Genomic DNA, 70,535 nt, shown 5'->3' with positions numbered 1-70,535 from the left:
CTTTAAGTCCCAGCACAACCCAACACTCCAAATGTGTGGCTGGGACCCTGATCCCACTCTTGGTCACACTGAGGGCTGACCCACTCTTGGCTCAACCCTCTTTGTACAAATGGTCAACGAGGACCACACATTCCTCCGAACATCGCCAGTCTGAGGTTGGGCACTGCTTCCACCACCTTGTGTCTTTTACAAAAATGACTGTGCTGTCATTCCCTCACCGTGCTGGGCACCTTCCAGTGCTCACTCTGCCCTCAGTGGTCCAGACACCCATCCGTGCCCTCACTAAACAGCAGCACCCATGGGTCAGCCACGTCTTGGCAGGGCTGGGCCATGGGTAGAAAGCGGAGAGGACTTGGCGGCTGAAATCTGTCTCCCTGCTGCCGTCTGCACCTTGTACAATATTCTCTGTTTTTGACCTTGGCTTGATGGGTGCTGTATGAAAAACACTGAAATGCTGCTCATTCCGTAAGTGTCCGTATTTCAGTATGAAACCAAACAGAGCTGGTGGCTTGCAGGGCAGAGATGGTCAGCAGGTGGATGTTAAACCCCCCGAACATGGCCATGGCCCCCAGAAGTGCCATCAGACTCCCTGCTGCCAGAGTCCCCACAGAACCATCATGGGGTTTGGTCAGTGATTATCAGCAGGCCCAGCTGTGGAGCCCATCATGCTTCGTGTAAAACACTGTGGTAGAGGAACATGTTTTTGAACAAACAGTCACCAAAACCCATCAGAGAGAAACTCCCATCCTCCCCGCAGCTGCTAAAACCTGCAGATGGATCCATCCCAGGGGCGCCAGTGCAGCCCAGACCAACTGCCAGTACCGTGGGCTGCTGCTGGCATCCCAGGGGACAATTTGACATCAACAGGGGCAGGATTTCCAGTATGGAAATATCCTCGTGGAGGTTGAGAACCATTAATGCTTTGGTACACTGGATGAGGCTAAGGCTCCCAAAACACCTGCCTGGCACTCTCTGTGGGCAAGCAGGTGCGAAGGGTGCCTGGACTGTGCCCAGCCCCATCAGTCCTGGGATACGAGATCTTGATGGAGACGCTCTGCCTGGCGCTGCTAAAGTTTCCCTCCAGCTCCTGTCCCAAACAGTGACAAACTACAGTCCTTTTCCCAGTGGAGAAGAGCATCCAATTCTGCAGATCTTTAACCTGGAGTGCTCCAGGCAAGCCAGAGGAAGTTTGGCCTCTGCAGCAGCTTCAGGGTGGGAGTGAGGATTTGGCTGAAGGACCTGTAAGCTTTGTTTTGGCATCGACCCCTGCTGTCCACCCCTACCAGGCTTCTACAAGCAGAAATCCTGAGTGTGTCCCACTGAAAAACTGTTGCAACGTGCACGGGGGCCAGCTCGGGAAACCTCTGCGGCGGTGCTGAGCTCCTCTTGCGATGGTCACCGCTCACCCATGCTTGGCTGCTCTCCTCCTCGATGCCTTAGAAGCACCCCAAGAGAGATGGCTCCTCGCAGGTCTGGCTTTATGTCTTCAGGGAGAAAGATTGATGCTATTTTCCTACCAGCTCTTGTACTATACCATATCCAAGGCAGTCGTTTTCGTCCTGCTTCCACACGGTGTTTGGGCATCTGCCGAACCACAAACTCATGCCCAAGCACCCTGTTGAGTCGAAGCCTGTTCTTCTTGCAGCCTTAATCTCTTGCTACGGAGCAGTTACCAGTACCAGTGTCTGTCGTCACGTCCGCTCTAGTCACGCCGTATTATTTGACAAGGGCTTTTGACCCCTTGCTCTTTGGTGTCTGTAGGAACTTCTCCGTTGGATCTGAGCAGCCTTTTGGCTGCCCCCATTCCCATTCTCCCATCCTCCTTCCCCTTCCTGGGGAAGAGTTGGGGCAGGATTGGCTGTGCCCCATCCTGGGACCACCAGGGAACAGCATTTGATGCCCCAGCACTGTCACATGTGGATGGGCTGCTGTCAGCCCTTGCTGTGCTGGGGGTGGGAGCTGTACCCTCCTCCTGAGCCGACCACATCCCACCCAACAGAGGTATTTAAGGAGAAAGTGACCGAGCCACATGTCTTGGGGGTTTGCCAGCACCCAAGGGCTGGTTTGCAGGATCCCTGCTCCCTATTCCAGGTGGTGGTTCCTGGAAGATGTGCGGGTTCAGCCTCTGGGAACCCACATGCTGTCTCTTGTAGCAGCATTGGGCTCTTCAGTGGGCATGAGCAAAGGCTGAGAAGGCAAAATGTCCAGGTGTGACCATCACCTCTGGGCACTGCTGGCCAGGGGGCTGGAAAGAGGTGCAAGTGCTTGTTTTGCTGTAACCCCAACTGCAGCCTTTCCTCTGGGTGCCCTGAGGGAGGTTCTCACATCCCTGAGCCGTCAGGAGGATGTGGCAGAGCGGGACCATCCTGCCCCCACCTCTGGTGAGAGGCACAAAGCCCCTCCGTGCCTGCCTGCCCTCCACGGGGCACACCCCCTGAGGGGCCAAATGCATGGTACAGATGGAGCATAAATACCTCAAACCTTCCAGGCTGACCCTGCAGGATCTCAGCCCCTCCACAAATTCACTCCACACGGTCATGACCCCTCGGTCCGAGGCCCAGCACTCCGGCATCCTCCACGTGGCAGCAAAATCACACCCCAGCAACATGGGATGTTGTAAATCCAGCTTGTAAATGACCTTCACTTCGTTTTGTTCGGTCTTTCTGATGTGTATCTTGCTTTTTTCTTTTTCTTTTTTTTTTTTTTTTTTTTTTTTTTTTTTTTTTTTTTTTTTGCAGGTGGTACTTTCTGGTGTAACAATTCTCTGCAGTTCTGGTATGAAGTTGGTGTATTTGTTAAAAGCAGTTTGTTCTATCCTATTTTTTTTTTTTTTTGTGGTTTCCAGAGGCCCATTGGTGCATTGTACAATGGGGTCTTGTAGTGTGTCATGAGAAAGAAAAAAATATGCAGATATGTTATGGAGTGATTTTTATTTTCAAATGACTGTGTTGTTGACAACTATACATCTAATACATATATATAATCAAGATACTAAGAAAAAAAATCTAAATTTACCAAAATCTGTATATTTTAATAAATGCATAAAGCTTTATTGTGTGCCTTTACATTTGAAAATCAAAGAGGAACTAAGGGAGTTGTAAAGAAAGCCAGAGACAAATGTGTCTTAGAATTAGTTTCCATAGTAATGTAAATCTTTTAAATGAAAGACTAAACCAAAAAGTAATAATAAAAAAAATTCCCATGTAAATTTTGTTAAGCCAATCAGTACTTGAAGTTCTGATATTTTTCCAGTGCTAAATTGAGGCTAGACATTAACAAAATCTTGCTTTAAGTGATTCAAAAATTCCATTTTAGAAGATCCATTTCAGCGGGTTGACTTTTTTATTTACTTGCAGTGTTGTGAGAGAAAATGGTTATCTGTTTAAGCAAAAAAAAAAAAAAAAAGAAGAAGAAGGAAAAACCCTAAAGCCAATGACCACAGGTTGACTATGGCAGTGCCAAGGCCTGGGGTGCACAATTGTCTTCCTATTTGCTGGCACTCACCTTTCCTTGGGGGAACTGGGCTGTCACAGCACTGTCCCGTCCCTGCATGGGCAGTGGGGCTGTGGAGGGGCAGACGGTGCTGTGGCCAATGCAGACCAAGACAGTCCCACAGGGGAGCAGGGTGTTTAGGAGGGGCACAAAGCAGGTGTTTCAGCTTTGATCCTTTAAAAACTAGAACAGTTTTGTGCTCTTGGTGCTTCCTCAGAACACTTCTCCTCTGTGGTGCCAGCACTAATACCCTGTCGCATTCTTGGCCCCATGTCCTCGCACCCCGTGGTTGCACATGTACATGTTCCCTGCAGCTGCTGCGGGGTTGTTTTGCTTTGTTTGGTTTTTAATTGTCTTCCCTGAAATAAAACTTCTTCCTTCCCCTGAGCGGCACTCCCAGGGCCTTTAAAGAGTTGGATTTGAGGTCGGATGTTGGTAACCTGCGGCTGTGGGCAGAGCACACAGAGCTCCGGCATCATCCCCTGCCAAGACTCCCCCCAGCACCACGTGCATGAGGATCACGGAATGGCTGAGATTGGAAGGGACAAGGTGCATCCTAAGGGTGTGGACAGAAAAAAAAAAAATCCCCTAAGCGCTGCCTGGCAGAGCTCGTTCCCTACAGGTCACGCACCTCCCGCATCACTAAAACCCTTCCCCCGGCATCCGACGCCGGTGCTCCTGTGCTTTTCCCTCCCAGTTTGCTCCAGGGCTGTTTGCAGGAGGCATTCCATTGGATTTCTCCTTCGAGGCGTCCCACGCCGCAGTGGGTGCCGGGGTTAAGAGGGTAAATCGGCGGCCACAATCCACAATCCCCGGGCAGCCTGCACAAGCTGGCACGTCTGTGCCCCCCTCCGCTCGGGGCAGCCGCCCATCAATGGCAGCACTGACAGCGTCCTCCGGCTGTACAAGAACCGCCTGTGCCCTGCCCGTGATGTCATGGGCACAAGTGTCCTGCCACCGCCCGCCGCCCGCCCTGGGGACACTGCACAGCGATGCCCAGCTCTCACAACAGAGCCGCGTTCAAGGCTGCTCGGTGTGAAAGGCAGATGCTCGGGCTGCTGCCCGCCCCTGGGCCAGGCAGGCGAAGGGTCCTTGTGGAGCACAGCCAGCTTCCCTCCGGCTCCCTTTAAGTGCTCCAGCTTCCCGCGTGGAGGAGCGGAGAGGTGGGAGCTGCAGCATCCTTGCCCGTGGCTGCGTCACTCAGTTTGGTTTCTCCAGCTGAAGCAGACCAAGGACAGTCCAGAATGCGCGAGGCTTGACTGGCAGCCTTGTTTTCCCATTATTCATCATCCCAAAATCTTGGTTGCTCAGACCCTTCTCCTCCTCCTCTCACCTCTCCACTGGGGCTCTCCTCTTCCCGATGTCTCAACAGCAGCTATTCCTCTTTTCCTTCTCTCGGCTTACACAAATTGTTTGAACTGAGTTAACATCTCCAGGAACAGATGGGATTTTGTACCAGTGTAATTAAATTGCTGCAGCCTCTGCTGTGGACAGAGTTAGATCCTGACCTCACACAGTTTTAATCAGAGCAACGACCCCAGATCAGATCCCTACTTCAGTTGAGAGCACTTTCAGCAACACAAGGTCTCAGCTTCACAGTGCTCCGGGTCATCTCCACCCCTTCAGGGGCTTTCTAATTCTTCCCAATATAAAGAAACACACAAGTGGGTACCAGTGGTACAAGCTGCTACTGAGGGCATTGAAAGAACCAAAGGATAAAGATAATGGGCACTCCCATGCAGGAAGATTACTCGTATTTTAAATATCTTTCATTTAATGCCACAGCAGAGCAGAATTTTTCATCCTGAACTGCTATTAAAAAAAAAAAAAAAAAAGTCTTCAAAATCATTGGCAAAACTCAGTCATGGAAAAACTGGCTATGGAAACACACAGGAAGGAAGGAAAAAAAGGAAGCCAGGGGTTGCAGGTACTCTGTTATTTATTGTACAGTATTTCACTGAAAGTACAAAGGCATCATCAGTACTCACCAGAATTGTATTGTAACAGGTACATTATACTGCATGTTAAAATATGCTGCTTTAACGAGGCAAGACAGAACACAAACTTAGAGGAAGAAAGAAGGAGTTTAAAAAAATGTAAAAATACATTTTTTAGTAACTGATCTGTACAAAAGAAAATTAAAAAAAGAAAGAAACTAAACCAGAGGGCAGGGATTAGAGCCCCCAAAGTCATTTATAACTATTTAAAAAGGCACTGTTATCTACCATGTCATTAGGACCTTTGGGTTCGGTTTCCTTCATACTGATGACTGTGGGGGTGGGGGAAACACTGTTACTAAAATGGTCAGACTCATACAAAAGTATTTACAGAGAAAGGCAGAAAAATCCCCTCCTCTTGTTCCAAAAGAGAAACATTTGCCGGGTAGGAGAGGACAGCCTTTCTCCCTATCCTCTCTCCCCTGCCGTGCCAGAGCCGTGACCTTGGGTGGGGGAAATCAAACAGTGAGGATGGGGGAGAAGCTGTCAGAGTCCTCCTAACAGTGGGAAAGCGTCTCTCTCATTTCTCTTTTATTGCTTTAAACTCTCCTTTAATCAGGGGAGCTAGAAGATAAACTAAAATCCCTAAAATCCCACAACACAACCCCAAAGAAGATGGGGCAGGCGGCAGGGACAAACTGGTGAGGACCAAGAGGTAGGGCTGGCCGGAGCTGTCTTTCTAGAGAAAGAGGGGAGGGGAGGGAAGAGACGGGGAGAACGACGCTTCAAACTACCAGACATTTGTGCTGCTTTTCTAAACCTCCCCCCGGGAGCCCGACAGCCGCAGCAAACCCAGGGCCACGTGAACCCACCAGCCAAAGCATCCGGCGGCGGCCGCGGGGCGTCTACACGTGGGCGCTCTTGGCGTGGGTGGGCGAGCTGGAACCCGAGCCGTAGTAGAAGCGGTTCTCCCCGAAGGTCTGCGCGTCCCCCGAGCAGCAGACGATGACACAGCCACCAAAGAGGCAGAGGGCAGAGCCGATCCAGCCCGTGTACAGCGAGTAGCCGAAGCTCATGATGGTGGTCTCGCGGTGGGCGCACACCGGGAACCAGATGGTGGCCACCACGCCGCACATGGCTGGGGACAGAGGGGACAAAGGGCGTTAGGGACCCTGGGCACTGAGAATTTCAGACTTTCTGTGCTGATCCCCAAGAGAACACTGCGTTTGACCCGAGGCCTTGGAGAAGGCTTCCAAAATTGAGTGAGAACACTGGGATTTTGGGTGTGCAGTTTGAATAGAAGCATTTGATATCACATGCTTAGAGTTTAAGGTTTTAGAATATAGTAATAAATACATAGAGCAAGATGGAGGTTATAGGGCTTAGGCTAGTGTTGCTAGACGACACGAAAAGAAGGACACTCACCCATCAGGTTGAGAGTGAGAAAACGAAAGAAGGTTTATTTTGGGTTCAGGGTTTGAATGCTGTTTGGGCTTTGACCAGCAATTGGGGGGGTGAGGTTGACACCTCTTCAACCCCACTGGTCAAACCAGAAGTCCATTAATTTGTTCTTCCCTCTGGAAAGGAATGTATTTACAAAACCGTATTTTTTGTTTATATTACAATTTGTGAGAAACTTCAGTAGAAGTGTGAAAACATCAGAAGGTTAAAAAATCAAGACAACAGGCTAGTCCTTGTTTTTTACCTTCTTCTTCATGGTTCTGGGTGGTATCTTGTAATTGGATAGAAAAATCTGCATTGCGGGCCCCAAGTGGTTGGTTATTGGGTTAAAAGTAAAAGTAATTCAGGTGCAATTTCAAAATTGGACAATTCATCCTTAAAAGACCTTGTAGAGAGATAGAGACAGAACCATTTTCTACTTTGTTAGGTAGAACTCACGGCTTGTGAGACTGCACTATAGATAAGAATTAATAAACATCTGAGTCTGAACACAAAACACGGTCTCTTGAGCATTGAATCCTGACTCTGACGGGACAAGAAGATAAAAGAGAAACTCAGTCTGGAGGGAGTCACACCAGAGTGTCCCCCTGCCACAGGACACACCCACCTGGGGCCAGGGAGGAAACCCATCCCTCCTCCCTTCCAGTCCCGTGGCGGGACCCAGAAGCAGCGGCATCAGGGCTGGGTGTGAGATCTCCAAGCGGGAGGCAACGTGGGAGCCCCAGGAGTGAGAGATGGAGAGAGAACAGCCATCCCCCTCAGGTACCAACAAGAGGGAAAAACAACTGCTACCTGACACAGCATAACATATTTATTAGAAGGGAAACAGATTTGTTCCCTAGAAAGATCTTTAAGAAGGAAAAATGAGAGTTATCCCTGATAACTGTTGAGAAACTGATGTTCTGGAGAGCTGCAGAATTAGGAATAGATTAGATACGAAGCAAGGCCATGAAAACCGTATGGATCGGTGAGGGAATAAAATCCATGGACCAGTGTGAAGTGGTTGAAATCCCTATTTCCACATGGACTCACGTGCTGTGTCCTCAGCCCATGTCACTCCTCATCATTGCAGTGGCCCTATTGAGTGGTCACATAAACGTCACCAAAATATCCCAGCACTCTAACACAGAGTAGGGTTTATGAAACATGAGCAGAAAATGAGCAGGGTCAAAATAAGGAGCAGTTAGGTATGGTTGGGTTTTTTCATGGAAAAGGAAATGTCTTGGAGCTCCGGAAGACAGATTGTGCTTCCCCATGGAAAATTTCTATCAAACCACGGGGACAAACCCAGCGAGGCTCTCCAGACATTTACTGAAGTGAATAAAAGTGGGACCTGAAGAGTCTGCAGGAGGGAAAACAGGATCCTATCTAAGGACGACAGCAGGTCAAAAAATGACTCCAGGCTTCACATCTTACTTGATACTCTGTAGGGTTTTTTTCCACAAAAAGCCAGGAGGCAGCTGCAGTGGTGCTGTGAGGTGACATGCGAGGGAGACAGTCCCCACAGAGTCCCCACAACCACCGAGGGCAACGGGAGTTGATGGTGTTAATCACCTCCCAGGAGCAGGTCCTAAAACAATACTCCTTGATGGCCTGTACATCTGAGAAGAATTAATCTGTCAATATTTACTTGCCTCTGGGACAAGCTGTGCAGGACTCCATCCTTGTGGCTATCAGAGAATCAGAGCAAAACAATAACAGGACCGTGGCAGCGTTACAGATTTCCACCGACCGTGTTAAAAGGTATCTGGAGGCAGTGTCAGAAAGTTAAGGTTGCAAGAGGGAAAAAGAAAGGGGTGAGATTAAAAATAAAATTGTTTAGTTAAAGCAGAGAACAAACCGTAGCTCCTGGCCGGTACAGCAAAAAACCCATCCCCAAAGCTGCAGTTATTGTGAGAGAAAATATTTTCTTATGGAAAAGAGAAGAACACTTGAAGGATGCTTATAAAGCCAGAAATAATTTTGGGCCTCCTCAAAGGAAGGGCCCCGCAGCTTTGGAAGGAATTCTGGAGAAGGCAGGGAGGGGAGAAGAGCATTTCTCCTGCGTGTGGAGTGGTCCTGCAAACAGCTCGTGAACCTCCAACCCTTTCAAACGAAAATGGATCAGTTGGGAATCCACAAAGCATTCTAATGGGCCCCGGAACAAAGCCGCTTTGTTGTCCGAAAAAACACAATCATCTTTTCTTTCTCTGTCAGCAGTAAATATATATATATATATTTGTCTATAGACTATAAGAGCCTTATCTCTCCAGACCCTCCCCCTCCACAAGACAGGACCGAAGAAAACACTTGCAGTGGGGTGAGAAGAGCTCTCAGGGATGCCCACACAATGGCATCTCTTGTGCATGTGGCTCCACGACATGTAAAACCACCTTATTTTAATGCTGACAATAGCAGAAAGCCGTGAAACACAAGCCAAGCACTTTGCATGGGTTCACTTGACCTCTCTGTCCTCGGAGGCCACCAGCTGCCGTCAGTCACCAGTGACCCTGTTGCTGAGCAAGAGGAATGCCCTGGAACAGGACTGGGTTTCATCCCTCTGCATAGATTAGGGTGGGCTGTAAACCCTTCGAGGAGATGGGAAAAAGACGGTCAGCAATTGCAATATCTCTCCGTGGGCTCAAATTTTATTCTGGTTGTACCACAGGGAAAGGCTGGGAAAAAAAAAAAGGTGGTTTGACAAGAGACCCAAAGAGATTGGAAAAGGACTTTTCAGGCAAGTTTCAGGTTCGAAAATGGCTGCCTACATGGAAAAGAAGCGTAGATAGAAGTTGTTATCCCTTCTCTTGTGCTAATGTCGAGACACCCTTTGCACCTCTCTAAACAAGAAATCTTCAGACAGTAGGAGCTGCTGTAGCCAATGTAGTCTAGCAGAGAAATAAAAGAAAGTCTGCGAAGAGAGGGAACGTTTTCTATCAGAGCAACCAATTTAGTTGGGAAAATAGCCCTGTTTAGTGGCACATATGTGGAAATCCTGCCTGCTTTTAGCAGCTGGAGTAGGCAGTCTTGTAAAAGCCACTAAAACATTGTCTCAGCAGCGCAGGGCATGAACGTCCTTGCTCCATCAGATTGCTGTGAATCCACAGGGATACACCCCAGCTCCCAGTGTTTCAAAGTCTTTTTTTTAACTGTGGATTTGCAGTAGCTCAGTCTGCTGAGCTAAAACCCTTAATACTCAACATAAGAGACGTGTTGGAGTCAGAAGGACGTGACAGAGACAAGGAGCACAGAAGGTGCTTGGGGAGCTGGGGGAGAGGGAACAGGATTGTTCTAACTCAAGGGACAGTGAGTCCCTGCCAAATTCCTTAACAGTAAGTTAAAGGCTTTCTGCAGAAGAAAGAATACTTTTCTTTCACATCTAAATTTAACTATTCTGAATTGCTGACTCAAAGTCACACGGATTTCTCTTTCAAAGCCATTTAGTTGAAAAAAATAGATACCTTTTTTTCCCGTGTTCAAGGCAATCTTTTTATCTTGCTCTCTATGGTTTTACAAGTAAACCTCATGCAGTCTTCAAAAAAAAACTCATTAACATCATTTATTTAGTACACAATGGCTTATTTTGTAGTAGCAATTCCCACTGACATATCTCATCTATTTTCCAGTGTCTGAGTCCTTCTCCTCCATTGGGAAAATGCCCCCTTGGTTACCAGCAAGGGGTCCTCCAAATTAATATCAACAACACAGGCTGGGCCAGGGTTTTTCCATCAACACCAAGGTGTGAAATATTTTTACACCAGCTCAGAGCAAACCTCTGCTGACGGTTGTTTTCGGCCATAAATCAATTCTCTCGGGCAGATAGGATCAGGCAAAGCCATAAACACATCAGCAGCAGAATAGCAGGGCGTGCACACAGGTTGCACTCCTGTGATTATCAGTGGACAGAAAAATCAATGGAATATCTGAGCCCATTGTTTTTCCTGGCAATTTTTCAGCTTTTTATATATACTTTTTTTTTAAAAAAAATTTTTTTGGCTGCGTGCTGCGTTTCAATCCCTGTTTTCCCTTATAACAAATTTCGGTGACAAACTGCCATGCCTTCCCTGAGCAGCAAGTGAAGTTTGCCATGGGGCCAGCTCCGCTGTTTGCATCCCCACTCCCCGTTTCTGCTGCATTAGGGAGTGTTTGGGGGGCCATTCTCGTTTAACCAGAGCTCTGGGTGTTGCTCTCCCCTAAGAGGAAAAGTCTGGAGCCTGTGAGGTTGTGGAAACCATGAGTGAGAGTTCAGTGGCCAGAGGATGAATAAAAACAGTGCAGGGCATGTTACTTCTAGAATATAATGGATTTTAACTCAGTGTTGTATCTTTCAGGGCCTGATCCATGCTTGTTAAAGGCTCTGGAAGAGTGACACCTCATCTTGCAACTAACAGATCATTAATCAGCTTAAATAATGTCAAAGCCCTAAACTCTGTACATTATTCTTCTTCCAAAGGGACTGTCTTACAGAGGAGCCTGGAAAAAAAATGGGCTTCGTAAATGTAAATGTAAATGTGTGTTGGTTTGCTCATTCTTTTTTTTTTTTTTAAAGGCAACCTAGGAGCAAAAGAAGTTTATTTATTCTTCATTTGTGGTCTGACAGAAAGAGCATTATTGTAATTGTGGCTAAAACATTGTGACCAGGCTGCTGATCCCAGCCTAGATCATTCAGGGCCATCAGTGACACCAGTAAATCATTCACCTGTAGGTACTTCAGAGCTACAGGGGTGAAAATCAATGAGATCTGATCCAAATCTGACCCAAAGGGCATTCGTCTGCCAATGTCTCCGTGATACAAACGTGAGAGATGTGATCTCTCACATTTCCTTTCCTCACAGGATCTACCTCGTTGGAAAACCATGTTCTGAGGCAGAGGGGAGCCCAGTTCATGGAGCACCACAACTCCCCATCATGCCCTCACACCTGTTCTCCTCCCTGGTGTCCCACTGCAGCATGTCTGGGATGGCATAGTGGCACACCAGACGCCAAACCCTGGTGGGACACCGCAGCATAGAGGGTTTTGTTTGTTCTAATACAGTGATACCCAGCCCTGCCAGTTCGTCAGACATGAGCCGGGCCTGTCATCCTCTTGCCCTCTGAGATTTTTAGGGACAGTCCATATCTGCAGCCACTCGAGCAGGGCTGACTTGCAGCATAGCTCTCCTTGACTGGAACCAAAATCTTGTGGCTTTTGTGGCAAAGTGCAGCTCTGCTGGGCCTTCCCATCCTGGGCAAGGCAAATCCCAGACTCCTGTCCTGGGCAAAGCAAATCAGAGCAGACTCCTCCAACACTAAAATTTCATTCACAGGCAGAAAACCTCCACTTTTTCTTTCCCTTCCCCAAGCCCAAATACATGACTCAAGGTTCCAGGGCAGGGATGAAGATCACATTCCAACATGGCTGTTCATGACTGGGATATCCTAGACAGGCCCTATAAAGCTGACGTTAGGAATTCCAGCTGTGCTCTTAAACTCCAGCAGGGCCCCTTGGACTCAACCCTTCAGATTTGGGACATACGCACTTGTGCTAACCACAAGGTGACAGAGGAGGGACCCCTGGCGTGGAAGGAGCATCCAGAGGACACCCCTTCTGAGTGTGCAGCTATATTCAATGCCCACTTGAAAAAAAAGAAGAAGAAGAAGAAGAAGAAAGAAGACGGGCATGATGTCAGTGCTGGCTGCCAGCGAGCAGCAGAGCCACACAAAGAGGCCACTTTGCCTCTCCCCTCCTCCTCTGCCACGGACGGGTGAAAACAAGGCCCCGCAGGCTGTTGCTGAGATGACGAGGCCTCAAGAACATGCAGGTGTTGCATGGGGGACAATGAGCTCCACAGTCTGTGCTGCTCAAAACAATCTCCTCCACAAGCACCAAGGACGGGAAGAAATTCCCAGGGGAGCTCGGAGGCCGAGGGGAGGCTGGCCAGAGGGGGTTGGGAGGCACAGAGGGAGGGTGTGCCAGTCCTCTTCCCGTGCCAGTGCCATCCCTCTGCCCATGTCTGGGCCACCTCCATGCTCCTTCCCCTGTGGTTACCACAGGAGCAGCCCCATCCAGTCGGGGCTTCCCTTCCCACATGCCTCAGCTTGCTTTCCCTGGATGTCCAGGGAAAATCTGGGGGCTCTTTCCTATAAGAAGCTTGGAAGTTTAGACCCTTTCCCAAAAATCACTTCCACAGCGAACCAGCACAATCCATGCCTGGAGGCACAGCCTGCGTGAGACGGCCTCTTCCAAGAGAAGCCGTGCCTGAGGACACCACAAGGGATGACAGAGGGATTCACCGCCCTCCCTCTGTCTCCTGTCCTTGTCCTCCCACTCCTGTCCGTGCCTTCTGTCCACGCACAGGCCGCAGCAACGCTGGAGAGCTCCGGCCCGGCCCAGCCTGCACAAACCCTTCCAGGAGAAGGCGCTCAACCAGCCCGCGCCGTGCGGGAGCAGGGCACGGGCTCCGGCCCTCCAAGGGGCCAGGTGCCTTACCCAGGAGGATGATGAGGATCCCTCCCAGCTGGGAACGCCGGTACTTGGCTGCCCCGGGCTCGTGGCCCATCCGGATGCAGGGCAGGACCGTTATCAGCAGGAAGATGGCGGGAAGGCCCAGGACGGAGGCGGCGATCATCAGCGCTCGACACGCTTGGACGTACCCTGTGGGCGAGGCAAGAGGTGAGGGTTTTATTGCTCGGCACAAGAAAAGGACGAAAGCTCCTGTTGGGTTAGAACACAAGAGTTGCACGGGAAATGGGTTGATCCCTGGGTAAACATTAAACCTCCACCAGGCGTGAGGCAGGGAGGCTGCCGTGCAGCGGACACGGGGTGTGCAGGCTCACGGTTTTCCAACAAACAAACAGCACTGCCCGGAAAACACGCGCTCTGCCCAGAGAGACGCTGGGAAACCACGGAGCTGGAATATACGGGAAGGGAAAGCGGGAGAAATTTTCTCCAGGAAGGAGTCGTTTCCCTATGTCTTTTCATAGCGAGAGTTTGATTAAAGGACAAGAATTTAAAACCTTTGAAATCAACAGTAATTTAAAGCCTCGAAGACACTCCCATCGTTCAGAGGGCTGAGTAGCTGAAGACCCGCTACTGACACCGCAGGTCCATGGGATGCTGCCAGCAGCTGCCCCGAGGCAATGAGCTCTGCTGACCGGGAGGAGGAGGAGGAAGAGGAGGATGAGGATGAGGAGGAGGGACACTCCTCACCCGCAGCCACATCTCAGCACTGCACCGCAGGAGCTCAGCCTGGCTGTGGGGTCGCAGAGGGATCCATGGCTTGAGCTGAGTACTGGCACAGCCCTTCCTTAGGGAAGACTGTACCCTGCAGAGCTGTTTGAGCTGCCATGACCAAAGGCCACATTATTCCTCTGGATCCCCATGGATATCACAGGATCCTCTGGCACTTCATCAGTCCCATTCCTCTCCTATCTGTCCAGGAAAAACAGGGACCAGGGGCAGTCGGGGTGCTGGGCAGGACCACGACATTTCTGCCACTCTGAGAGGATCTATGTATCATAAGAGATGATTTTAAAAATATTCATATACAATATTTATATCTGAATTTTATAATATATATTTTTTATATGTAGTGTATATATACTATACAAAAATTGCATGTAAGTAAATAATACCAGGTCATTCCTAGCACACAAAAGGAAAAGGACAGATGTCAGATTTGCCTCAGTGCCTGGTGCCCAGTTTTCAGGACAGTCTCAGCACAGTGAATGTGCTGGCTCTCTGTCCCCTCTTGTAAGCTGTCAGATGCAGACATGGAAATTCAAGATGCTTCAACCACCAGCAGCAACGAGGGGCCTCGAGCACATCCCACTGACACACAGGTACAACACCAGGAATTTTACTGCTCCTGGAAATGCAGACACTGTGTGTATTGAACATTTCCTTGATTTTTTTCAAGAGGGAACTTTAAAAAAAAAATTTCCCTGAGGAGTTCAGGGCATAAGAGGAGACCCGAAACAAAGGAGATGGCTGTACCCAGTGTGGATTCTGTGCAATCAATCCCAAGTAAATGAAAACACAAACAACTCATTTTAAAGACTTGACTCAGACAGGCTCTGAATATATTTCAGCTATTGGGCACACCAAGATAAATTTCCCTCTCATGCCGAGATGTGGGTATCAAACAGGCTACAAGCAGAAACATCTTGGTTTGTGATTTGCTTCTGCTTGAGGGGAGCTTTGCTCTCTGCTACTGCAAGACCTGTTCACTTCTTTAAGTTGCATTCACTAATGTTTCTTTGGGGCAAAACCTTCCTCTGTCTTCTCTGCTGGACCAGATTTAACAGCAGTACCAATAAGGAAAGCAAACTTACTAAAATAAAAGTAAGCACACACAGAGGAAGGGAGAATGAGAGACTCAACATTGCTACGCACTGTGTGACACAGACCGAGCTCTCTAACGGAGGGGAATTCAGGAATTATCTTTTTAACCTCTTGTAAAATTATTTTCATAACGATTCAAAGAAGTAAATAAGGAAACATGAAAGAAAATGACAAGGAATGGTCATTTCTGCCCTCTCAGATTTGAGAGAGGCACCTTTGACGTGGTAGAGGAGTTGCAATCTAAAACACAGCAGAATGAAGCGCTACAGAGTGAACAGTGATTGAAACTGGCAAGCTCACAAACTAAACTTACAGGGACCAAACCTCACAAGATTTTGGCAGGTTTAATTAGCTCAAAAGGTGTATTAATGCTGATTAAACACCTTGCTTAATTTTTGCTTTGCAGTAAACCAGATGAAAGCTACTATATCGTTAAAAAATATCAGGTTAAGTATAGTTGCATCAGTTTGCTGTGCAAAAAGTTCTGTCTGGCCTCAGTATCTGTGGGAAGCACAAGACCATCAAGATTAATGATGATCTTCTGGGAGATTAAAAGCCATAGCAGCATTAATAATAGATGCTGGAAGATTCATTATGCTCCAAATTACTTTAAGGAATCAAACCTTAACATTTGTAATAGTTCACCATCGCCTTGAAATGCCCTATTACACGTCAGTGTGCTCTGCATGTTTTGCAGTGCAAGCCAGAGACAAGACGTGAAAGGAGCAGAGAGGTTTTACTAAGAGCAGTGATTAAACATTAACCGGATTTTAGTAGCCACAGAAAACACGAGACCTGGGTACGATTCAAACCAGGTGTAAATCAATAAGGATCACGTTAAGAGCTATCATTCACCTTCTTTAGTGCACTTAATGGACCATCTCCGGTGCTGATGAAGCTGAAGGAGCTTCACCATCACCTCCCGCAGCAGCAGCAGCAGCAGCAACACCTGCACTGCTCTGGGCAAGGCTTCCACCCTCCCTCGGGGTGGGAAGGGGAGGACGGGACACGCTCACCTGGCAGGATGAGGATGTCCACGAGGGGCTTGCAGTGATAGAGCCCCGTTGCCATGACACAGTCTGCCCACAGCCCCTTGGATCCCAGCTCATCCATTTTCCTGCAGGTGGTGATGGTGTAGCCGCAGGTCACCACCCAGTCGTTGGTGGCCGTGGCCACAACCACCCCGATCCAGCCTACGAAACTGCAGACAAATCCGGCCAGGTGCAGGCAGGTGGCCACCATCTCCGTCCTTTGGCGAGGAGAGCTGGACAGGACAGTGCCCGCGGGGGTCAGCGGAGCCGCCCGGCGAGGTCCCGGCTGCTGGAGCAGGAGGGATGGGGTTTGGCAGGATGAAGTCCCAGCTCAGGCTGTGCTGCGAGCCCTGGGCTGCCTCTGCCCAGCTCCCTTCCCTGGGAGGGGTCAGAGCTGCCTCCAGCCCCACAGCGCATGGGAGGAGCAAGTGGGGGAGCCCCAACTTCTGCCGGAGCGTCCGGGGGGAAAGGAGGGTGTGGAGAGGAGGAGAGGCACGATCGCGCCCAACCGCGCTTGGAAAACAAGCCAGAGGGCTTTATTCGAATGCAAACTGCCCGACTGTTCGACGTTTAGCACAGAGGGAGAAAAATGGGGGCAGTGTTTGCGAGCTGAACTTCAATAGTCACACCGGTACCTCCTCATGGAAAGGTAAGGGGAGAGATGTGGTGGGCAGAGTTACTCAAAAGTAACTCTGATCGCCTCACCGAAGCCATCAGCACGGCTGCAGTAAAGGGACAGAATCAGTCTCGGGTCTTTCCTGATGTTTCCAGTAATTGTAAAAATATAAAGGACCCATCACTGCCTTTCTCTGCTGTGCCTGAGCTTTCAGAAGTATTAACCAACACTCACTGAGTCCCAAATACGTGTTTAACGGCGCCACAGTCCCACTTCTGAATCCTCAAATTAAAATGAGCTGCTCTGAACTCAGACTTTCGGTCTGAGCAAATTTACCGCACCAATTTTTGCACATTCGATAAAACAGGAGCGGCCCACTTCAAAACGCGAGAGGCGGAGAAACTTCACATCTTCCCGTTCTGCACCAGGAGAAACAGGCTGGCAGGACATTTTCCTGACTTCGCTCCGTATTTTCAGGGCACACACGTGTGTTCTCGCATCCCTGAGGATATTTCATGGCTGCGCGTCCTCCTCCAGCGCTGCTGGGTTTGCCGAGGGAGGATTTGGGACGCGGCGGATGCAGCAAGGCTGCAGAGACCGCTAGTGGAGAGCTGTCTGCGGTGCACGGGCAGGGAAAAGGGACAGGAAAGCGACACAACAATGGATTGCATTCACTCCTAGAGCTGTCAGTGACAAAGAAAAAAACACTGGAAACGCCGCTCCGAGTTTTGAGCGCTAGGAATTGAATATATCCTGCTCCTCATCCAAGGGGATTTTTTACCATTCTTAAAAAAAAAAAAAAACCACGAACAAGAGCATCCTGAGCTTCGTCACCTGGTCCTTAAATTCAAAATGCAAGGACATGAGGTCACAGTTTTCTGTCAAAGCTTCATCTGAACCCTGGAACACTACCAATATAGTTGAAAATTCATTTTCAAGGGAAACTTTTATAATAAGTATACATTTAATAGTTGTTTTCACATTTGTTTTATATTGTTGGTTAGTCCTCGGGATTTTTCTATATCTGGTTTATGGTATTTCTATGAAGCCAAGCTGCCAGCTGGCCTTCCATGAAAATTCCTGATGTGATTCCACCTTCCTTCATAGCTTCCCCTTCTACCACACCCACCTCAGGTGGGGTGTGCTGTAACTGATAGCCAGACACCAATTTATGTTGTCTAGGGTTCAAATCTAGGTGGATTTAATCTTCCCCTAAAAAATATTCCATCTTATTTATTATTCAGGAAACAAACTTGTCATCTCTTGGGTGAAAGTGCTGTTGTTCCATTTCTTGGACTGAGCAATTGCATTGGACAGATCATGTGTCACCTCCTGAATTCAAAAGGAGATGAAAGATTTCATCCTAAAACAGTTTTGGAATAATTTGACACAGGGATAGTACAGACACATCCTAATGCACAATATAAGTACTTTTAAAATGCTGCAAGTTATTCATTGGCATGTACATAATTCTGTAATTCGGTCTCCTACAGTTTTGGTTTCCTTAACCACAGAAGTTTCTTAACTCCACATTTTCCTTCACAAATGTATTTATCAAGGAGTGTGCAGGAGCAAGGAGTAAATTTGGCACTTTGGCAACCAGCACTATTCAACAGAGCTCAAGCTGGTGCCCACAGGGCACAGTGTGAATTATTTCATTAATGTCAATAGAGACAGGAGACATTTACCATTTTGTCAGTGTTATAAATCACATCACCCACAGTTAAGTGAATATAAGTTCATATGAGGCAAGTAAGTGGACAATGATTTACAAGATCAATAAAATAAGGAACAAGAACAACTTGCCAGCTCTATGCCAAATAAACTGATAGACTTCGGGCAATAGCCTTAAAAGATGCTTTTTTAAAAGCAAGTGCTACACAGGCGTTTATTCCAGCAAGTGTGAGCTCCTTAAAAATCAATCTTTTCACCCTTCACTCCCAGAGTTTTCCCTGGATCCGCATTGTTCTCTCTGACACAAGACAGGCGTTGCAATTAGTCATAGCTACCCAAGCTATCACCACCCCAGGGCTTTCTCATCCAAATGATTCACCTTGAACCTTTTCTTTACGTCTTCAGCGTCATTGTTTCTCCCCTGTTTGGAAATACAGCAGTACAAAAAAAAGCAAGATGGGATGCAGAAATAAACAAGTTAAAGTGGCACAGTCAGTTCTTAATTTTGTTCTATATTGAAGGCTGAGCTCATCATCGTAATTTTCATCTTTACCGAGGTTCTTTCTCTCTTAATCTGTAAAATACACGCAAGCCCATGGTGGCATTAAGGGTTTGCAATTATCTGAATCATCATCAGGATTTTCTATATGGGAGAGCAGTTCCTTAATACAAAGTATTTTTGCACTGATTTGAGGGGAAGAAAAAAACCCAAAACGTGTGTGGATGTGCTTTCTTACCCATCAAGGAAAGCTTCCCAGTATGAATGAAACCCCCCGGAAAATCTCCAAATTATTTGTAGCAGAAGTTGTATTTTACTACAACATAGGGGGGTGTAAGTGACCAACAAAACAGTTTATTGTTGCAAGTGGTGGAAATTCAATGCAAACGAAAGACTTGTGGAAGAACACGCAGCTCAGAGAAACTGCTCCCTCTTTCCTCCTCCATCGCTCCTTCCCTCTCCTACTCTAATATTTCCGCTATTTAAGCTCCCTGATGCTACACAAAAGCGTTAATATAACCACACGGTCTACAAAAACTAAGAACTCCTGAGAGTCACTCACCATCAGCAGTAACCATTTTATCAGCAAAGAGAGTAAAATTCTCATTTCTGATTTTAACTCCGTGTAATCTCAGCAGTTTAATCAGGCAATGTGTGTTTTTAATCTCATTTATTACTGAGCGATGGAAGGAAGTTGTGAACAACTCACACATTGCTTGAGCAGTCAAGCAGCAACAAAGCTGGGCACCAGAGAACTTGCCAAGTATGCAAAGAGTTCTATTTTCAGGTATAAACACCAAATTTATGCCAAGATACATAGAAAGCTTGGTGCCAGTATCTTCACAGAATCTTAAGAGCTTTAGAAAGTGGACCCATGGGGAAGGATGGCTTTGATCTTGTCGATTTTGCTTAAAATACATTTTAGAGAAACTGGGGACCTGCTGCAGGCTGTGGGAGCTCTGCTAACAAGTTTTGGTGTAAAGAGATTTTAATTTACTGTAATCAAAGCAAGGAAGGCTCTGTCTTTAGAAAAGCACTTGGTTAAACACTTTCAAAGAGCCAAGTTTAGAAGTCAGTGTTCAAAAACATGAGAGAGACAAGTGTTCCGACATTACAGTTCTTTATTTGTTTTCGAGTCCACGATCTATACAGGTATTTACAAGGCATGGAAATGGAGAACAGCACAAAATACAATTGAGGTATAAGCTAAGAGCACAGTATGTCATGTTTCAATAAATATAATTCAAAATTTGTAAACTAAGTGACCAGATAGATGCATCTTGTCTACTAAAACCATATAAAATATCTGTTAAATCTCACGTGAGGTAGAGGACAGTTCTGTGTGTCATGTAATGCAACCACAGCAATGCTGACAATAAGACTGTACATCATTGGCAAAGTATTAAAAATTGCTGAATGCGCTGATCGTTTTTCACAGGCTTTTCCTACGGTTTCAGAATAGTCACTCAGCCTGGTGCCTTGAGCTAACACAGACACTCGGTTGTTTTGCAGCTACTTTCTGTCGTTTGAGAGAATCATACTGGCATGTCAACAGCAATAAATACTTCAGAGGGTGAGGATGAAAACACAAAAAACGTTCTGTCAATCACAGAAAGCAACATGATGGCAACGAAATATTTCAGACCAACTTTTTATTATTTCCTAGGATTCGTTTAAATACAGTACAGCTGTGCTTTCCTTTAAGTGAGGTATCTCTTAGAAGAAAAGAAAATTCAATTGATATCGTTACACTTAATTAATTTTCAAATAGCAAAATTTTATACCATGTTTGCTGTGCTTGATGAAGTGCTTAAAACTCATTTTTCAAGCGTTTTCCAACTGAACCACTAACCCTGAAAAAAACAATTTGCTAAGTATTGGAGACACATTATAAAATCATCGTGCAATTTGTAAGCAGTAACTGTTTTCACGAAAGCTAAAAAATGACTGTATTTTTTTAAATAGATATATGCAGCAAACAGAAAATTCTACAGGCTTTCTGTAAAGAAAACCAATGAACACTCGCACTACAAATGTAATGAGCAAGAAGAAAACTGAAATTTGCAGCTTTCTGCTGCTTACTATCGATGGCTTAAATTAAATTACCGAAATATTGCAAGCACAGATTAATAGGTAGGAGAAATTACGCCTTTTGTCGACTCCACCATTTTATAGAAAACTCTGTGGTGTGGGTTAATTACACGAATTAAGTGCAGAAAAAATACAAAGTTGTTATCTTTACTGACAATCAAAATATATACTCTACAAACAAGTGAATTCTAGGAAGCTGACCACGACGGCATTGCAAGGCCAACTTCCCAACTAATGCTAGGAAAGGTTTCCAAAATTTTCATAACACATTCTAGCTATCCCCTCCCCCAATACAAAACAAGAATGCATGAAGAAAACATTGTGACTTCTAAAATACGGGCCAAGATTTATTTCTTTTCAGGCCACCAGTAGCTTTATGCTCCCACCCAACTTTCCCTACATCACTAATTGCATTATGCCTTTACTATGTACAGATGGTTTTACACCTAAGCTATCAATATATTAAATATAGAATAAAATTAGTTTAAGAATGTGAAACGCAACTACATTCGTCTAAATACTCAAACTGAACGATATGCTTTACAAAAACTGAAACACAGACTTAACTAAGTTTGGAGATTTAGATAAAAATCTCTTTCGTTGAGGGATTCCTGGTTACACTGTGAGCGAGGGCGTTTCCAGACAGCCAAAATTACAAGAGTTTTTACCCTCTAAGCTCTTATATTTTACTGATTAAAGTATACAAAGCATGTTTAAAATTCTCTTTTACAAAAGTATAGGAGCAAATTAGGTATTCACCTCAAATCCTACTTATTCCAAAAGGTGCACTAGGCAACTTCCATCTTGGTGTAGGTGTTTAATAAAGCAACTTTCAAGTTACAGACAATTTTAGGACTTTGTTCTACAGGCTTCATGTCACAGCTACCCGGGAAAATTACTCCTTGCCTGAAAAGATCAGCAAGCAATGACTGAAGGCAAACCAAATAATACATAAAATGGGCATGCTCTGACTAAAAGCAAAGACCTAATGACTGATTTAGTCTCTACCATTAAGTGTGCACTTAAGTGAGGGCCCTCAAGTGTGCATTCCAAGTTCCTATGTCAGCCTATAAAATGAACCATTCAACAGAATTAGGATCAGGTAGCAAAAAAAAAAAAAAAAAAAAAAAGTGAACATATATTTATTCTAAAACTTAAGAGCATTATTTACAATTCACTAAAAAACTATCTTTCAGAGACTGTGAGCACACAAGGGTCTATGGCACATTTATGTATACATTATTACTTAAAATCAGTATAAAATCAAGTCTACACGTATGAAAATTGTTTAGGTTACGTCAAGAGCCTGAAAGTAGTATTTAAGAATTTTAAGAGGATTACAATAATTTAAAACGCACTCTAACTTTAGGTTAACTAAATGGAATATTTACAAAGCTACTTTTAAGGTCATTTTAATAAATGCTCCATTTGCTTCACCAGCCAGATGTTCAAAAACGATTAGGAGGCCTTATCTGCAATTGGTAAAAACTTCCTACAGCTGCTGGAGTTCTTGCAGCAGTGAAAATACTGGTACAAAGGACGGCCAGCAGCATTTTCAGAGCCTCCAGCAGTGACCCAAGTGCTGGCTGAGGCACAGGAACCTGAGCTACACCAGCCCTCCACTGCCAAGGGGGACAGCTGAGCAGGAGGCACAGAACACAGACAAGAATGGGAACGGAATATTCACTATCCTACTACTTTAATAACCCCAGGAGGGCTCCAAACATTGCACTGCTAAGCTGTAAGCACTGTGGAGCATCAGCCAGTGCAGCTGTGAAGGAGCTGTGGCTTTGCCCACACCGACAGCCCAAGCCTGCTCCATCGAAGGGACTCGCTCCATCCTTCAGCAGCACCCAGGTGGAATTTTCCCATTTCCCAGCTCATCCAACACAGGATCTGCCAACCCCACTGGACAGCCTCAAGCTCTGCTCCCCAACAATCACACCTCCAGCAAAACTCCTGCCTGCTCACCCTGGATCCACACACCTGGCGGCTGGACAGCAAAACATTTGTGGTGTTTTTAAAGCAAGTGGTGCACACACGACCAGAACCATTTAGTCAGCACCTTTCCCTCCAAACCAAGCTGCAAAGACAGGCCTTTTCCTTTTTAGTTTGTGGGAGCTTTTTTGTTGGGTTTTTTTTGGTTTTTTTAAAAGGAAAAATTTGGAGATGGGAGCTGAAGAAGAGAAAAATATAATCCTGGTCTTCTTTTCTGGCAGGGGGTGGAACTAGATGATCTTTAAGATCCCTTCCAACCCAAACCATTTTATGATTCTCAACGCTGACAAAGAAAATTGTTTGGTTTTTTTTTTTTTTAATCTAACCTGCTTATCAGTGTAAATATGACACAGAGCTCATTAAAATATTGTACAGTTATTAAAAAAATCATCCTATGACTCGGTGACATTTAATTTACCACCTCATTTCTCATTCAATTTAAAGATATGTGCAATTTTATCTTTCTCTGTGATATTCAGTCTTGTTCTATCACTAAAAGAGAAACCAAAAAGAACAACAGTTTTCAGTTTTACTAGTTGAGGGGGAAGAAAAAAAATCAATGTAGGCTTTTACTAGTGGTTTTATCCAAAATTAACTGAATTATTAAGAGAATATTAAGTACCTCGAAACCAGAAAGTAAAAGCACAAGTTAAAATTATGCAGTGAAACACTAGAATGACTAAAATATTCCTATCATTGACGTGATCAGCTGACATCTGCCAGCTGTATCCAATTTTTTGGAGAGAAGTGCAAAAGAAGTTTTTCTTCATCCAACTTTAGCCATGCATTTAACCCACTAGGAACCAAACTTCAGAAGTACTCAGACATTATATATATACATAAAACAGTAATTCTGTACAATTACACATTTCCCAATGTTATAGCTTAACAAACATGCTGTATTTTCTTAACTCATGGTAACCCTACCATGCCATTCAAATACAGAGACTATCAAAATGATTTTTCAAAGTGCCATTACCTCAGAATTTTATATTTTAAGTTATGATCATAATCTCAGTTAAGGCCTGTTCTTTGTAATGAAAGAAAAATCCACAAGTTGGCAAGAAGCTCAAAGTGTGGAGGCTTGGGGTACTGAAAAAATGAATACATTTTCCTTTCAAAATATTATTTTTCTTGAAAGCATTAACGTCTGAAAAACAGTTAAGTCAGGCTTTCTCGGTTTCTAAAAGGAAAAGCCCCACCTTCAAGCCTTTTATTAATGTTTCTTTCATATGTACTCTAGAGAAAAAACAGAAGGAAACTCGTGAATTTTTAACTTCCCAAGATTCCACTGTAATTGCAAATTTTTTAATTCGCAAAACCAAACCAAAAAAAACCCCAACCCCTAATGTTTTCTTCTTCCAGCAGAGCAAGCAAGTGCTGGCTCTAACACCCTTTAGATTGATAATGAGTTGTTAAATAGACAATACTGAAAAGATCAGCTGACTTCACACAATGAAATTAAGAGAAAAACTCATGCTGGTAAATCACTTTTGATACTCAATCATCGATCAGTTGTGGCAATCTGGAGCTCTGCCTTACAGACAAAAAGCTGCCTTTACTTTCCTCAGTTCAACAATATTTAATTCTCACTGAAACCCAAACTATTTAAGACCTTGGAGAACTGAGGATATTTTTAATGAACTTTTACACCTGGATGTGCAAGTGATAGCAAAATAAAGATATCCACGTATGTTTTAACAGACAATGTTAAAAGGTGTAGAGTCCTTAAGACTGCATTAGAAATAGACAGAAACTGGTCACTCTAAATGAAGAGCTTCGTATTTTTCATTGTTTGAGAAAAAACCCAGTACAAATCAATGCAGATTTTCATTGGTTAGGAAAATCTAAAAATGTCTATCTCTATTTATTTATATCTATGTATATCTTCATCTGCACCTGTCTGGGAAATAGAAATCCATAAAGAACACTTTTTCTCTGCACACCAAAATTGTTCACAATCATTAAAACCAAAACACCCTGTTTGAAGGACACAGCCGTGCTTCCTCTTCCAGTTTCTATTTTCCTTTCCCATTTTTCGAAGATTTCAGGATCTGTAGCTTCAATTCTTTTATCATCATCTCCAACTTTTCCCGGGCCTCTCGTTCTTGTCTCAGTTCATCCTGGAGTTCTTGTCTATCTGCCTCCGCATGATCCAACCTCTGCCTCAACTCTGCCAGCTGGGAAACACGAGACACAGAGAGGCAGAGTAAATTTTAGCAAACTCATATAAAACATCAAAGGGTCACAGATGGCCACTCTACAAACATCCAAGAATTTCAGTCCACCAGAATTATGCAGTTATCAAGAATTATGCACTTACCTGCTACACCATTAGCAAGCAATGTCAATGTGCAAAGTTGCATGAATATCATACTATAACTTAAAAAATGAGAAAATCTAATTTTTAAATGCATGTAAGTTCTAGTGATATGAGCTGTCACCCCAGACTCTCAATAATACACAGATTGTGTTGGGGAAAATCGTGATGATGTCTGCCATCAAATGTGTCACAAATCCCAGAACAAACTGCATTTTTTCATTTCCACGGTCCATTTCTCTTGAATGACAGAATATTACTTCTTTATTTCAAAGCCTGAATGTATTTCTAGAAGAAACAAACCACCAACACGGTTTTCTGATATTCCTTAGTGTAAATGAAATATTCAGAAAATCTTATACATAACCATCTGTGTGTGTGCTCAAATATAAACCACACAAATGTTTTTGTGATGTATTTTGTGTTTAAACACAGAAATCAGGTGTTCTTTTCCTCTCTGGAATACAGCAAGGCTCAAACTTGCTAGAATGTCACCGGAATTATTTACAGTGATATCTGGAAACATCTTTTCAAGCGTGGGAAAGTTCCTTATTGCTTATGGTACACTACCAGCAGTTAAAACAGGGAGGAGACTGGAAGCCAGCTATCCTCTCTCCCATTGATTTATGGGGTTATTTCTTACTAAAAGATCTCACTCCATCCAAAAAAATCCTTCATAATGACGTGTATCTACGTGATGGATATCATCACTAAGCATCCATCTCACTGAGAATTAGGAAGGCAGCTCATGAGAAGGAAAGAGCAGGAACACACAAGGTATTTATTACTGGTGTTCACCAGCTGCTACAGAACGTACTGGGCAAAGGAACGGCTGTGCTGGTTTTAGAGAAACACCACATTTCATCCCCATGCCTTAATCAGAAATATTTCAGCAGTTCTTAGACCACAACAGGCTGCTAATGCAAGTCCTGACTGCACCAGTGATGCAGTGAAGTGCTGCAGTGCAACAGTGCCCACTGCCTGCATGCTGCAGCACGTCTCTGGCTTTGACTTCCAGCTCTAAGGAAAGGCTCCGGGACTGGTTATTCTGCCCTACTGTGACTGACAGGGTGAATCAACTATTTCAATAAACAAGTCAAAAAGGGGGACAAGACAGTGCATATTCCGACAGGCCTAGAAAGGGGAAGAGACTTTTAAGCAAGTTGCAAAGACCAAAATCTTAATTCTGTTTAAGGAGAGTTCCTCCTAGCCCACAGTTCTCAGACAAAAAAGGCAGCCTGGGCAACTGCTTCAAGAACACATCAGATGAAGGCTTTTTTAAAATGCTGTAGACACAGCTTGGGGAAGTTCCCTGTTCCCAAGACCTCTGTTTAACTCTGGTGCTTCTTGGAACCAGAATCTACTGCAAGATGTGATAAATGGAAAAAAAAAAAAAAAAAGGTTCAAATTATACGTTGTGAATAGATCTACCACAGAGGTAATAACAGAGTCAACTTCTACAAAAGGAATGTATGTAGTTTTGACTTCAAAAGAAACACACAACCAACCTCCTTGGGGAACAACCCATAGTTTTCACCGTCCAAGGGAAGAAAAGCTGCACAAGCCCTATAAAATGTGCTGTACATGATGATCTCCATAAATTAGAACACGTTGTTACTTGCACTAATAGGGCTTGTACCAGATGTTTAGCAAATCAGGCCTTAGTCAGAGAGGATTATTTCTGGCAGCAAAGGCCAGGAATCAGTGGAGTGGGATGTCATGAAATTAAATTCATGAGAAGGATTTACGACGCCAGTCTCTGCCCTACTCACCAAAAATACCAAAACCTGTCTCTCAAGTAGTGCCTGTTTCTCAGTTTGAGTCAGTCAGAACAGGAAATATACACAGCTGTGAACAAAGGACCACAGAGCTTTACTGTGCTCAAGCTTTGGATTTTGTTCACTTGAAAAATGAGCGTGTTAAGACTAGTTTTCTGTGATATGGTGCAAAATTAAAAATTTAACCATAACTACAGCTGATTTTTAAAAGGGGCGTTCCAAGATTGCCTTTGTCATTAACTATATTTATTCCCACTGGAATAACCTCCAACATAATGAAACAATAATGAAAGCTAAAAGGAAAGTGAGAGGAAAAAACAACTCCATAGGTTTTGACATATGAATCCAAGAGAAAAGAATGAGAGACACTAATATGATTTTCATTTCCAAGAAAACCCTTGGCCAAATGTTTGGGTAGAGCCCAGAAAAGGCTCATCAGATATTGCAGAAGGTTCTACCACCAAGGAACATGAGGAGCAGCAAGGTATGCTGCTAATCTGACAAAAAGATGGTTCAGAGGTTTGGATTATTTTTTACACAAAATAACGATAATGTTTAAGTCTATATCATGGGCAAGCCCATATACATTAAAAACAGAATTTGTTTTAAATCAGGATGTAACAGACCTCATGTTTAAATTCAGTATTTCATCAATAATATCATATGTTTCTGTAAATTACATCCTACCTCAGTTTCAGTCAAGGAACAGGGAAATAAATATTGCTGCCACTGACCTATTTTGGTATCCGTGGTTTCAGAACACACAGAGAAAATGAAACCTTAGGGTGGCTGAACAACTTCACAATTTCCTGATACACGAAACATGTTTCGTTTGAAATAAACCTTCCTCTCTCACCTGTGCTGCATATTCAGCTTCTTTATCTTTCTCCAAATTGGAGTCACAGCTACATTTTTGTTTCATCACTTGGTCCAGTTTCTTCTCCAAGTCTCTCTGCTCAAAATAAAATTCTTCCATTCTTTGTGCATGCTCTGCTTGCAAACATTCGAGCTCTTTTTGTAAATTCTGCTGCTCTTCAGTCAGTTCCTTCATAGCTTTAGAGTTGCTTAACATGTCCACTTCCTGTAAAGACAGATCAAGATCACATATTGCCTTCTTCTAAGACTAGAAAAGTAAAAAAACCACCTGAATTTAAAAGTGTTTCTGGAACCAGTGAGGCCAAAAAGACCATTTGTAACTACCAATAACAACAGCCTGACAATGGTATTTATCTACTTACCAATGACAGCATGGAATTCTGGAACGTGCACCTGATTTTTCAGAAATTACTTATACTTCCAAGTACATGGAGCTTCCACAAGCAAATCTGCACTTCCAGCAGTGACCCTCAGGAAGCAGCAGCACTGATTCACTAAAATATACTTTGAAGATGCAAGTGTAGCATCAGAAAACAAAACGAAGTGTTTGATTTCTTTGTCCACTGACACTTTGATTTTTTTAAACTCGTGGGTTTTTTTAAACTTATCTACAAGCTTTACCTCCAACAGCAGGAAAACTTTGAAGTAGCAGCCCTAGGGCCCTACCTGAGCTCCTAGATTCTGAGATTAACATTTAAATTAAAATAAAATAAAGTATTAGGTCTGTTCCATGGATGCAAGAAGCAAAGACAGTATTTAACTGAATTCAGAAAACAGAAATGTCACAAATGAACACCAGCCTCTAAAATCATCCATTATTAAAGAAAAAAACTAAAAATAAAATCCCTAAAAGCACAGATTGGCAAATGGGAATAGGAAGGTGATGTTCTTTTTTATACAGGGCAGTGATAAGACCATTCCTAGAATCCTGATGGCTGCATCTTTAAAAACCTGAAAACTGAGACATTTTAGAGGCTACAGCAAAAGCAGGAGCTGCTTGGACCCAGCAGCTGCAAAGTGAAGAGACACCACTTATTAGTGGGCTCAAAACTCATGAGCATAAGGGATACTGAAGATTTGATGACTGGATTTAAGCTGAGGGGAATATGACCTGTGTGCTTTGGTGTTTCTAAATGATGCAATCTGTGATGTTGACAGTGGAGCCAGCGAGCTCACAGCAGCTCCCTGCTGCCCAGGGGGAAAATGCACAAATGCACTCAGACTGCCACGGTACCATTTGGAGCTGCTGCTTCCTCCGCAAAATCACGTTCAGCTTCTCCTGCTGCTTGATGTAGGTCTTCATGACTTCTTCCATGATCCTCCCCTTGTCATCCTCACAGCTGATGTCTTTCATGAGGGTGGGGGACAAGGTTCGTGCCTCAGCACCTCCCTCCCCACGGCCAGAGTCTCTGGTGATTCTGGAAGGAACACGCTCAGACTTTCCGCCTCTCGCAGGACGAGCTGACGCAGGAGGATCTACACAGGGAAAAAAGTAGAGAACAACAATCACAGAAAGTTCCAACTCCAGAGTGACAAAAATGCAAAGACTGAGATTACAAAAAGGTGGAGGGAATTTTCGGGAACCTGAAGTGACATTCACAAAATTCCAGCTCAGTGTAAAGCTTTCCAAAATTCCGTGGTATAAAAATCGAAAGATTTCAATGTCATTTTCACTACTCACCTAAACGTTTATTTGGTTGCTCCACACCAGTTTTCAAGTCAATTTTTTCCTGTTCTTCAAGAGAAAGCTCTGGATAGGAGGCAGCTTTTTTGTGCTTTCCACTACTCAGCTTCTTCTCTGGCTGCCCAGGTGAGGATTTATTAACTTCTGAAGCTTTTACTGTTGTTTTCGAAACATCCTTATATTGAGATGCAAGAGACACATTCGGGGCAACCACTTTATCACACATATAAAGGTAGTAACTGAAACAGCAGAAGAGTAAAATTCATAGTGAAAGGTAAGACATAATAAACGATGGCTGGTTGAGAGAAGTAAGTTTAAATTAACATGAGTTCAAACTGTGAAAGCATCAATGAAAAATAAGCACATCCTTTTAAAATTTTCCCTAAGAAAAAGGAAAGCCTAACAACCCACTTAATCTTTACTGAGTAGATTATCTAGGTAAGGTTTTGAGGCTATCAAACAAGTAGATTTTCCAAACACGGCTGATTAAAAAAATATTACAGCAAATCATATGAAGACTTCATTTAAATGCAAAGAGTGAAATTAGAATGCCACTGAATCCAGACTCCCCAGCATTTTCACAATCCTTATATTAGCCATGGAGGATGGGGAGGTGATCAGTGAAGTGGGAATGAGCACCTCCCTCAAGTATCAAAGCTGTGTTCTGACAGTCCTGGGGCACCTCTGACACCACTGCTGGACCTTCCTTCCCGAGTACACTGAGCTGCCCATTGGATTTTCACAGCTCCTGGGCTCCTGGGAGCCTCCCTGTGTGCCACCCTCCCCTCAGCTCTCAGCCTAGCACAGAGGGGAGAGAGCCCCAGGGGTGCTCAGGTCGGTGCCAAGACCACCAGGGCCACTGGAGCTCAACACTTCCCTTTCTCCTGGTTCTGAAGGAAGCACAGGCAGGAACGCAACATGGGAGCCCCTCACAGAAGTTCCTCCACTCCCTTCTTTGCGCGGCAACCAGCGTGATGTGTGTGCACCGAAAAGGGTCTGTTCTGACCCAAATTTGGGACCCGTGCAACCACAGGGGGTGAGGGCAAGAGGAGTATCAAGAGAAACTATCTCCCTCGCTGCTGCAGGTGACAAACTGGGTGAGGAGTCGAGGAAGTGCACTAGGTTTCTCAAACCAGGAAACCAATCCACAGACAATTCAGCTGCAGCCCTTGTTCCGCAGTGGAAGAAAACCTTCCAACACCTCTTGGAAGTTTTATCTGGAAGGAAATTTAGTTGTCCTCATGGTAAAGAGGCCCTGCGCAGCTTTCCACGTGTGTGCATTGTATTACAATATGAAAGATCAAAAGTTATCTGTCGTTTCTACCAAGAAAGCGGAAATTTTAATTTCGATTGTATTGCCTGCTGAAGAACACGCACAGATCACAGCTTGAGTCCAATACCAAAAAACACTCATAAGCAGTTCATTAGTATTTACACTAAGAAATGCGTAACAATTTAGGGTTAAATCATTCCTGTGTGATACCTTAAGAATTTTCCTGACGGTTCAGGTTGCAAATACATTTTTTTTTTCACTTTCAGTTATTTCTAAATAGCCAAAAGTATTTGAATACTTGACGGTGCTTACAGTTCTACCTAGGAAACTCAGTTACCTGGGGTGGAAAAAGGAAGGTGGTTGAGGATCAGTTTCTGCTTCTTGCTTTATAACTGGATACCACTGGGATAATTCCAGGTTCTGCTGTGGCTCTGCCTAAAGGAAAGAAAATAAATTAGTAATTGAGACATGGATGTAGGTTATTTACATTTTCATAAACACTCCTCAGAGAAATGGCATTGACACCATTAATACAGGTACACCAGAGACACTGGGGTACTGGGAAATGGGGTGTCTTTGGCAGAGATGCAGGGTGCTGCAAGCCACAGAATTTTCTTTGATCTCCAATTTACCATTGTGGGCAAAATCACAACGAAATTAAAGGAAAACTCCTTTACAGACTTACCTAAAAGCTCTGCTGAATTTCCAGAACTCTACTAAACAAGCTTGGGAGAAACAGAAAGCAGAAACTATGATTCCCAAAAGGTGTAGGAGCCTTTTGTAATAATGTGTCTATATAAAGTAAGCACCTGCCAGATTCTTTATTTCAAAATTAAATGGAACAGCGTGCTGGTGTTCCAGGGACAGAACTTCCTTCAGTCATCACAAATTTTTATCACACAAGCAGGCAAAGCTGCTCCCAATAAGATGAAAATGCCATTCCCTCTGCAGTAGCAAACAAAATTAACTCAGGTGCATCAGAATACACAATCTTAAAAACTTCTGTGTATTTTGCATTTGGAAAGCAATTCTTCTTCCGTGTGTCTCAAGAAAGGTTTTTGGAATTGCTCTTTCCTCAAAATTCCTGGTGATACTTTGCGTTCCCCTGAGAAGCTGCTCTTAATTTCAAGTGAGAGGTGGCTCACCAACAATATCCTCACAGCTAAGAAACTGATCGGTAATTTCACGGCATTAGAGCAGCCTTGGCACGTGGGGTTTTGGGTAGGGTGTGCTTGGCTGACCCCAGGCAGCTGCCAAGCACCCACAGAGCTGCTCCCTCAGCACCATCCCCAGGGCATGGAAGGGAAAAGTGCAAGAAAGCTCCTGGATCAAGGTAAAGTTGGTTTAAGAGGTGAAGGAAAAACACAAGTAAAGCAAAGGGCATGGCTCAGTCCCTCACACAGACAACTGCCCAGCTACCCTCGGACAACCTCTACCCGGGATGCCAAACCCTCTTTCTCCTCCTTCTATCCCAGTTTTTATTGCAGTAGCCAGAACATTGGTATGTTAGCCAGAGTTTTAGTCACAAATCCAAAGCACAGCACCCTACAGGCTGCTACAAAATAAGTCAACACCATTCCAGCCTGACCCAGTCCCTTCGATAAGCTGCTCAATTAAAAAACAGCCTATAAAGCTAAAAAAAAAAAAAAAATTAAATAACCCTGTACTGAAACCTTTATGTAGTGTTCTAATATCTTCAGAAGTTATGTGCCATATTATCAGGAAAGTTTGTATTTAGACAGCCTGGAATGAGCTTTTAGAGAACTTCATCCTTGGCAGTGGGGGACCCCCAGTGACACTGGTGTCACCGGAGCCATGGTCTGCACAATCCAACGCCACCCGACCCTGGCAGGGACCAAACCCCACCTACCCCACCCCGACCAAAACCTCCACCCCACCGAACTCAGCTCTCACAATGAAACCGAAATTCAACTCCACCCCTGCAGCTCCTCACTTCCAACACAGACAGAAAGGGAGGGAGGGCACAAGGAAGAGAAGCTCTGGAGTTGTAAATTCATAAAAAAGGCTTTAAAAAAAAGATTTGAATAATCTCTAGAAAAATGGCCTCGTCCTGACACTTGTCAAGTTTTTTCTACTTACTGAGATCATTCTAATAATTTAAATAATCACATATAATCTACTTACACTGCAGCTAGTATGCAGTGATCTGATTTTAGCTTCAGATCGCATTTGTCCATATTTTAGGACTCACACTTTAACATGCTTATATATTTACATATGAAATTATCAGGTCATCTCTATTTTCAAATTACTAGGTCAGATTTTTGCCCTTTTTTTTTTTATCTACTTCAAATGGAAACTGAATTTACTGTCTACCCATCAGTGTGAATCTTACAAATGAACTTCATAGCATGCAATCAAGTTTTTACTTAGGAAAGAAAATGAAATGTTACCATAAATAAATGAAGTCTTTTCCTAACAGAATTTTTCCCTCACCAATCAGGTAAATGAAATAAGGCATCTATTTATATATACATGTGTGTGTGTGTGTGTGCCTATTTCATTACCCAACAATTTGTTCATTTTAGGTGCTCTTAAATAATTCTGTAAACACAACAAGCTGAATTGAATAACTTCTAGTCAAACTGTTTAAAAGGCTTACATGAAAAATGACTTATTTTTCTTCAAGGCTAGCTGGATAAAGCTGGATAAAGCTTTTCTTTCAGGAAAAAATATATAGGTAAGAAATGGTTTCAGTGTAATCATTAAGCCAAGAGGCTGGATTTATAAAACAACCAGGAGAAATGTTAAGCCTCACACTGTGAGATTTCCCACACACACTGTGACCAGCTCAAGGAATCAGAAGCAAGACAAAGTTTTAGTGCAGAGATGATGAGAAACTGTCGCAAAGTCAAAGGGAACAAGGATCTGTCAGCGCAGGAATCAGCAGAGACTCGCTGACAGCTGTTCCATGAAGAGCAGGTGGATGTTGCGCTGCAGTCTAGAACTCCACAGAAAATTATGACAACCAAGCACACAGCTTACAGCTTTCTTATTAGCACAAAGAACAGAAAGGAATTAACCTCAAGAGTACTTTGCTCTTAAAAATGTGGAAACAAAAGTGTATTTGCACTGTGAGGTGAATAAAACTCGGAGTGAAATGCTAAGGAGAAAGGCAGAGCATGGGATCTAGGATGCTCCAAAGACTATGGGATTTAATTAATCTGTTACTAGGTGGGGAAAGACCTAGCCAAGGGCAACTGTTCTTCCTGGGCCCTCCAAGATAACCACAAAGACATGTCAGCACTTCTGAGGACTGACTCAGCGAAGGTGGTGAGGAGGTGACAGAACAGCAAACAGAACATCCTGCAGATAAATTCCCCCAGGAGCGTAAGGAAAGGGAATGTCTACGTGCTGTACCTGATCCCACAACACAGAAATGAGGAAGTTGTGGCTGCTCCATCCCTGGAGGTGTTCAAGGTCAGGCTGGATGGAGCTGTGAGCAATCTGTTCTAGTGGAAGGTGTCCCTGTCCAGGGACAGGGCAGGGGGTGGAATGAGATGATCTTTAAGGTCCCTTCTAACCTAAACCATTCACTGATTCCATGAAAAGACAACTGAAGCAGCCTAAGCACCCCCAGGACGAGGAAAGGGACACCATACTCTCAACACTGCTCTCTTTAAACTCTTGGGTACATCCCAGACAAATATCCAGGGGACAGAAAAAAACCCCCAAACCTCCCCCACCATTGTATTTTACTCAGCTTTTCACAGCTTCCGACTCTGGTTTCACTCGTGGCTTTGTAAGAAAGAACTACACAGGTCTGCAATGGAAGACTGCAGAAAGTTTTACAATTTCATTTGTACCAGTCCAGTCCAAATTACTGCCACTGCTAATTTCAGCTGGGTTTTTTTTTCATCTTTGCACATGAAACTGAAAGATCTCATTGTCTGAAATCTGCTGCTGTGAGAAGAGAAGCAGCATTTATAGGTGTGCACAGGGAAGACTATTTCCACGGATGCATCCACCATGGTGCAGTTCATTTCCTACACTGGCACTGCAAGAATAAAGACTGACATGTCTTGATCAGTTGAAAAGCAAAGTCTCTTTGCTAGGAGACTGCATCTTCAAATAATTCCGCATGTGGAAGCATGCCATACTGCAGACTTCCATGGGAACCTGCTGGTAAAATCTCTTCCTGCAGACTGGCACCACTGTAACAATACCTGTTACTACAGTCAGCCTTCCTGCAACACCAACTTTTCAGAAATTTGTGCTGAAAGGTGTCAGCTCACAGCACCCCTTTTTGGGCTCAACCATCTGCGCTGCTCTTGCTGCTATTTTGAAATCCACCACAGAACATCCAACAGGCAACATGGATTTATCATCAAACCAGCAGCCATCAAACAGACACAGAAACACTGCATACACTGAAAAGAAACAGTCATGGGGCAGAAACCATTAAAAACCTATTGAAGTTTAAATTATTCCCCAAAATTGTGCTTTCTAAGAATGGGAACATCTATAATATTAATGTTTCTCTGCTGCTTGTCCTATTATTTAAAGTAGAAGCTCTCCAAGGGACAAATAAGCTCTGTATTTTGGAACCACAGCACAGACTTGCAGCAGTATTTTAGGAAAAAATAAGATGTCTATTATTAACTATTGTCAAGATACCGGCCTACAGCTCATTACTTGGGCTGCTTAAAACCCCCTCTTTTTGGCATATTTCACTGCACAAGTGGTTTAAACAGAAAGCTCTTGCTGAACAAGCAGACTTTGGGCTTCCAAATAGCCATTTAGCAAAGCACCATTCCCCTGCACACAAGTCATGAGATGGGTGGCCAGCAAGCCAGGTTGCCATCCAGCCCATGCGTGCATGTTGGAGTACAAACAACAGATGAAGAATTCATTTGTAATACTTGGTTTTCAAGCTCCTTTCTGCTTTGCTCAGCTGCTGCAGCACACACTGCACAAAACCTACTCAAAGGTCAAATGGGAGAACAGAAATTTTCACAATAGACCGAATTTGCCAGAGTCTGTATACCTCAGGACAGAATAAGAACCCACAAAGCCAAGCCAGCTCGAATGGTTACTTGCAGCCCAAAGAGGAATGAAATTACCACCCCTCTTAATGAGAAATGTTATTTCCATGGTGAAGCTCTCACAAATTTAACTTAGGCTTGATGTGACAAGTATTCCCACTTAGAAAAGCCAAGTTAATGCGCTTCTAAAACAAGTGTTTACGTGTGAGCAGAATGAGATCTGGGAGTTTCACACCACCAGGTGGACTTACTTTGGACCGAGCTCTTTTCTGGTTTTTCTCGCTGAATTTCTCCTTCATCTCCTCCAAGAGGTGCTTCAGCTCTCTCTCCTCTGACGTGCCCAGGTATTTTTGGTTAATGTGCAGGTAGCAGTGCCACTTGGCCGACTCAAACCCCCAGTGGCAGGTCCTCTTGTCCGGGGATCTGTGCGAATGCATCACGAAGGTCTGCGGCGAGAACATCCCGTAGCATTCCAAGCACTGGATGCACGGGTCATCCGGGGCAAGGTAGAACTGAGGGGCAAACAGCCCCTGGCACTTGCCCAGGCATTCGTGCTCCACTTCGAAGGCACTGCCAGTCTCTTTCAGCTGGGCCAAGGTGTTCTTACCGGGGAGGAAACCGCCGCTCTGGGGGAAAGTGCGAGGGCGCAGTAAAGCGTTGCATAGTCTCTGAGCGTCCGTCAGAGTAATGAGCCCGCAGGACGGAGCGTTGAATGGAAGAATTCCCAAAACCTTCAGAATGTGAAGCTGGTCCGAAGTGCACCTGGAGCAGTAGATGTAGAGCTCGTCACACACCGTGTTGATCTGCTGCAAGGAAAAGTCTCGGAGAACCGAGTTCAACACTTGGGGCAGGCAAAGTCTTTTTTCTCCTCCGACTTTAAAACAAGAGATGGATTCCCCTTCCAGCAGGGTCTGGGTGAGTTCTGTGGAGCTGTCTGGAGGGATGAGCAACGGACCAGAGAGGATTTGTGGTGATGGGAGAGGCAGGAAGACGGTGGGTGACATACTTTCCTGGGAATACCGAGCCGAAAAGGCTGCAGGCCCACCCAAAGAACTCTGGCTGCTTAGGTGGAACTGTGCCAACGTGTGTTTCAAACCTGGATTTAAACTCAAAGGCTCAGATAGTGAAGCACTGTTTGGCTTGGCAGTTTCTCCATCAGCCTCCACTGGAGTTTCATCGTAGTCATCCAGGTTCTCCTTCTTTATTGTTGGCAATTTATTTATTACGACCTGCACTTTGTTATTTACATGCATTTCTGTCATTGCTTTTTTCAGTGGAGGACTCCCATCCTCTTGGACCCTGCTCCTTTTTTGGTCTGAGACCAGACCCAGAGGGAAGTTTATCTGTGGGCTTTCCATTGCTAAACACTATAGCTTTAATTAAGTCAGTCCTGAATGTGCATTTTCTTGCTTTTTCATATAAAAAATAGTTTCACGTGATCTTGGATTACCTCAGGTACACCAAGCTGCACGCTCCTTTCACTAAAACATTACTTCTTCAGGATCCAACAGTAAAAACTGTTTTTAAAACCATTTTGCATGTAATGCCGTAAAATTGCTAATTACTAATGGAGTAAAATTACTAATAACTATTTCCTTAGTTATTTGTTCAATTTTATAATATAAAAACCCCAATGCAATATGTATACAAAATGTTTTCTTCATACACTATCCACTGTTTTACACAGTAGTCTTGTCCAGCAATTTAGTAAAAAACGATGCGATGATGCGTGTTCATCCTCAATCATTTTTTTCCTTTAAAAAATATACTGTCTTTTCGAATAAGTCTCTATTTAAATATTAAAATAGAAAATGGGCTCGGTTAGAAGAATGTCAATCTTAACGCAACGGATCCAAAACGTAGTTGAAGTTGTGTGAAAATTTTATTCAGCACTTTCAGCTCCCAGAGATCAAACACAATCTTAAGGGCTTGATTTACTGTGCTGCTAGCTTTATGATTTCACCACCACCGTGACAGCTACTATGGCAGTCCACAAATCCTGAAATTAAAGGCCGATCCAGATCGACGGCAAAAACTAAACGTCCCTAGAGAGTCACCTTTCGCCCAGATGTCACTGGTGTGTGTCAGAATTTCCCCAGCCCAAGCTATTAGTAACAGAGGTGAGATCCAGGCCATGGGCTGAATTCATGCCGTGTGCTAGCACAGACTTCTGCCAGTCCTTCCTGATAACCTGTGAAAGAGAGACAGGCCGATCACAAGCAATGCCAGAGTTTGCCCTGCACCTAAAGGGGCTTCAGGAGAGCTGGAGAGGGACTTTTGACAAGGGCGTGCGGTGACAGGGCAAGAAGGAGTGGCTTTAAACTGAAGAGAGGGGAGGTTTGGATTTGATAAAAAGGAAGAAATTATTCTCTGCGATGGCAGTGAGGTACCGGCACAGGTTGCCCAGAAAAACTGTGGCTTGCCCCATGCCTGGAAGTGCCCAAGGCCAGGTTGGACAGGGCTCGGAGCACCTGGGATAGTGGAAGGTGTTCCTGCCCGTGGCAGGGGGGTTGGAAGGAGATGAGCTTTAAGGCCTCCCTCCAACACAAACCGTTCCGGGATTCCCTGCCAGAGGCAGGGCGCGTTCCCCAATAACTCGCGGAACACCGGGACAAGTCCCCAACCGATGGGCGATCGTGGCGGGGGAGGGGGCGGTCCGGAGCGGCTCTGCCGGCGTGCAAACCCGAAAGGACGGGCGCTCCGGCCAGCCGCGGGCCGGGCACCGGCCGCCCCATCCCGGGCACCGACCCCTCGCCCCGCCGCCCCTCCCGGGACGCCGCATCCCGCCGCTCCCTGTCGCGCCGTGACTCACCCCGGCCCCGCCGGCACCGCTCCGGGCACGGCTCAGCCCTTCCCCCTCCCGCCGCCGGGCTCGCCCCTCCGCCCTGCCCGGCTCCCCGCCGTCCCCAGCCGTACCGCGCCTCTCCGCCACCCCCGTGTCCGTCCTCCCCCCCCCCCCGCCATCCCCGGTACCCCGCTGCCCCTCTCCCCGCCGCCCCCGCGCCGCCTCTCCGCAGCCGCCGCTCCCTCCCCATCCCCCGGCGGGCGCTCCCGCCCTTCCCCCACGGCTCCGCCGCCCCGCTCCCCGCCGTTCGCAGCAAGTTCCCCGGCCGCTCACCCGGCGCCGCGGGGGCTCCGGCGGCCGCGGGGAGCGGAACAGGCGCCGCGCTCGCGCCGCCCACCCGTGACCTCACTGCGGAGACCGAGACGGCGGCGGCGGCGGCGCGCGGGCACGAACCCGCCGGCGGCGCGCGCCGGCCCCGCCCACTGTCTGGGGCAGCGGCGGGAGCGCCCGCCCGCCCCTCCCCCGCCCGCCGCCGCCGCCGCCTCAGCGCCGGGAAACCCGGCACGGCCTCTCCGCCCCCCGCCACGCTGCCCGTGGGGCGAGCGCAGGAAGAGAAATAGAAAATAAAACCTATAAATATGTATATGTAATATACGTTAGAAAGTGGATAAACAGGGAAAAGTGTTGTTTCTGCCCGGCTCCCCCTCAGCCCGCCCGCTCAGACCCGGCCCCGCGCCGCCCTGCCGCCGTTCCCCCGTCCGCGGGCGAGAGGGGCCGGCCGAGGGACGGGCACGGAGCCGCAGCTGGGCCCGGGGCAGGGACAGCGGCCATGGCAGAAGGGAAAACGCCAGGCGGGAGGAGGGCCGGGCGCTGTCGGGCGTGTCGCTCCCCTGAGGCGCGGCGGCGGCGGGCAGAGGCCGCCGGCGAGGGGCTGGCTCTCCGCGACTGTCCCTCAGTGAACGTCCCGCAGCGAGGCTCCGTCAAAGGGGGTCCCTCGGTGACTGTCCGTCAAAAAATGTTGCTCAAAGATAGTCCCTCAGCGGGAGTCCTTGAGTGACCGTCCCTCAAAGAGCGTCCCTCGGCAAGGCTCGGACAGTGACTGTCCCCCAGCGAGGGTCCCCACAAGGCTGGGCTGTGCCCTGGCGCCCGCTGCTGGGGACGGGGAAGGCGGGTCAGTGTGATGGTGCCTGTCCCCGGAGCAGTGTCACGGGCCGCTCCCTCCAGCCGCGGCCTCGCTGGGGATGCTGAAGCGCAGGTGTTTTGGGAAGCGAAATGATCTAAACCGCGGAGAGGCGGGGAAGATGCTCCTCAGGGACAGCTTAGTCGCTGTACAACTCGTTCACGTATTACAAGTTTCTTCTGCCTGCAAGAAGCCCAAAGCCTTTCAGTTTACATCTTTGTGAAGACAGCGCTTGAGCTGGGATTACGGCGCAATCCAATTTGCCGTCTCCTTTCATCCCACGCGGTTACATATTTTGATGCGAGTACGAAAGCACAGCACATGAAAATGGGGCGGTTGTACAACCACCAGGCACCGCTTAGCACCGGCCAGCGCTGCCCGCGGCCGGCGAGATCCCTTCCGCGCCGTTCCCTAATGCCGTTCCAGGAGGATTATGGCACAGCCACCGAACCTGCCTCGCCGCTGATCAGCTGACAGAGCTGCCTGGTGCTCTTTAATCCTTGGCTTCGCACCTTTGATGTGCTCAGGTCTCCTCTCGGCTGGCCGGGCTCGCTGATGGAGAAGCCCTTGAGCATCACTGCCAAGCTGCTTCACCAGTCACCTCTTAACTCGCACTTAAACCACCACATCCTTTGCTGGTATCTGCAGCAGCGTCTAAAATATCTTCGCATCTGGGTGATCTTTAAGGCCTCTTCCAACCCCAATCATCAGGGTTTTATAGAAGTGCAAACGCTTTTTCAAAGAATACTAACAGCCAGTACTCATTTATTAAGCAGATACAAGGTCTGCTTAAAAGCCACAACAATACGGCAGAATTAAACAAGATTTCTGAATCCACCAGCTTTTGGAGCTGATTCTGAAAGATATGGACCTATGAGGGAATTGTCTAGGCATTCTAGACATTTCTGTCTGCTTCACCCTCTTGGACTTCAGCACCTGATTAAAAAAATTCTCTTCAAATACTAATCAGTGAAACGCACAATGTGATAATCCCTTTTGAATTTACTGAAGAAAATGTAACATCTAACATCAGAGCTGGACCGATCAATGTCTGTGAGGAAGGCAACATATGTAGGCAGATATTCTATCTTTTATTAGACCTCCTGATGTCATGGAAGCTTAGGATTCAGTGGCATTGTTTAATTTGTTGGGTTTTTTTTTTTTCAGGTTCTGCTGCAGAAATGTTCCATTTCAGGTTACAAATTCTGGTAACTATTGTGCTGTAATGATAGTGTTGCTATAGAGCTACAACAATCAGGCAATTGAAGACAAAGTTTGTAGGTAGAGGATCGTCTAAAAAAAGGTGTTAGCTCTGCCTACAATTTCTAATGTGGACTGTGAAAAGCAGTTCTGAAGAAACTGCACAACTAAAACCTGAATTACAGACCTTTGCAAGTGGTAATAAAGTGCGCTAATAGCACAGGAAGAATCTTGCTTTGATTAATAAAGTGTCTGAATTTTCAAGAAATGCTGAGGCTCCAGGGAAGCTCCCAAACTTCCCTGACACACAGTCCCTGAAGATAAACAATTTAACTATGAACTGTGCCCTGGAGAGCACAATTTAACTGTGAACAAAGACGGTGCATTTTCTTCTCTGATGAGATTATACTCTGCTTTTTAAAGAAAGAAAAAATCACTTCAGTAGTCATGTTTAATAGTAAGTTGTAACAGCTCAGGCTGTTAGCTTATCTGTCATAGGAGGTTTCAGTCTTGTAAAATAGATACCCTACTACAGGTTGTGTTTTAAGCACAAAAATTTGATAGATTTTGGCAGACACCACATCCTGCAGGACACATCACAGTGGGGACAGCGCACAAAACATTTCAACTCCTGAAGGACTTGAACTGTTCCTCTGCTGTAAGAGGGTTATAAGGCCAGAGACTTTACTCATCCTTAGAAGTCAAATGTGGACACAAGAGATTCCCGGTTCTATTTATGCCTGAAAAAGTCACCTCCCGACAAAAGCTGCACAGACCTGTGATAGAGATGCTGCTCTGCCTTCAGTTATTGGTGATTAAACGGTAGGAGTCCACCTTTCAAGTATGCAGATCCCTTTATTATAAGCAGAAAAAAAAAATTAAAAGAAACCCATGGGGGAACTAACTCTTTGCAAAAAAATGGAGGATAAGGTAAAATCCACTCCTTCTCAAAGGGGCTCCAATCCCTACCATCTCTCTTCCCAGGAAAACCTCATTATTCTGTGGCCAGTTCCAGCTTCCTCTGTTGCTTCAACGCCTTACACCATCCATGCTGAAGTGAGGAGGCTTCTTGCTTAGCACTTACCAAGTGTATACATAGATGATCCAATCTATTAGCTTCCTTCATAGAGTGCCTCAGCATAAACAATTGCTCAGACTGAGGCGAGAGCAGCTGGGCACTGCTCTGAACAGAAACAGGGAGTGTGCGTGGGGGGAGGTTAAGCATGTAAGATATGCAGCCATCTGCAGGATTGCCGACGCACACCCGTGCTAACAGGCAAGACAAAAATCTCTTTTAAAAAAGATACTGAAATACAGAAATTAAACCGCTGCATCTGTGGCAGGGTATGAGCTAAGTGCCATCACCCTGTGTGTCAGAAATCTGAGAATGCAGGGGAGGAGTTGAAGTAACAAAGAAATAAATCATGCAGAAGTAAGTGCAGCAGACGAGAGCGTTGCTCTGAACTCCAAATCCCAGCTCTGGCAGCTGAGATGACGTTGTACGAGTTCCAGCTGAAAGAGGCCCTTGGATGAGCAGGCTGAAGGAGCAGTTTGTATTTTCCTTTCGGATTTCTGTCTCTGTGCAGAGAATTGATGCCTCACTGCTTTTGTCTCATCACTGGTGTTGGAAGGAAAGACAGAACCTACAAGGATGGTATTTTTCCAAAGGACAAGATGAGCATGAGGCTGGGGAATGATGCTGGAACAGAATCTGCATTCTCAGACACGTTTGGTAAATGCAGGGTGAGAAAGGCATTTCTTGGGTTGCTGTGGCCTATCCCAGTGCAGTTTTCTGCAAGAAATGAAAAGATTAGAACAAGGCTCCCACGGGATATGGATAATTTAAAAGGGTCAGATGATGATCCCAAGAAAAGACCAGCATTTCACAGTATTTCTCTCAGATCTTAACACACAGAGGTCTAATATAAATGTTTTATTTAAAGTAAAAAGTGTGCACAAATAAAGGGAATGATTACACAACAACGCTCAAGACCATATTCCATATGAAACAGGAAAATAGTAGTGACAATATTAACTAGCAGAGCACCCATAGGAATCCAACTCGTGTACAAAAAGGAGGTTACTTCACATAAATACATCATGCTTCTGATGCAGAGACGTTATCCAAAAAAACAAAACCTACTGCACTGGACTGTTTACACCCAATGTCCCTTCTGAGTATTCATGACAGTTGCTGTATGCTTAACAATGAAAAATAACAGTTAATATCATGGCACTTTGGAGAAAATTAAAATTTAAAAATGGATTTACAGTAAATTAAGATTTGTCACTTTGCAACATTCTTAATGGTTAGATATGTAAATAGAAAAAGTATTTTTTCTGTGACAGTATTAAAAAAAAAACAAAAACAACTTTTGCTTTACTCTTCTGTGATGAATAGCAGAAATGTCCTTCCTTACATAAAGCCATTTCCCTTAATACTTTTAGGAAATTATGCCACTGCAGAGACAAGGCTTTTCTTGTTTGCTTTAAATGATTCCCAGATTTAATATCAGTTATGCCCTGGTGTCTAAACTGATCATGTGGGTGCAGGAGACAGAGGCTAAACAATCACCATTTTAAAACTGCACATTAGCTGCTCTTTAAAGGAAGGTTCACTCTGATATTTTACATTTGAAAAGATGCAACTTGAATTTAAGGAAACCTGATTTTGAACAGCGAGGAGGTTCAACACTTCCCTGAAACTGAAGCCCCTCAAATCGCTTCCCAGTTGTGAAAACTCAGTCCAATACTAAAGAGTTTCCTATTCACATTGCAAAGAAAAACATGAACTACATCTCATACCATGACACCAGTGTGGATTTGTGCAATCTCTCTGCTTGCAGCTGACATGGAACTGAACAGACATACACCAGAAAACTTGTGCTATGAAATTATTGTTGCCATACAAGGATTTTCACGGAAAGACACTGGCCAAGCAAAAGTCTACTAAAAGCTTCAGGTAACGTTTGCCAACTTGTGCTTACGGATTCTTAGATCTACTTTCAGTGACGCTTAGCTTCTCTTACGGCTCTTACATAACACAGATTCCTTTCCCCAGTGTCTCTTAATCCCTTTTCCCCAAAATAATAATAATAATAAAAAGTGGTACATTTGGCATTTCTTCAGCCCAACACATTCATAACTATTGCTTTAGCATTAAAAATAAGAATTATCTGTGCTGTATATTACACTGCTTACTAACATGAAATGTAAGAAACACACCTCTTAGTCTTAGTTTGACCCATTCTTTCAATTGCTTTCCTTGAGCCTGCTACCAACATTTCAGGTTTGATTGTGAGTACTGATCACCATCTCTAAGGGCAGAAGTTAAGGGACTCATTGTGGACAGCACCTATTTTATTCTAGATATGCTTTTTCCACTGGCAAAGTGGAACTCGCTCCCAGCAGCGTGGCAGTAAGATAAAGAAGGAACGGATGCCCTTTCCAGGCTGTACCGTGTGCAGTTCTAATGCAGTTAAGACAGCAAGTATAAAAGCAATAAATAGTATGAGGTTCAGTATTAGCTGCCCATTACTGCTCAATTATGCTGTACAGATTTTAACTTCTCAAAGAGTTAACTGAATTCTTTAATTAAACTGACACTTTATGCCATGTCCAACCCTTGCTGAAAGGGCCAGGCTAGAAAGGCACTCTTTGTATCAGTGCACAATTCCTAGTGTGGGTGTTGGAGCAAAGCCTATGAATTCTGATATGGTGTTAATAGCCTCCTCAGGGTAGGATCAATATTCCCCACGAAAGAAGCCAGTCTTGACCTATTCAGTGTAAATATCTGCTCTCCTTGCTGTCATTTCAGTCTGAAGGGCATGAACAAAGCTCTAATTTCTATGTCTAGAACAGGGAAATCAGATGTTCAGAGAGAAGAGATGTGGAGCTACAGAAGTGATAAATTCGTACTCATCTTGCTGAAAAATCTGAAATCCTCGAAGGATAATTTATTACATCACCTGATGCAATTTGTGTTCATGAAGCACTGAAAGCCTTTCCTTGCTCAGAACACTGTACTGGCAAACTATACAGCCAGACCCTTTGTTCAGTCAGGAGCCCCAGAGACCAACTCCTGAATTAAAATTCATATTTGGCAAAATTGTTAGAAAGTTCTAACATTTTAAACCTGGCAGCTGAAGGTTCAGTATAACAACTGTCCTGGACAACGATCAATACAAAAGGAAAATTCACACTAGGTGGCAAGGGCAGGATGTTGGGTTACTCATTTTATGCAAGTGCATCCAAATGGAGAGATGTTTATCCATGCAGAAACAAACGGAGTAACAATTGGCACAGTTCAGAAATGGAGAATTCAGACACATTCCTCAGCTGACATCAAAAGAGGATTTATGTATTCAAAGCCTTCAAATTCAGACTGGTCAATCTTCTTCACAATATCGCTATTAGGATTAAAAAACAGTCATAAGGTGAGCAAAATTAAAGATAACATTAACTGATAGTTTGACTTAAAATTTAAACCTGTTCAGTGGACTGCAATTGAGAAAACATCCCTTCCCTCTTTTGTCCCTCTCTACAGTTACCACTGGGTTTTTTTAACCCAAATAATAGTACCAAAACACAAAACCCCTCAAAAGCAGCGACTAGGCTTCACTCACTCTCCCACAAAACAGTCTGCAAGGTTTGCAGTTTCAAAACTTGCCCTAGACAGTTTTGTAAGGACCTGAAAACATTAGGATGTGATACATACTGCACCTGCATCAGCAGCTTTCCTAAACTTTATTTGTACAGTCTGCATTTAGAAAGGGATGAAGAAGGAAGCTGGATTTCAGACCTGATTAAGGTGCACAGGTAACATTTCATATACACTGTTTATGTTTACATATGATGTGAATGTTATATAAAACCCTATAAAAATTCCTAAAATGTGAACAGCAGCAGCTCAATCATACTAGAAAGGCCCTTCCCTCCTCATCCCAAATCAGGGCCTCTCATGAATAAGGAACCACAAATCCACTACCAAAATCAAGCACATTATCATGCATTTTGTAAATACTTTTCGGCCAGGATAATCTCACTTGACTACTAACAATATAAAACACCCAAACAAGTAAAAACAAAGCATCTTCTCTTCTCTGGACTTCTAAAATTCTACATTACTTACTCATCGTCTGGAGTGAGCTGCACAGGTTCATTGGTGAATTGGGAATCAAAGTTATCCAGACCAAATTCTCCAGATATATTTGGTTTAAATGGAGGCACCACTTGCTTTTGCTCCATCTAAGAAGAAATGCACTCTGTCACACTGAGAATGAGTTATAACCTATTGAATTATTTTTAAACAAGGCTGGAAATGACTATTAAGTTTGTTTTCTATACTTTCACAATCATTCTAATAATCTACTGCACTTACTGTGTGAAAAAGGGGGAAAAAAGATTGTGTATCGTAATTCTGGAACAACAGAAATTAACGTTTTTGAACTTAAGGTCCTCTCTTAGGCTCAAAACAACTTTGTCACTGTATGCAAAGAAACTCAGCCAAGGCAGGGGGCATCCACATACCAGATCCCAATCCACGTTGCGGAAGAAGGGATGTCCCTGGATGTCTGCAAACCCTGTCTGAGGATGGCAGCCCAAGCGTTCCTTTGGATCCTGTGCGAGCAAGAAAATATTTCTAAATGGATGCCACAGCCTACACATGAATAAAATGAATGTTACAAATCCTGTGAGAAATGAAACACCAGAGTTACAAGGAACACTGAAGAACTAAATTAGCATAATTTATTTTGGAAACTGCTCCAATTTACCCTCTGAAATAGGCAGGAATATATGGAAGCCCTTAACTGAATTTTATATAAATGACTATGCCGCTTTTCTTCATTTTCATTCAGACCTGTTAAACATTCCATAGGTTTCAGAGCAAGCTCGGTTAGATTACTAATGAATTTGATTCTTTCCCCCCACCTGCCCTTGCTCCGCCCTGAACAGATTATGCCAGGAAATCACACTGGGGCAGTAACTGCAGCTCCTGGTAAATACTGTGGAAAGCAGCTTATTTTCACAAGACAATTCCATTTCCAGGTACAAACATGCACACACTACCAGGGAGCTGTAAAAGCGTGCAGTGAATGGTGCGACTTTCTTAGAACTATTTAAACAAATCTGATTCCTCCTGTATCTCTTTCTTCCCATTCACGTAACACTCACTAAAAGCCAGCAGGTGCTTGGATTCATCGTCCACTACCACATATGCATCTTCTGACTCTCAGGTTAGAGGCCCCAGCAAGAAGTGAGCACATCCTGCCTCTGCATCTCCCTCCAGGAAGTCATCAGAAGCTGTCCAAGTGATTTGCTAAGCTGCTTCTCCCAGAACCAAACTAAATCTGGTCAGTCTGTTCAATTCTCCAGGTTAAAGAAATAGCTCGGAGCATTTCTATGCCTTTCACTTTGGAATAATCCCAGGCTGAGAACCAGGAGCTTCACATTTCAAGAGAAGTATCTAGAGTATGGCCCCCAGCCCCACTGAAATTCTGCTTTAAGCTCTCACCTTTTCTACCCTGCTTCTGTATTTGGCAGATAAAGTACATCAGCTCTTACCTTGTTAAGGAAACTCTTTAGAACACCGGCTGCTTTCACAGAGAGGGATCGCGGAATTCGGATCTGTTTTTCCAAAATTACTGCAAGAAAACAAGGTTCCTATCAGCCTTTGCATCTTTGAAGTTAGTTTAAAGGTTAGGTAGGAGCAAAGCACTGAAGTGTAGGAACACTCATGGTACTCACCTTGGAAGAGATAATCCTCTGTGTTCTGATCAGGGTTGTCAGAACTCCCGACGATGTCGAAGGGCGACCGGCCCGCCATCATCTCAAACATCAGCACACCAAGGGCCCACCAGTCCACGCTGAAGCCTAGAATTCAACAGAGAAAAAACACCACTGGAGACATTTCACAACCAAAATACCAACACCTCTGGGGCTAAAAACAGAGAAGAACAAATTCAAAAATGTAAGTATTGCCAGTCTTTCCAATTAGCTGAATAAAGGAGAGATAATGACTGTAGCAGACATTACGTGGATCGTTACGTACAACAGGAGGAGATGCTGTACAGAGGAAATGCAAAGAGGTCAAAGGTTGGCGTTAAGCCCTTAACAAAGGTTTAGATAATATTTAAGCCTAGTCATTATTAGCCAACTGTGCATTATCCAGGGTGGGAGATAAGGCCAAGGAAGAGCTGTGTGAGTCTTAATAACAGCAAATCAGTCATTCTTGGAGCAAAGCATATCTCCCCTACTATTCACTGCTAAAGGAAATCCCAGTAGCCAGGCTGGGGCTGATACAGTCTGGCTGGCCTCGAAAGCCGTGATAAGCAGGAGTATCTGAAGCCAGTATGAAAGAGATATTTGATTGCAATAAGATGGTAGATTTAAAAAAGTATGTAAAGGAACACCTACTATCTAGGCCTTTTGCAATGAATTTGTATCTAATCTGTCACTGCTGCCAAATGTAAAGCTCCAAAGCCAAACGATTCCAGACTGCAAGTAAATCATTAGCAGTCTCTAAAATATTAATAAACAATAATAAATTTGGAAGACTCAAGCTATTCTTCAAGACTGTTCAAAAGAATTTAAAATCTGCAATACAGAATATCTCATTTGCTTTGTGTGATGTTTTCTGCTCTTCCTTTGAAGGCTTTATTTACCTTTTCAGACAGGATGTTGAATTAAGACTGCTTTTTTACTTTCTACTGCTTAAACAACTCCAATAAGAAGAGACAAGGTGCAAGTTATAAAGTAGCAACAAGAAATTCCATTTACCATAATCCTCTCCCCGGAGAATTTCAGGTGCAATATAGTTTGGAGTCCCACAGAACGTGCTGGTTGTGTCACCGGGCCTCAGACCCTCCTTTAGGAAAAGATGGGAAGAAAATACTTTACAGCTAACTGAAGATCCCACACTCCTCTGCTAAGAGCTTCACTTTGAATTAATTAAGTCTTGAAACACCAGAGCTCTGGCAATTCCACGGCAAAGTCAGAGCCATGCTCCAGTGTCTTTGCAGTGACAAAAGTTTTCCCAGAGGAAATGGGCACTGCCACGGAATCCAAAGAAGAGCAAGTGACCGATCATTTCAACCTCTTTTGAAATCACCTTATCCTGAGTATTTCAGCCAACCCCTCCCAGACGAGTTGATCCAGCAGCTTTATGAAAACATAGATGGTACATGTGAGTGTAGTCTGTGCACTCTGGCATTTGCCTTTTCTCCACATGTGGAGGTGAAATGAACATACAGCCTGTGTGCACTGTGCACAAAGAGAGACCTTGAAATTTCACTTGTTAAAGTCTCTGCATCTTTTAATTTGTAACGATTTCTTAACTGTCGATTTTCCTGGTTAGCAAGAAACTAGATCTTACCTTGCACATGCCATAATCTGTGAGTTTAATATGCCCTTCAGAATCTAGGAGCACATTATCCAGTTTTAAATCCCTGTAGATTATCCCTCGCTCATGTAAATAGTTCAATGCTAGACTGATTTCAGCAGAATAAAACCTAGTGTAGAAAGAAATACTGATTACTCAAGTAATCAAAACCCAAAGCACAATAACACAGTCTTGGTAATATGATATTTTCTATACATAATCCCAAGTATTCTGTTCTTTTTCCACAGATATGTGACAAATTGTTTATAATCATACAAATGTTTCTATGCACTTCAAAAATTGCTTTTAGTTAATAGCAATGTCTCCTGCAATCATCCCTTTTATCTCACCATCTGAGATTAAGCATATGCACCAAGAACTCAGCATTTGCCTGGACAGCTGGTAGTGGTTGTTGTACAAGAAACACATTGATATCATTAGACATTAAAAAATACCACAAAACTGTTTTTCTAGAAAAAAATAGCAGACTGAAGTCATACAGAGTAATGCCAATGCAAACAACATCTACGTGCGTCCTATTACAGTTCCTTCTGGAAACAAAAACACGGTGGCTTGCAGCAGCAAAAGGAGGATGCAGTTTCACATTTCTCAAATCCTTAACATCTGGAGAGGATTTGCTGGCTCATCCCTCATAATCTCTGCACTGCTGCACTGTGTCAGAAAGCCACTGTTCTGATGCAAGAAATCTGGAACGAGACACACCTGGCATGTTCCTCTGGCAGCTTCCTCTGCCTCTGCATATGGAACATCAGATCTCCTCCATTGACGTACTCTATAACAAAGAATAACCTGGAACACACGGGATTGTGACAAATGATTGTGTGCACTGCTGAAAGAGGTGTGAGATGTTAGAGGTCTGTTATAGAACAATGCCCATTCCACTCCTCCCATCTCCGCCACCATGGCTGGTTTTACCATTTTTCCCCTCCTTTGAATAAATTCCCAAAGGTAAAAATCAAGTATGCAAAGTTTCTCTAGATAATTCCTTCGCTACTAAGGAATGTAAGTGATCCTTCCCACATTCCTCACCCATTACAGGTACTGCTTGTCATTACTACACACGTGACTGTATAGAGCCACATCGGTTTCTATGTACAAACCATTAAAAAAAAATTAAAAATCTAGTTTTCCTTCCTGAGCCCTTCAGTCTCCTTTGTTTGTGGTTAGTACTATAAATGTATGACAAATACACTTTCTTCTCACTTCCCTCCATTAGAAACAGCAGGGATACTATTTAAATGTACAATAACTGGATTTTCTATGTACTTAAAGGTATTACTGTATAGAACAGAAAAATAATAATTTTTATCTCTATTACTCAGTTTTCCTTTTGCAAACTCAGATCCTGTTTTCTGTGTCTTGCTCACAGATTCATCTTCAAACAATCCAGGCAAGTTTGAGACAATTATTCTTCTGTTTTCGTACTTCTGATTTTCATCTCCCCGAGCCTTTTTCCCTTCCATTCTACGTTCTCTTCTATCACATATTCTCAGTGTTGTTTTTTTTCCTACTAGCTGCACTTCTCTTCCTGTCCAGAATCCTCCCCACCACATCTACCAGAACTTTACATTCTTCTGCATTTTCCCCATCTGAAAACCTTAGGCGCATATGGCATTTGGATCACAAAATACTATGAGGATTTACAAAACATTGACTTTGCTGCTTAACACTTTATGCTTTAAATTTTAAGCCTTTGAGGTGCCTGATAGGATGAAATCTTTTCAATAAGATTATTTTATTATTAGTTTATGACCTTTACCTGCTTTCTGTCTGGAAGCAAGAGTGCAGTCCGACCAGAAAGGGATGATTTGAGGCCTGTTCAAAGACGTGTTTCTCTGTCTGAACCCAATCAATATCCTATTTTTTGAAGAAAAGTGACATTCAGAAAAGGATTGTTGCACTTCTTAGGTCAAGTATTAATGACAATTAGCAAAAAGACATTCAAGGGCTTTGCCGTCCTTGATTTACTTGCAAGAAATTAAATATTCTATGGTTCTGAAATTTGAAGCAACAGCTGACACCATACTTTTTATTTCCTGAATGTCCTCTCCTCTTAGCCTCACTATGTAACCACCTTGGGAATGAAAACACACTGATCTATAACAGACAAACTGGTGCAGGGAAATGTAAAGTAGCACCAAGAATTCAGAAGGAATCAATTGTAGACAAAGAAATAAATGCAAAAGCTCTTGGACAGCAATCCACAGTCACTCTGTGGAGTTTAATAGTACAATTTCTGACAGGTTTTCACTAATCACTGTGCAAAAATTGTTAAGATGGAGGTCTGATTTAACAAGCAATTAACACGGTGAGATTTCTTTGTGACAAAACCCCAGACTTGAACATACGAAAATCAGACTCCACTTGGCTATCTGCCTTGTGAACCTCCTATAGAGCAGTACAAGAAACCACACGCAGAATTCTCGCTGGGTGCTGCAGCCCAGACCTGGCTCCCACCTCATGGGGGACACCGGAGCTGTGTGGAAGAGCTGCCCAACTCCCTGAGAACACCTTGCCCACCTCATCATCGTTGACGAGCTCTTTCTTCACCACCTTCATGGCATAAATGCGCTCGGTTTTCTTCAGCCGAACCAGCAGCACTTTGGCATAGCTGCCCCTTCCAATGACTCGGAGCAAATCAAAATCCTGCAGGCCCAGACTGGAGGAAGCTTTGCCACTTTCCCTAATGCTCATTGCCTGTGGATAAAGGTGCAGTGAAATGAGGAAGAAGCCTTTGCCAGTGTCAGCAACTGCAAAAGTCAGCATTTCAAACGACGTTTCAAAATTAATATAAACCAGGGATTCAATTAACGCTTGTTATCTTAAGACTGTACTGTACTGGCAAGGAATGTGCTGGGAAACAAAGTAGGCACAGAAGACTTGGCAGATAAGAAACTAACCAAACTGGGAGAATTTGGAACACTTTCTAAATCAAAGCACATCTCAGGTCAAGGTTCAAAACAAAGCAGCATGCAAGCCACACATGCACACATCTCAGGAGCAACCCAAATGTGCCCTCTGTGCTGGTTTTCAGTTTGTAGCAAAGTAAACTACTAAAATCTTGAAACCGAGACACACAGGCTTTAAGATCTCTGAAGATCCTCAAGAGTTCCTTCCAACTTCAGATACTCTGTGATTCTATGTACAAAGTTAGCTCGGATAAGATACTTTACCTCTTTTTCTTCACCAACGTGGTCCAGGCTCTCATGACTCGAGGGATTGTATGGTATCACTGCAAGTGCAAGAAAAATTTATTAGACTGATGCAACACAACAGGATTTTCTTCACCCTTAAAATTTTCACAATCAGAGAAACACACTTTTAATGCTTCTATTGCAAATATTCAAAACTGATAGGTTTGCATTAGGACCATCACTCTGCCCCAAAAATAAACATGTTTGGCCACCACTCCAGCAGAAGCTCTGCTAATGCAGTTAAGGGTCTGAGTTTTTTTACTTGATCACGGCATTGGAAGTACTCAGCTTACTAAATGTAACTGACAGCATAAATTCTTCTTTGTTTAGCCAAGTTTCTGAAGCTGGTAAGATGCGGAAAACTGGAATTTTAATATTTACATCCCCCTTAGAATTAAGAAGCTGTCTTACTCTTCTTGTTCTATGAAAAAGTAAAGAAGAGTTTTCAAAATAATTTTACTTCAAAGTTCACTTTTCAGCAACTTATAGTACTTTAAAGAAAAAAAAATATTGATCTTACCTGTTTCTACATTATCTGAATGCACTGATGATGGATCCATAGGCATTATTGGTTCCTGCAAACACAGAGTATTTCTGTAATAGACTGTCCAAGTGTCAGACACATTATTTTAGAGTCAGTAAATGAAATGAATGATCCTGGAGGAATACAATCTAGCTACTTTTGAACTTGATTAGTCAACATAGTTACTAAAACTTACACAATGAAATTAACAACTGCATTCTTTATTTTCCCTATTTTCTGAAAGTCAGAAGCTGCAGAAGTGACATTTGGTACAACAGAGGAACAAATACAGCAGAGAAGAAGGAAGATAGAAAAACTCAAGTCCTTAAAAACTCAGGTATATATTTTAGTCAAAATAATTCCCCCCCCAAAAAAAAGACTCGAAGCTGTCTGCTTTATTAAACCAGGAGCAGTAAAAATCTCAATTTTTCTCAGGACTCAAGAACTGAAGATGACTGAGTTTCTCGGGAGAAAAGCCAAAATTTCTGCTCTTCATATTCCTTTGCTGTAAATGGGAAATAATCCAGTGATCTATCAGATATTTAGAGGATTTACTCCTGCTATTCATTTTGAAGATGTAAAATAGTGTGTACCTATATACATGCTATGCAATGTCCCTGTGAAGGATGAGATAAATGTCCCTTATATGCATATATGTGACAAAGGAAACAATGTCAGATGTGCGGATTAGACTCCTGTCTTGCCATAAATTGCAATCTTGCTTGGTGAATCCCAAACTTTCTTGCAAAAGTCATGGTAACCATAAAAATTATGTTTCAACTACTGTGATTATTCGCAGGCTGCAACTTGAAAACTATCAGTATAAAATGAGGGGGGGGGTTATTTGTTTGATTGGTTGGTTGCCGCTTTTTTTGAGGCAATTAATCAGGTCAGTTTTACTTACTGGCTGTAGTGTGTGTCGGCCACATTCAATGTTGACAAGTTTGTGACACTTCTTGTGAACCAGGAGTTTGCAGTTGATGCACTTGTAGCCCTGGCGCCCCAGGCCCCAGATCCGATCCGTGCAGATGGCACAGTGAGCTCTCTGCAATCAGAAACCAACAAAACTCAGCAAAGAGCAAAGCTGAAGAATAAAACTACCCAGCCACACTTGCACTAACCAAGCTCATCTCCTCACTTCTCTGTAGGTGAGTCCTTACAGAGGAAGGCAGGAGAGCAGAAGCTTCAACACCTTAAACAACCACACACTGCGAATGGGAAGATCACCACTCGCTGGAGGACATTCACAAAACAACTCCAAAGATCCATGAAAACAGGGTGCCTTTGGAGGCAAGAGTGGAAACTGGTTTAACTGTGGTGCCTTGACAGCCTTTAACCCAGATGAGGTCAAAAAACAACAACAAAAAAGCTGAAGTTAGACATGAGGATGCCCAAGATGAAGTTTAGTGGAGACGATCTCAAGCATTAAGCACACAATGCACTAAGCTTAGAGAAGAAGGAAGGATTATTGAAGCTGTCAAGGGACCTGACTTACTCAAATATTTTGTGTTTGGTTTTTGTTGTTGCTGTTTTTAAACACAGCAGAGCCTTCTTGGTCCTTAGCTAATTACATCTGACCCTTGCTTCCTGAAAACATTCTGAATGGTTTGTTATTTTCTGTCGATTACATGGCACCAGAAACAGGATGCCTGGAGAAACATCTCAGCTTTCTCCTTCATAAGTCATGAAAGAAAAGTCTGTGCATCATAAGCAAGCTCAGACCTTTTTATTCCCAGAAGCTGAAAAACTGAAAATCTACTTTTAGCCATCTAATACATTCCAGTTTGCCCTCTGGGAAGATTTGTTTAGGTTTTTTTTTCTATTTCAAATTCCTGATGATTTAATATTGCTTAAGTTTCCTGAAGATACAGGATTACCAGAAGCATATAGCCAACAGAAATGAGAATAAAACTACCTGATAACTTTTCAAGGCAATGGCATCATCATTATGAAAATAAGACACCCCTGCATCATGGCTTTAAGTACCCAACAAGAGTCTCACCCTGTTAAATCGTTTGGCTTGGAAAGTGTGCCCATTTGCACAATAGAGCTTTCGCCACCGGCGGGCGCCTCGGCGATAAATGGACTCTAAGAGGAAAAACACAGGATTATATCCAGACAAATGCAAACACAGAACTGCAACATCTTCTCCTGGAGGTTTCTGTGTAGGGTAACTTGCAGAGTAAAGTTTCCCTCCTGCACCTTACAGAAACACAGGAATGTTCCAAGTATCCTTTTTTTTTTTTGAGTTTTGGAGAAAATTTGAAGTAGAATATGCTGATCAACTCAAAGTTAATTCTGATTTTTCTGAAGTTAAAAGGAACAGTGAGTCAAGAGAAGATAAATTGTCCAAACAATGCAAGCACTTGAGTGCAAAGCATACACATACCTCAGCTCAACTTGGGGAGAAGCTGTGGGGAAGGGAAAGGAGGAAGGAAGGTGAATTGGGAGCATGACCTGATTTGTAAGATTGCTTGACAAATCCTCCAGTGTTTTAAATCCACGGCTGCCACTATTAATTTTTTTCTTTCATTTTCTTGACTATCACTTTATTTTCATTACTTGAGGCATGTCAGAAACCAAAACTGGAAACTAAGATATGAAAACCTACACCGAGCTGTAAATCTTTTTGTGATTCAGTCTGCAACCTCATTTTTCAGACAATCAGCATTACTCATTCTGCCCAAGTTAACTTTTAAACATGCACATTTAGATTGGATTGGTCAGAGATTTGGACAGCAAATTGACAGATGCTTGTGTGCATAACACACACACATACTCTTTTTTACAAAACTTTAAGACTGGGGGGGAATTTATCTCTTCAATGTCTAGAACATTAGTTAACACAATAGAGGTTTTTGGAGAATCCTCCTGATAGCACCTAAACATCAATTTCAAAAGAATTAACCACAGATCTGTAAATAGGGACACAACAAGTCATTATCATTGATTACAAGCCTCTGCTCACACGTGCCAGCCATGAGTCTGGCAACTCCCCCAAAAACAGAAAGAGGATAAAAAACTGTCATGATAGAAGAGGCAAAAGCAAGGAAAGCAGAGTGACATGGGTAGTTAACAGGAATGTGAAATGCTTATTAACAATGATTCAGAAGTGACAAACATTAAGTTTAGCAAGACTTCCTATTCCTTTTAAATATTTGCTTTTTACAGATTTGCATTATTAATATTCGTAAGTGCAGGATGCCAAACCAAAGAACAGTAAAATCTGCCAAAACAGGAAATCTGAACTGATTTTCTGTATTTCTTAGCTGAAATGCCTACTTACTATCTTCTCCTGGACAAGGCATGCCAGGCCGCTCTGGGACACAAGGAAATACTGCAAGAAAGACAAGAACTTTTCATTAGCTTTCATTTCAGACAGAAAATAAATCTTTGGGTTAAATACAACACTCCTGAAAGGCATTCAACCATCTAGAGAACAGCACTGACTGCACTTCAACAAAACCTTCTTTAAGAACAGGTGAGCTGCAAAGCACCACAAACCTCCTTTGCTGGGCATAGTAGTGACAGACATGAGAAATACATGCAAAAAGCAGAATAAATGAAGCTGTTACTTGAAGACAGTAACTAGAAAAAGTAATGATTTTGGTTTCTCATGTGGCAAATTTTCCCAGTTAGTCAAGATTTCCAAATACTAAAAATGTTTTATATGACAGTGTCCTAGTAGTTACATGGCATGTTGACTGCGTAAGTTTTTTGGGGTTTTTTCACTATTTATTTGGCTTCAGTAACCATCAGAGAGAAGCATAAATGTGGAAAGGCAGCTCTGGTGCCAGTTTAATCAGAAGTTTATCAAACACAAAAATTAATGGAGAAAGGGCACATGAAAAACTCAATATGCACAGAAGCAGTGAAATGTACCTACAAATGGATTATATTCCTCCCCTTTTAAAAACTCTCTGTGGGAAGCTGGAAGCTGTCTTTTCCTTTCAAATGGGCTGATGATAAACTAGATTTTTTGCATCTTTTTAAGAGAAGGAGCCTGTTCAGACACTGTAGTGTAACACACCAACACTTCATAACGATGACTTTTCTGCTCTAATCTCTGATAAACCAAGATTGACCTTCTACTGATAAAAAGTTACAAATAGCTAGAAAAGTATTCTGGAGAAGCTGCCAGAATAGGCATATAACCCCGAAGAATAAGAATTGAACAACTACCCATAAAACAGGGCCATGATATTATTAAGTTTAAAACTGAAGTACCTTATTTTAGAAAAGACAAACTTTTCATTAATCTCGCATCAGAAACAGAGCTCATTCGTGTTTTCTTTTCCTAATAGAGAAGCTGCTCTGAAGCACTTACCCATAATTAACTCCAGGCTAATGTATAAATCTAATAAACAAATAAGAAAATTGTACTTTATCCCTTCTAGCATTCGCTGCCAGCATCTGAAGGCACTTGGGCTGAATGAATGAAGAAACAGAGGCTGGACTTCGTGAATAAACTAACAGCAAAAGATTTTTTTCTCCCTTAATTGAATGAAGAAGAGCTAAAAACACAGTGGATGGTCATCAGCATGCCTTGACAGGATGGCCACAGGCCTGAGGGGACAAGGGTGTGAAAGGCACAGGAACGGAAGGTGAGAATTCCACTCATTCACAGGTACAAACATGAGCAGCAGTAAACTTCAACAAATTTCACCCACCATGGATCAGAAGCTCTGAATCCTTGTTTAGCTCATACAACCTAAAGGCCTCTTCTAACTCCAGCTGAGAGGAAACTGTACATGGATCTCCTGTGGAAGCAAAACAGAATAACACAAAACTCAAGCCCATTAGTTCCATACCATTCAGTACTACCATTCAGTAGCTCCCTCACAGCTGGTTCCAGGGTAATTATTGTAGAAAAAATCCAATATTCTCAAGTGTGGTAGTATTTATTTTTAACACTGTTCGAAGAGTACATCTGAAAAGAGTCATATTGGGTTCTTTCAGGGAAAATAAAAATCCAGGATATTCCCAAGAGGCAAGCAGATCATAAGAACAAAACATCATTGCTACAAGCATGGTTACACATTATTTTAGTACAGGAGGTGCAGGCTATATTCCGGCACCTAAAAACCTTCTAAGATTACCTTTCATTTCATGGATTTTTAATTAGAACTGAGTCAATTCTATTTTCACAGCTGCTTCAGCACTGCCAAGACTTGCACCAGGAGCTGCAAAAGCAGTCACAGCTCAAGTCTCTCCTCAAACCACAATGGAAACTTTTGACAAATAACATCATTTAAGTGGAACACCCCATTTTTCTGATTTGTAACTACTACTTCCATACTCACACAACTATTTGAAATAAAATCCCTTAAAGAAAGGACACCAAGGCAGAAGAAAGCTGGGAGCTGGCTGGCTTTTTTTCTTATTTTTTTTAACAAAACAACTGCAGTTTTGTTGACTATTTGTGATGGTGCAGAATAAATTACATGCCAAATCCTTGATGATAAAGTTTCTCAAACAAGACTGTGTTTTCACTGGTATCTCATGCACATTAGTAACCTTATAAAAAATTTGCCTCCTAAAAGAATAAACCTTTTTCAAAACAATACTGTAACTGAAACATTTTAAAAACAGCGTTGAATCTCAATCATCACTACCCCAAAGAAAGAAAATACTTCTAGTTATTAGCTCAACTTGTTCCCCTCCTCTTCATCTACACAAGATGTTCTGTACAAGAACAAGGGATTTATCTCTGCCTGCCCTAGCCTAAGCAGAAGTTTATTTTTTAGCCCCAATCCCTTACAGCAAGTCTGCCCTCCTATATTTCCAGTTTTTAACAGAAATACTACTTTCCATGTCTTTAAGTGGCCAACTGGTTATGGGCAACCAAACTGGAGGAAGGCAGAATAATTTCCATCCTGGCTAAACTGGATCCAGCCTGGAAGTTTTACTACTTTTGAGTCTTCAGTCAATAACACAGTTAGAAAGTCCACAAGCAACAGACCATTAACTATTATGTCTGTGTTTTATACTGCAAGGAATCTAAATTAACACAGCCACTGCTAAAGCTTTTCAGTGGAACCACACACCCAGCGGCGGGAGGTATCTCAACTCACCCACAAAAGCTTCTCCAGAGAATCTGTTTCGAATGTATCACAATGCGTTTGTTTCCAATGTCTCTTCCCCCAGAGCAGGAAGGACGTGGACCTGCTGGAGCCAGCCCAGAGGAGGTCACCGAGTTGATTACAGGGATGGGGGAACTCAGCTATGAGGAAAGGCTGGAAAGTGGGGATTGTTCACCCCGGAGAAGCTTTGGGGTGACCTAATTGTGGCCTTCCAGAACCTGGAGGAGCCAACAAGGAAGCTGAAGAGAGAATGTCTACAAGGGATGGAGAGACAGGACAGGGAGAACGGCTTCACGCTGACAGAGAACAGGTTTAGATTGGATATTGGGAAAAAATTCTTCCCTCTGAGGGTGGCGAGGCCCTGGCACAGGGTGCCCACCATCTGTGGAAGTGTCCAAGGCCAGACAGGATGGGGCTTTGGGCAACCTGGGATTGTGGAAGGTGTCCCTGCCCATGGCAGGGGGTGGAATGAGATGATCTTTAGTGTCCTGCCAACCCAAACCATTCTGTGGTGCTATGCATTCTGTGCTATGGCTAAAATATAAATAATACATGTAAATGGTCCATTCTCAGTGTTCTGTCTTTATTGTTTCCTGCACATCAAAATCCTCCAGATGAGTCCTTGAAGCCACCTACAGTCATTTTCCACCAAACCACTTCCCCCTAGAGCTGGACACCACAGTGCCCACCCACAGCACAAACTCACACCGGGCAGAGCAGGGTGGGAGGAGAAGGAACAACTGCATTTACTCAGACTCACTGTGAGAATCAACAAACCAGTTTTTCTTCATTTGTTTCTGACACCTGTGCAAACAGTTCTGTGTTAACTTTTGGCAGAAGCTAAAGAGGGTCTCAAGAACAAGCAAACTCAGAACAGAAGGTTTACAGACATCTCTCTCAACAGGCTTGAGCAGTACAAATTTTGCAGTCAAAGACAGCTGGGATACATAGGAAAATATTTACTTTTGAGTTATATAGCTAGAGACAACAGGCTGAGGACACACACAAGGCCAGTGTCCATCCCACAGGATGTTTAAGAAGGCAGAGTGAAACTGAATTTTCCACACATGGAAAAAAGAGATATTTGTCTAAAATCAAATCAAGTTCATTCTATTTTCCAGTTGTATCTGAAGACTTTAGAAATTACTCCACCCAATTAAACTGTATCTGTCTTTGTGTGCTATTACCTCTATTGAGATCAGAGTAGTGACACATGAAGCCCTCATCTTGCAAAGGCATTTACTGTATGACAAATCAAAACCTTCGTGTCCACGTAAATCCAGTTAAGGAGGAAGTCGTGATGCCCAGACCCCTTATCTTCTCTGAGACTATAAAAAGCATGAGTAATAGTGTAACAAGTACCAGCCCACAGCATCTACCAGCATGTACCAGCCCCCATTTCCTCATGTTACTGTTAAACAGTGAACTTCAGTTTTGGTGAAGAAGATGGGATTTTCCGGTAAAGCCAAACAGGTTTCTAGAAAGAATATCAGCTGAAAACACTCCAGAGTGGGGCTGAGAGAAGAAGCAGGGAGCCTGGCAAGAAGCCATGCATTGTACATGCAAGAATTATTCACAATAAAGACATGAGGATTTGCTTTACACACGCTCCTCATTGGCAGATTAACTTTTTCTCCACTGACATTAAACTGTAAGCCAATGATTAACGCAAACAGGGACTGCTTGTGAAAATCACATCCTACACATGAAAATAGTTCAGGCAAACTGCAACCTTCCTTTTTTTTTAATAAACCTATCTCGAATTAAAGAGCAGATATTGAGACTAAACAAACTGTGACTTCAAGTCAATTATTGAAGTATGAAGTGTTTATTAACAAAATATTTATATTTCCTGCCATGACTGACACTGCAGACTCCTCCACTGAGGTGGGGAGCCCGTTATCTTCCTGATGATAAAACATTACAGCCAGCTTATTATAAAGGAAATGTTCAACTCCCAGTAGCTCTGCTGCCCACTTCAGTCATAAACACTGTTCATTTTACTGTACTGCATCTGCCCGGTATAAATAACTTTAGAATGATGAGGAGAAGAAAAACACCCACCTGCTCAGACTCCCAACACCACAGAATCTTCAACACACCTGCCTCTATGGCACTTCCAAAAATCGACTTTGTTCCACATTTAGCTTTAGATTGAATAAACTGGCAGGAGCCCAATTTGAAACGGGAGGAAACAGTTCCATAAGCACCATTTATGCTGATGGCTGCATGCAAACACCAACCACAGCCAACAAATCACCGCACACTGCAGCCTTTTATGTACTGCATCAGCTAAAATAACTCCACAGCAATCTCATAATTCAGAGTGCTCTTCGTTGCAGCTGTAGCTCAAAACCTACACGTGGAACAAACTAATTTCACTGAGAAAACAGAACCTACAAATAACCTTTAAAAATAATTACTACTGTACACACACAGCTCAGAGGGTGACATCTGTTAACAGGGAGAACTGACTCTGGACTTTTTTCATCCAAGGTAAACTGTAAGATGGATAATGTAAGCACTAGAGATGAGTTCTCAGTCAAGGTTATCACTGCACTTTGATGAAAAGTTACTACACATCGTTAGTGTTTGGAAGAAATTTTATTATTAGCCATGTGTTAATAGACTTTAGGTTGCTAAAGTAACAGCTGATAATAACACTTGAGATATAATGTTTTTGGTTACACATACAACTCAACTATACATTAAATTACATCAGTGTTTTAGATAAATACTCCAATTTATATAACTTAATATCTGTTTAACTCTTTCAAAAATATAAGATATAAAGGGAATCTCCAGCAGTATAAAGGAATACTTTCTGTTGCCTTCATAAGAAATCCTAACAGTGAATAAACATTTTCACAGTCACTGAAATCTTGTTTAGTTTATAAAGACAGAGAGCAAGCTAGACACTAAGTAGTGTGAAACAAACACCTCTTCATTAAGCTCTACTTAAGAAGGCATTGGATAACTTATTTTTGGAGTCAGATTCCATGTTTTATAACCTTATCTCATGAAGGTGGAGGAAAAGGAAAAGATGACAGAGAAAGAAAAGCTGGGAAGTTGAGCAATGTACTGATGAGCATTGATTTACCTTCCTCATCAATCCATTTCATGGTGAAAAGCTGCTCGTTGTCAAAGGAGCACATGTCCCGAACTTCATTGCACAGTCCCTCAAAGGAGATGGAAGGCTCAAAATAGGTTATCATGATGTCCCTGAGAAAGAAAAATATATTTCAGAAACTATTCCAGAAAACAACATTGATCATCATGTCTATTAACCCCTGCACCCTTGATGCAGCTCCCTCCAAAATTTTAAAGTAAAATAAAGTACCTAAGTTCCCTTCTTATAGCAAAGTTGGGCTCCAACTGATTTTTATTACTTGACATTTAATCCTCCAGGTATCTGCTTCAGAAAAAACTTCAGATCGTATGCCCAAGTAACTACGAAGTGAGTTGCAGCAGACATTAACGACAAAGAGAAATTAGATCTCTTACACCAGTGGAAACTCAAGAATGAAATGCTGCAGATGTTTGAACAATGTCCAAAACATATTTCTCGTTTTACTTTCTCTTTAACAGTTCTTTTGTTATTAGCATCAAAATGTAAAAACACAAACATCCACTCCAACTAAATTTTGAGTGTGTAGATGTTATGAAAAATTAATGACAAATACTGGGCAGATTTCCTAGCAGACTTGGGGGAATGTGCAAATATTCAAAGTGCCTCTAAGAAGAGTGGTGCTGCACACAATGAAGGGGAAGGCTGACAGAGTTGTATACTAAGAATTGAAACGTATGGCTTTACTGTTATCCAGAATGGGTATTTCTGTGATAATTAAAAGTGAGTTAACCTGCTTTTAATAGCAAAAAATGCTGTCCCACTGTGTTGGCTGGGCCTTAAAGGGGAACAGGTAACGGGGTTCAGACCCTTAACCAAAGAGTTGGGAGACAGAGTTAGAGGAAGGTTGTTTACAACATACTCCTCAAACATAGCATAAAAGCCCCATGTTTGAGCTACAAGATTAATCTTCCCATACAAACCTCACCCAGCTGGATTTGCTCTGGTGGGTGCCAGCGCCCAGGACTGTTTGGGGGAGCTAAAAAAAAGAACTGAAGCAACAAAGCTTCTACCCGGTCAGAAATCCCACCAAGGTTCCCACCAGCCTGAAGTGTACGCATGCGGCAAGTTAAATACCTTTAAATCATCACGTGCATGGGCAGATTGAGATCAAGAAGGTGACTTAACATAAAAACTGTGGTTATGGAATCGGAACAGCGCTCAGGAGGGGCAGAGAGCACACAAAAACCAAGCTGCTTGCCTGAGGCTCCTCTGAGAGCAGCAGCAGGAATAAAATCACCCGGCGATTTCTAAGCTCTGCAGAAGAACAGCGAGCCTGCTCCTGGATTTATGAGCATCATCACCCGGGTTAGGTTTAGTTAGGGGGCAGACTCCAGTAAATACAGCAGCCCAGGATAAACACAACATCTCTTCAATAATTTGAGTAAAGCTGTCAAAAAGCTGCTCCGTGATTTGGTAGAGGAATTGCTCCTGTTCTTTCCAGGTGTGACAAAATGCAAAACAAACAACAACCAGACCCCGGTGTTTAGACGCAGCACAGTCATTTAGCGCAATTGGGGCTTTATTTGAAAGCCCAAATCACATCCATCCAACACAGCAAACTCTTAGACACAAAGGTCTCCCTTTGCATCTTCCACGGAAACACCAGCTGGGAGCCCAGTGCCAACAAGGCAGACCTGACAGCGTGTCACTGTCACACTAGGAGGCAAAGCCTCAACCTGTATTTCCTGTTTTTCCTGAAGGAAACAAGGTACTGCTTACTTAGCAGCTCCACTAAGTTTACCATCCCTTCATTGATTCACATTTTAGCACAGATACATTCACTGGGGAATATGTTCTTTAAAAAAATCAGTTCTGAAGAGTGCTGAGAAGCCAAAGTATTTATATTTATATTTACATTTTTATTTATTTACATTTCAGGGGTTTCTGGGATTGAACTAGTCAGTAGAGAGTTTGTTAAATGACTATTACTCCCAGAAAAGCAGAAAGTCACAGACCACACTTTTTGAGACTGTCATCACTGATGCTTCAGCAAAAACTGGAGATTAAATTATATATATATATATAATAGCAAAATCTGTTGAGCACATTTTAAAATGTGATGATTCAAGGTCACTTAAAATAGATTTATCTGTACTGCAAAAAACAGGAAAAATCACAATGCTAAAGTGTACTGAACAGCCTTGGAATCTCCTCATATCTCTGAAGTAAAAGCTGGTACCAACTGAAAAAGAAAATCTTACTCCTTGTCGGTACCTTTAAGTAGCAAACCAGTTTTTCTTCAGAAAAAAAAAAAAAAGACAGTTTAATTATTTCAGAATCTAAATGTGTTCTCTAAATTACCACCCTAATACCTCTAGCAGGACATGTATCAACCAGTTATCAAATTATTTGGAATATCTCTTCTGCTACAGCAGACACTAATCAGTCTGTCAGAGAACTCCAGCCAACTGCAGTATTAAAAGAGCAAGATGATGTCAAGTATAAAAAGGCTCCACAAGCAATTTCCACATGACACAGGAACTGAAAGGTTCCAGGTCTCCCGACTGCTTTATTTTGCCATTTGAACTCCACTGATGACCCTGACGTTTCCTGCTGACCCAGGCCTCACTTTCACAATCGTTCTGTTGTCACACCTTCGTGTCTTCACACTTCTCGCCCCTAACGCAGAACTGATGATGCCTTCATTAGGAAAAAGCTGGATTCACCCAAGCCAAGAAGTTAAGCTCTATTCAGAAAAAAAAAAAAATAAAATTGCATTTTAAATAAAAGTTAGCTGGCCAAATTAAGGACAAAGGAAAGTGAATATGGACCATAGCCTGCTAACTTACAGCAAAGATACAAAATGTTTTCTTTTACTGAAACAATCGGCCTTTCCTTGTGATGAAGATAAGGTTATACACTGCTCGGAATAAACATGTTTGTCATAAAGCTATTCCAAGGTGAAACAAATATCTTTGCTTGCCCCCTCTTGGCACACACAGGAAATTAGAAGAAAATCTGATTCAAGCACACCTTTTGCACCACCGCATCTGGAGGTGCCAACTAATTCCTACTATGGAAGCACGAGATTTTTCACAATTTGTTTCAGCACTGTTAGAGTTGGTCTGAATCAGGGACCCGTGAGTAGGAAACGTGCAAATATACAAGACAGCACTTGTCCTAAATTACTTTCACTGAAAATGCTATCACTTCTATCTTTCATAAATATTAATAAAGATAACTTATTCATACTACTAGAAGGCCTGTCTGAGTCAATATCCTGCAAATATCAGAATCAGTAAATAAATCTTAGGAAGACTGAGAAAAGGCAAATGGTAAACCTAAACACACTAGAGAATGTATTTTAAATACATATAGAAGACCACACTGTCCACCTTTCCTGAGATCAAACAGCTTTCCTCACTTTCCTTCACAAATCATCCCAGAGTTGTAATGTCCGTTAACAACAACAACAAAAAAAACCAACACAAAAAGCCCAAAACCAATGCCAACAATTGAACACAATTCAATATTTGCACCTCATATTTCACTCTGATCTTGAACTCCCCAGAGGAAACAACCCTGTAAGAACAGACACTACTGCTTTAGACTTTTCCAGCTGCAGCCTCATTTACCCCAAATTATCTATGGGGAAATGCACAGACACATTAAACACGTTACCTTCATATCCCCCCATGCATCACACACCTGGGCCAGTCATTAAGGTGTTTGAAAAGGTCTAATTAGAGCTCACTGCAATGAACCCTGACAGGACTCCTGGGGAATTCTGCTGTGTCAGAGACATTTCTGTGCCTTGAGCTGCAGCCACTGCCATTCACAGACATTTAAAGCATTGCTTTCCCCTGTGCAGGTCTGTTTTTCTGGAAAAAATATATTGTTAGAGAGCTAAATCAATGTTAAAACAGCAAGAAGGGGGAGAAATGTATTTACAGGCTTAGTCCAAAGTATTCTTAAGCTGAACACTCTTCTACGAAGAACTTGATTGTCAACAGACAACAGAAGACACTGTGCCAAAGAACTAATCAAAAAGTGCCCAAGATAAAGAAAATTAAAAAGAAATCATGCAAGAATTCAAGAATCCTTAAGAAACTAATTCCCCGGAAATCTTTATCGAGGTACGTTTTGATTTTACAATTAAAATTTATTTTCTCCTCACGCTTTTACCACTCACCTAACTAAAAGAATTAAAATTAAGACAAGAAGCAGGTTTAACATGCATCATGAGAGGACTGTCAGGCATGTTCTTCACCTCAACCAAACCAAACTGAAGGCAAGCAAAGCACTGGTATCTCCCCCTTTTTTATTAAAAATCTAACCTACATTACAGCCTACACAGCTAAAACCAGCATAAAATCTATGTCAGGCACCGAAAGAATACATGCTAGCAGTTCTAATCATGACAGAAAAACGGTAACTATAGCGGTTTGGTTTCGGTTCTTTTTTGAACCTACGGGATTCCTTGAGCATGAGCAGTGAATTATTCCTACCTGTACTCTACCCCTAGAACACATGTATGGATGATATAACAACTTCTTGTGCTGACCTGGACGCCTTAAGCTTTAGCTTTCGTATTTGCAGATTCTGTGTTACCTAGGGATGTAGCTTTGAGCCACATGTTGTCAGTAAGCTTTCTTCACAGGGTAGGCAGACAAAACAAATTCCTCTTTGCTGAACACCAAGGACAACTCTCAGGCCCGAAAAACACGAACAATGGTGGACTGAAGGGAGGAACAAGAAGGATGGGACCTCACAACCCGAAGCTGTAATTGGACAATTAAACCCCAATATGCAAACGGACCAAAACTGATAAAAACGTAAGACCTCGTGTCCGGGCGGGGTTTTTGGTGTAGTGTTTGTAGTGGACTCGGGGTGCAGCCTCGGTCGGGCTTCGGTCCTGTTCAAGGCGGATCCTGGAGGCCTTTCAATAAATACCTGTTTTCTTCTCTAGCTCTGTCCAGTCTCTGTTTCAGGGCAGCCTTCTAGGCAACAACCTGACAAAAAGCATCTCCAGCAAACGAGGTAAGACAAAAGGCAAACTTTGAATATCATCAGAGGGCTGAAATGGTTGTAATTACAGATGCTGATCAGTGCCATACACTGGGAGCTGCTGTACTTGGTTATTGCATCAACAAAAATCCACCTCTGGAGTAACAGTGAATTCCTAAAAACGTCCTCAGGAACCTCTGTTACACACACTGCACAGATCACAGTCACTCCTTAAAATATGTAACACTATTTTAAGAATTTTAAACAACCAGTTCTCTGTGGAAGATAAGCACAGTTTAAATGAGAGAAGGAAATACCTGGAAAAGCTCAACTTAAAGCCCTAGTTCCCAAGTCTCTGGGAATTCCCCATTCCCTTATTCTCAAGGATCTGTGTTCATTTTTAGGAAAATTTCCCGTCCCGTTTTAACATATTTCATGAATCTAAGATAAAGAATTACCTCTGCACGGTTCAATGAAACAAAGACTCTTCAAAGGGTCCTGAGTGAAGTCTTTGTCTCGGCTGAGGAAAGCAATTGGGCTCCTGGCCAGACCCAGCCGAGTTTTGGGGATTCAGGCTCGGCTCTTGCCCCAGGCAAGTATCCCGACTATCAGATTCCCAAACGTTTCAAGAACAAATCTGTGCTTCTAAGGGGCTGGGTTGGGTTGGGTTGGCTTGGCGGTTTTTTTTTGTTTCCTTTTCTTTTTAACCATAAACTCTTTCTGGAAGATGAAAAAGACCTTCCCAGCCAGACTTTCCCAATAACTTCTGCAACCCACTTAAATGCTTCCATTAAAAGGAAATTAGGAGAGATTAACGTTTCCTGATTAACACTGTTTGCCATTAATTCCTCAATCCAGCTCTGAGACAGTTCATTTGAAGAACGGGGGGAAAGCTGCCTTTGGTATCAGCATTTAGTTCTCAGTCTCCAAGTCATTTTCAGGGTAAGTGCAGGTAAAATATTTGGCTTTGATAACCCCTTGATAGTGCAAGTCTGAGAAGGGGCTTGAGACTTTCTGTTGTAAGAAAGTGGAGAGAATGATTTGCTTGTATCTCAAAATAAATCATGACTAGGCAGTCAGCTTGTTAGTTTGTTGGTATTCACAATGGTTAACCAACACCCTCTATGACTCAATGCCATTATTAAACTGATAACTGCATTAACAGATAAAAAGTCAATGGACGGGGCTCAAAACAAACATTCCAGTGCCTGTGAAATTATTACCAGTGTCATGAGCCAGCATTCCTGTCCAGTGTAGCATATTTTTTCCTTACTCCCACAACCCTGGGCTGCTTCCTCCTTGTTCTTGCCCCACAGCCTCCCTGTGCTAAGGCAAGAATCCATGTGATTGCATGTGTAGGTGATCAAGATTAAAACTGACCCAGCAGAAGAAGAATAGATGGTTTTCACCCAGAGTTGACATTTTAGTTCGCTGTCTGACCAAATGAACAACTCTACCAGCTGACAGCCAGGGGGATCTTTGCTTAAGAAAAAGTGGATTAAAGGGACTGTGAAACAAAGAGCTCAGAATTTCACATACTTTGACAGTGTCTCACATGTCCTTTAAAGCCACAGACTGTGCCAGTCTCTACTACAGACTTCTGTCAAGAAAAGTCCGAAAGCACACACGAGCCAGAAACCAAACACGGCAGCAAATACCAAGTGCTCAGTGTAGTTTCCATACCTCTCCTTAAAATTACACAGCTAGAGATAGCAGAGAGTAAATACTGAAAATGTAATACACATCTCCTTGTGCTCAACACGCATAACTGGAAGGAAGCTATCAAGAGCATCGTGTTCACTCTTAATCCAAAAATGCAACCTACATTGTTTTCTGCTTAGATCATCTCCCCTCAAACTTAATGGCCCAATGAACCACTGGCAACCCTTGCACTGAAACTAATTAAGTCCTGTAACTGTTACTATTTAATAGTGGGCTGTGAACCCAAGGCAGGACGTTTCTATTGCTTTCTGTGTTATTGCTGGAGAGCCACTGAATTAGGCCCACAAAATTCAGGTTTCCATTTCGCAGACACCTAGTATTTTGGGTTTTTTTAAGAGCAGAAGCATAACTGACAGTAGGTGCATCTGGGCTACCATTCACAGACTCCCCTGGAAATCGCTCAATCCCTGGCGAACAGCCTAAAGACCCATGGAAGAAATTTTCATACAAACATCCTCTTCCTTTAGCCCTGAACATCACTTAACACAGAAAGACCAGGACCAAAGCTGGGTCCCGAACAGACTAAGTACGACTTTCGGCGTGTGTTATGAAGGAATATATACTTATTACCGGCAGCCAGGGCCTGGGGGTGAAGGGAAGCAGGATGAGCAGACCAAAGGCTGCTCAGGCACATCCCTGCTCACCGGGACGGCCATCCCAGGAGAAGGGAGGACCCGACTCCCACCCTGAACCCTGACACCAGTCCTGCACTTCACATCCATTTCAGCACGGCTACTTGGTCGTGGACTGTTTTTCCTCCGCTCTTTCCCTCCTCCCCTACAAGTCAGAGGATACCCAGGGTTTGAGGCAGGAGTCTCCCCGGGAGCCCGTGCCGGGTACCCCGAACACCCGCGGCGCCGCTCCGGACGCTCCTCTCCGCCCGGCCGTCCCCGGGGGCTCGGCGCCCGCACTCACCCCTTGTAGTAAGCTTTCACGCGGACCTGGTGGGCGCCGTCCCCGCCGAGGCTGCCCCCGAGGCCTCCCGGAGCCGACATGGTGCTGCCGGCGCCGCCGTCCCGCTGTGTCGGCATCGCCGCCGAGCCGGGCCGGGGCAGCCGCAGGCTCGGAGCGGGGGAGCCGCAGGCTCGGGCCGGGCCGGGGCGGCGGCTGCGCGACCCCCGCGCCTCCAGCGCGCCCCGCCCGCGCCGGGCGGCACCACGCGCGGGGCCGGGAGGGGACCCCGCAGAAGCGCTGGCGAGACGGAGCACGAAGCTGCGCAGGGCGGAGCGGGGGGGCAGCGAAGGATTTCCCCCGGCGGGGCGGAGCAGCCGCCCCGAGAGCGGCCGGGCGGAAGCTCCGCCGCCCCGGGATGCGGGCGTCGGTCCCGGGCGC

General features: G+C 43.7%; 5 protein-coding genes across 6 annotated transcripts in view; 2 read left to right on the top strand and 3 right to left on the bottom strand.

The window, feature by feature from the left end:
* SLC7A14 (solute carrier family 7 member 14) overlaps nucleotides 1-3,208 on the top strand; it is a 16,422-nt gene extending 13,214 nt beyond the window's left edge. The window contains exon 7 of the mRNA XM_066193723.1: nucleotides 1-3,208. This exon is cut by the window's left edge and continues 988 nt beyond it. The gene's annotated coding sequence lies outside the window, so the exon portion shown is untranslated.
* A 2,205-nt stretch (nucleotides 3,209-5,413) lies between these two features.
* CLDN11 (claudin 11) lies at nucleotides 5,414-17,335 on the bottom strand. Its single transcript, XM_066193722.1, has 3 exons — nucleotides 16,209-17,335; nucleotides 13,339-13,503; nucleotides 5,414-6,567 (listed from the first exon to the last, which is right to left on the bottom strand). The coding sequence occupies exons 1-3, from the start codon at nucleotides 16,432-16,434 to the stop codon at nucleotides 6,335-6,337; spliced, it is 624 nt and encodes a 207-aa protein (XP_066049819.1). The 5' UTR covers nucleotides 16,435-17,335; the 3' UTR covers nucleotides 5,414-6,334.
* A 3,314-nt stretch (nucleotides 17,336-20,649) lies between these two features.
* SKIL (SKI like proto-oncogene) lies at nucleotides 20,650-39,221 on the bottom strand. The gene is made up of 7 exons (XM_066193720.1): nucleotides 39,157-39,221; nucleotides 36,290-38,229; nucleotides 31,370-31,467; nucleotides 29,757-29,998; nucleotides 29,310-29,551; nucleotides 28,056-28,280; nucleotides 20,650-25,281 (listed from the first exon to the last, which is right to left on the bottom strand). The coding sequence occupies exons 2-7, from the start codon at nucleotides 37,394-37,396 to the stop codon at nucleotides 25,120-25,122; spliced, it is 2,076 nt and encodes a 691-aa protein (XP_066049817.1). The 5' UTR covers nucleotides 37,397-38,229; nucleotides 39,157-39,221; the 3' UTR covers nucleotides 20,650-25,119.
* LOC136295049 (basic proline-rich protein-like) lies at nucleotides 38,665-39,450 on the top strand. Its single transcript, XM_066193284.1, has one exon. The coding sequence runs from the start codon at nucleotides 38,665-38,667 to the stop codon at nucleotides 39,448-39,450; it is 786 nt and encodes a 261-aa protein (XP_066049381.1).
* A 3,671-nt stretch (nucleotides 39,451-43,121) lies between these two features.
* On the bottom strand, nucleotides 43,122-70,234 carry PRKCI (protein kinase C iota). Of its 2 annotated transcripts, XM_066193718.1 has the most exons (18): nucleotides 70,119-70,234; nucleotides 62,505-62,626; nucleotides 57,992-58,081; nucleotides 56,608-56,658; nucleotides 55,324-55,409; nucleotides 54,226-54,366; nucleotides 53,319-53,373; nucleotides 52,778-52,836; nucleotides 52,125-52,301; nucleotides 51,364-51,461; nucleotides 50,307-50,393; nucleotides 49,578-49,713; nucleotides 48,983-49,070; nucleotides 47,951-48,076; nucleotides 47,768-47,847; nucleotides 46,733-46,822; nucleotides 46,335-46,450; nucleotides 43,122-45,612 (listed from the first exon to the last, which is right to left on the bottom strand). In XM_066193718.1, exons 1-18 carry the CDS (start codon nucleotides 70,232-70,234, stop codon nucleotides 45,525-45,527), a joined length of 1,806 nt encoding a protein of 601 aa, XP_066049815.1. In that variant the 3' UTR covers nucleotides 43,122-45,524. The 2 variants fall into 2 exon arrangements, with proteins under 2 accessions (XP_066049815.1, XP_066049816.1); XM_066193719.1 differs by lacking the exons at nucleotides 55,324-55,409; nucleotides 62,505-62,626; nucleotides 70,119-70,234 and having other exon boundaries at nucleotides 57,992-58,077.
* Nucleotides 70,235-70,535: the final 301 nt, after the last annotated feature.

The sequence above is a fragment of the Chamaea fasciata genome, unplaced genomic scaffold (assembly GCF_029207755.1).
Source record: "Chamaea fasciata isolate MVZ Bird 193981 ecotype frontalis unplaced genomic scaffold, bChaFas1.0.hap1 SCAF_11, whole genome shotgun sequence".
Taxonomy (NCBI): domain Eukaryota; kingdom Metazoa; phylum Chordata; class Aves; order Passeriformes; family Sylviidae; genus Chamaea; species Chamaea fasciata.
This window is presented reverse-complemented; position numbering and strand designations above follow the sequence as displayed.

Bases quoted from the DNA above. Each gene is read 5' to 3' on its own strand.
- PRKCI (XM_066193718.1), bottom strand. From the start codon at position 70,234: ATGCCGACACAGCGGGACGGCGGCGCCGGCAGCACCATGTCGGCTCCG. The intron at 62,627-70,118 runs GTGAGTGCGGGC...TTTCTTTCTCAG, and splicing joins GTGAAAGCTTACTACAAGGG to GGACATCATGATAACCTATT. The intron at 54,367-55,323 runs GTGAGACTCTTG...TTCTGATTGCAG, and splicing joins AAGCCAAACGATTTAACAGG to AGAGCTCACTGTGCCATCTG.
- SKIL (XM_066193720.1), bottom strand. From the start codon at position 37,396: ATGGAAAGCCCACAGATAAACTTCCCTCTGGGTCTGGTCTCAGACCAA. The intron at 31,468-36,289 runs GTAAGTCCACCT...TCTTTCCTTTAG, and splicing joins AGAAAAGAGCTCGGTCCAAA to GCAGAGCCACAGCAGAACCT. The intron at 25,282-28,055 runs GTGAGAGAGGAA...CGTGTTTCCCAG, and splicing joins AAGCTGAATATGCAGCACAG to CTGGCAGAGTTGAGGCAGAG.
- CLDN11 (XM_066193722.1), bottom strand. From the start codon at position 16,434: ATGGTGGCCACCTGCCTGCACCTGGCCGGATTTGTCTGCAGTTTCGTA. The intron at 13,504-16,208 runs GTGAGCGTGTCC...CCTCGCCCACAG, and splicing joins GGACATCCTCATCCTGCCAG to GGTACGTCCAAGCGTGTCGA. The intron at 6,568-13,338 runs GTAAGGCACCTG...CTCTGTCCCCAG, and splicing joins GATCCTCATCATCCTCCTGG to CCATGTGCGGCGTGGTGGCC.
- LOC136295049 (XM_066193284.1), top strand. From the start codon at position 38,665: ATGGGCGATCGTGGCGGGGGAGGGGGCGGTCCGGAGCGGCTCTGCCGG.